This window comes from Miscanthus floridulus, chromosome 5, assembly GCF_019320115.1.
Source record: "Miscanthus floridulus cultivar M001 chromosome 5, ASM1932011v1, whole genome shotgun sequence".
NCBI classification, from domain to species: Eukaryota; Viridiplantae; Streptophyta; class Magnoliopsida; order Poales; family Poaceae; genus Miscanthus; species Miscanthus floridulus.
In genome coordinates, this window is record NC_089584.1 from 47,023,717 (window position 1) to 47,095,805 (window position 72,089).

At 43.9% G+C, this 72,089-nt stretch overlaps 1 protein-coding gene and 1 pseudogene across 1 annotated transcript; both read left to right on the forward strand.

The window, feature by feature from the left end:
• Positions 1–17,892: 17,892 nt before the first annotated feature.
• Positions 17,893–20,519, forward strand: LOC136452123 (peroxidase 1-like; annotated as a pseudogene).
• Positions 20,520–43,492: 22,973 nt separating this feature from the next.
• Positions 43,493–46,686, forward strand: LOC136452124 (peroxidase 1-like). Its single transcript, XM_066452764.1, has 2 exons — positions 43,493–43,779; positions 45,949–46,686. Exons 1-2 carry the CDS (start codon positions 43,555–43,557, stop codon positions 46,684–46,686), a joined length of 963 nt encoding a protein of 320 aa, XP_066308861.1. The 5' UTR covers positions 43,493–43,554.
• The last annotated feature ends 25,403 nt before the right edge of the window (positions 46,687–72,089 follow it).

Here is a 72,089-nt window from a genome sequence, read left to right on the forward strand (position 1 = left end):
ATGTTTTATTTAATTTATATTCATGCCGTAGTAGATTGGAAAAACACTAAAAGAAGATGTTTGCTAGCCAACACCCTTTGACAGCTGAGTAAGTAGGACTACCAAGTGGGGTTTTAAACCTTGGTGTTGCACTTTTTGGTACTCTACGTGTGTGTAGGGCGTGACCCTCTCAAAAAAAAAAAAAAAGTGACCGGGCGTACAGACTATTGGAATGCCAATCTCAATTAGCAAATACTCCACCTATTTTAAAATATAGGTTCATTCTAATTTCGTCCTAAATCAAAATTTTAAAAAAATACACCAACATCTAAAACATTAAATCAGTTAAATTAAAACAAACAAAAATATGTTATGATAGTACATTTATCTGGTATTTTAGTTGTTAAATACATTTTCCTATAAACGTGAGCAAACTTATAGATATTTGACTTAGGACAGACTAAAAGAATCTACATTTCAAAACAAAGTAGATAAATTATTTCAAATGGAGAAAACAGCTAAATACAAGAATGCATAGAGGCGGCAACGATGGCTTGATGTGTCAGGGTAAATCGATGTTTCCTTAATTAACGAAGGACGCGCTGACGTTCATCAATCATGTGACAAAAGAAAGGAGGGAAAAGTTAAACAAAAAGGCCATGTTCGGCTTACCCCATATTCGACTTGTTCGGCTTCTTTTTTCAGTCAGAATAGTGTTTTTCTCTCACAACAATTCAGCCGCAATAGTGTTTTTCAGTCAGTTTCAGCCAAATTTCAGACCAGCGAACGGGACATAAACCTGAACTGCTAGCAGAAACAAACAAGCAGCAAAAAGTGTTGTGTGATAAGAATCCAATGGGCGTATGAATAAATGAATTTAGACCCTATTTGAATAAAGTTTAATTAGCTACTAAATTTTAGACCATTTTAACTCTAGAGACTCTAACCACGTCAAAACTTTAGCTAACCCTTAGAAGCAACAGAAGTGAGCTAACATTTTAACTTTAACCAACTAGATTTTAGACCATAGGATCTAATAAACAGATTCTTAGTTATGTCGCCCGCACTCTCGTCCTTTACCTTTGCTATATGTCGGACCAATGATGATGGAGCCAGATATAGCTTCTTTGCTTTTCTCAAGGCCCTGTTTAGTTGCACTTCAAAATGCCAAATTTTTCAAGATTTCCTATCACATCGAATCTTTGGACGCATACATGAAGCATTAAATATAAATAAAAAATAAAACTAATTACACAGTTTAGACGAAATCCACGAGACGAATCTTTTAAGCCTAATTACACTATGATTAGACACTAATTGTTAAATAACAACGAAAACACTACAGTAGCGTTTTGCCAAAAATTTTGACATCCAAACTGACCCCAAGTTTGATCAAGTACGTTAAGCACATCCAAGCAAAAGCAGCCAAGAGAAATTGCCTGCAAAGCCGCGATGATGATGAAAGGGTGCACGTACCTGCTGACATGCATGATGCATCCACAAGTATAGTATTGGCCTGTTTTATGGATAATAGAAAACTATCCGTAGTTAATTCAAACACTTGTGAATATGTGAGTGAGTATACGAATGAAGGTTGTAAATGTGCATTGCGCGAGGACACGCATATATATATATATATATATATATATATATATATATATATATATATATATATATATATATATATATATATATATATATATATATATATATATATATATATATATATATATATATATATATATATATATATATAGGGAGAGGCTATTCAGTAGCCGGCTACAAAATAAGTTATTCTGTAGCCACCTCCATTTACTATAATTTTATATACTAATTTACCATAATATAAATACATATTTACGATAGTTGGGTTACTATAACACATGGGGATATTTACCATAACGTTATATTAAACCACTTAGTAAGGAGTTACTATAATCTCGTAAAATAACATAGTAATTATCGTAACTCAAAGTGGCTACAGAATAAGTTATTCTGTAGCCAGCTACAAGATAGTAGTTCTATATATATATATATATATATATATATATATATATATATATATATATATATATAAAAGTGTCCGTGCGTTGTAACGGGTGCAACATAAATTGAATGCGGTGATTATTTGCTTGTTAGATATGGATCGCATGAGTGTTTTGGTCCTGCCGGATAGATGTTGACAATCCGTAATGATCGTAATTTTTAAACATAATTTTTATTTCTAATATTAAATAGAAATGGAAATGCATACTATTTGTTTAGGTCTTGAGGAGTCATAGATGGGTTGTTGGACAATTAGTTAGGTCGTAGGAAAATCGAAGTTCTAGAATCTGACACATCTAGTCTACGTTGAAACGAAACCTCTGGCCCAGCACCAACAAGAAGGCAAGCCACATCCAAAGTATCTGAGCTCTTGTTCACACATTGTCACAAGGGCTATGCTAGTATGAAGGGAAAAAGGAGGCAAGTAGCAAATATCATTCGACTAATAAGAAAATATATACTCACTCTATCCTAGAATATATAATATAGAGAAGCATTAAAAGGATTAAGGAATTTCCTTTTTATTAAATAAGCACGGAAATTTTATTATTGTTTACTTTTGTATTCTCTTTTAGTCTTTATTAATATTAGGTAAATATTAAGTATTTATACTTAAATAGGCTTAAAATTTATCGGTCCAACAAAATAACAGAGTGGAAAGCAGCAACATCATATGAAGTAATAATCAATTATTAAATAAGATATTATCTTAACTTTTTGGTAAACAAAAATACAAATATAGATGCTCACGTATACGCATGCATATATTTTAGCCCTATGATCATCTCCAACAGACTAAAACAATAAACTTTGGGTTTGATGAAGTTACTATAGACGTCTCACTAGTGATGAACATGCCATCTAATAATAAAAGCAAAGTCCACTAATTTCCTAAAATAAACAATTAAAATGTGAGTAATTGTGCCAAGAGGACTCCTCCCCAATGGATAGGTTCCACGTAGGAGACCTAGCGAACCAGTTGTAGCTATATGCAATGCTTTACTTCGTGAACTGTTTTAAACTTTTAATTACTGCAAGTAATCATGAAGTCGAGCTAACAGATCCAATTTTTCATTTCCAAATCTGGCAGAACAATTAGTTCATCTAAAACCTTAAGATGATGATGAAAGATGGGCAACGTAGCACAAAAAAAGAAACAAAAACCTCTCTTATCCATCTCTTTTGTAAGGTAAAGTAGAACATCACACTGAAATTCACGAAAAAAGAGGTACAGTAAAAAACGACCACCGAAAAACTATGCGGGGGCACACCTTCCCGTCTGGGCGACTCGCGGGGCGGGCTCAAGCCCTGACGGCCTCCCCGTCGGCGGCCACCCAGGCGCCGGCGCCCCTACCTCCCACTCCCCCTCCCCTCCCCCTCCCCTCCCCTGCCCACCATTGAAGACCCCGCGAGATCTGGAGCAGGTTGTGAGCACCTGTGAGGGAACCGAGCCTGGCCACGCCGCTGGGCGCCGCCATTATGGCCTCCGCCACCGGCAACACAACATTTGTGGCCCGCCCCACCGAATCCGGCGCCAGGGCGGCTCCACGGTCCTCATCGCCCCTGCAGACGCCGTTGATGGGCCGGCTAGCATGAAAACCGGCACTCAGCCCACCTCGCGGACTCCCTCACCGTCGCGGCACGGGCGAGTCGAAGCCGTGCACGAGCTGGGCAACGAGCTCCAATGCGTACAGGCCCAGCGCCGTGCCGGGACTGGACCGGTGGCCGGACCCGAATGGCAGGAACTCAAAGCAGCCCTTGAATTCATGCCGCCGCCACCACCAAATCCGGGGATATTTAACTTTTTACCATTATAACGGATGTCACCTCTTCAGATAGCACTCTTAAAATTGCTCCTACATATTTACCATCGAGAGAGAAGAATTCATAACTTTAAGCCATTTTTGCATACGTGGCAGGACACGTAGGGAAGCCAGTGTGTCTATGGGATGCAAAATGACTTTATTACCCCTCATCTATTCTTCTTCGTCCGTCTCATCCTCATCGCTTGGTAAAGATGCATCCTGGCCTCCTCCTCCCTCCTCGAGAGCAGCAACATATGAAGCCAACAAGCGCGAGGTCTGCGCACCACCCCAGCTAGCAGCGCTGCTCTGATGGCAAACGCAGGCACGAGATCCACCATGCGTGGGCTCTGCCACGGGATCGGGCTCTACCACGCATGCATCCCCATCCCCGGCGTGGCTCCCCCATGGTCGGTCACATGAGGTCCAGCTCCACCCCTTCCGGTCGCTGCTCCCAAATCCCCAGCGATGCGCGCAAGGTCCAGCTCCTCCCCTTCTGGCCATGCGAGCAACTAGGTCCGACGAGGTGCCACCATGTTCATCGCCGGTGGGGGAAGCTGGCTCGCTGGTACCGGCAGCGACCACACACGATGAGACGCGGTGCAGCTCGCTGTGGCTAGGGATGCGCGTCCTCCACCGGCGAGGAAGCAGAGGAGCACAAGCACGAGGAGGCACAGGGCCGCTAAAAGGTCCTAATGGCTAGAGGGGGGTGAATAGCCTTTTAAAAATTTCTACAACAACACTTAGCAAACTGGTTAGATAAATTTGAGGCGAAGCAACTGTTGAGCTAGGCTACTAAAAATGCAAGCCACCTACTACAATTCTAGTTTCTATAGTCTCTATCCACACAATGGCTATGTCACTACACTAAGTTACTGTGCTCTCAAAGGCTAACTAAAGAGCTACACTAACCAAATTAACAAGCTCTCACGACTAGCTACACTAAAGAGCTTGACAACTAGTTTGCGGTAATGTAAAGAGAAAGAGCAAGATGATTATACTGCCGAGTCAAGGAATGAACCAATCAATCACAAGAATCAATACCAATAAAGACCAATCACCTCGGAATCAAGTGATGACACAATGATTTTTTACCAAGGTTCACTTGTTTGCCGGCAAGCTAGTCCTCGTTGTGGTGATTCACTCACTTAGAGGTTCACACGCTAATTGTCATCACATGCCAAACCCTCAATAGGGTGCCGCACAACCAACACAAGATGAGGATCACACAAGCCACGAGTAATTTACTAGAGTATCTTTTGGCTCTTCATCGGGGAAAGGTCAAGAACCCCTCACAATCACCACAATCGGAGCCAGAGACAATTACCAACCTTCACTCGACGATCCTTGCTGCTCCAAGCCACCTAGGTGGCGGCAACCACCAAGAGTAACAAGTAAATCCACAGCGAAATACGAACACCAAATGCCTCTAGATGCAAACACTCAAGCAATGCACTTGGATTCTCTCCCAATCTCACAAAGATAATGAATCAATGATGGAGATGAGTGGGAGGGCTTTGGCTAAGCTCACAAGGTTGCTATCTCAATGCAAATGGCCAAGAGCGTGAGCTACAGCCGGCCAAACGATATTTATAGACATCCCCAAACAATGGAGTCGTTGACTCATTTATTGGGCTGACTGCGGGATGACCGGACGCGCCGATCAAATCGATCAGACACACCCTGCCAGCGTCCGGTCACGCAACGCCATCCACGTGTCGCTCTACGTTCAACCAGAGCCGCCCGATCTCAACAGTAACTTCACGCGCCAACAGTCACATGATGATCGGACGCAGCACAGCAAGGATGACTAGATGCTGCAACGCCTGAGTCCGGTCATTTCCAGAGAGCTCCCCGAGCCTCTATTTTGTGACCGAACGCGTCCGCTCCTGCACGACCGGATGCTGCAATGCTAGAGTCCGGTTATTTCCAGAGAGCTCACCGAGCCTCTGTTTTGTGATCAGACGCGTCCGCTCCTGCACGATTGAACGCAGACCAGCGTTCGATCAGCTCTGCGCCCACATGCTAACTTGAGCACTGCCTACATCACCGTACGTCACCCTGATCGGACGTGGCCACTATGTGTCCAGTTCCTTCTTCACCTAGTGTCTGGTCATCTGAACGAGACCGTGCGCTATCTGCTGCCACTGACCGGACACGCTGATCCTACCAAGCCCAGCGTCCAGTCACACACAGTGACACCTTCTCGCCTTCGTTTCTTCACCAACTTCTTTTCCTTTGCAAATGTGCCAACACCACCAAGTGTACACCTTGTGCACATGTGTTAGCATATTTTCACAAATGTTTTTAAGTGTGTTAACACTCCACTAGATCCTTAATGCATATGTCATGAGTTAGAGCATCTAGTGGCACTTTGATAACCGTATTTCGATACGAGTTTCACCCCTCTTAATAGTATGGCTATCGATCCTAAATGAGATCACACTCTCTAAGTGTCTCGATCACTAAACCGAAAAGCTCCTATCAATTTCACCTTTGCCTTGAGCCTTTTGTTTTTCCTTCTTCTTTTCCAAGTCCAAGCATTTGATCATCACCACGCCATCACCATCATCATGTCATGATCATTATTTGCTTCATCACTTGGAGTAGTGCAACCTATCTCATAATCACTTTGAGAAACTAGGTTAGCACTTAGTGTTTCATCAATTTACCAAAACCAAACTAGAGCTTTCAATCTCCCCCTTTTTGGTAATTGATGACAACCCTTTCTCAAAGATATGAATTGAAATTCATTTGAATCCATGTTGCTTGCCCAAGCATATTTACCATGTGTAAAAGGATATGGACAAGTTTCATGAATCCCATATGGTAGCAATTGCTCCCCCTATATATGAGCTAGGAGTTTGGATTGTAGCTTGCACATATGCTTAGATAGGAAATATAGGAGACAATGTTGACCAAATGATGCTAAGATATAAAAGATGGACCTTTGAAGAGTGATACCAATCGGAGTGCACTATTATACCATCCTTAGCACCATTAGTAACTAGACATACACAAAAACTAGAACACCCCGTGAGATCAACATTAGAAGTAAGGGTCTAGTTTTCATAATGTGAGCATGAGTCTAGTTATTTTAACCTATGCGTGCTAGTTTTCCATTTCATCATTCAAACCTGCAACTAGCATACACCACACAAGCATGGATATTGAGATTTAAAACTTGTGCTATGCAAGCAAACATATGAAATGCGCATTCAAATGCATCAATCAAGTTTATGAGCTTGCTCCCCCTACTTGTGTGCTTAAAATTTTAATTGATCCCCTTCCTTTGTCATATCTCTCCTCATATGTCAATTTTCACTATTTCTCCCCCTATCACTTATATTTTTATTTCTCCCCCTATCACTTATATCCTTGTTTTTCTCCCCCTTTGTCATCAATGACCACAAAGGCTTATATTATAGATAGGTTAGGGTTATCAATGTCAATCAAAGGGGTGAGGATCATTTTCCCAAATTTGGTTCAATCTAGAATACTTGCCAAAGATATTTAACTCGGTTTGTTCTAAGGACAAGCTTCTTCACATCTCCGAATAAGGGTTATCTTGTACCATGTTGAGTTAAACACTTATAGCTCATTTTCTAGATCAAACACTAGGTTTACAAGCCCACAAACATATCATATGCTACCACTAGACCATATTAAGCATATAAGCAATAGTGGTACCATACAAACATCAAAATCATTTTATTTTCATGATGAGCCTATCAATTGTGAAAGATGACTAGATGCACTAAACATGTCCTTAGCAAGAATGTATGCTATGCCAATCAACTTTTATCTTGGATTGCTCAAAGGAGAGACATGTCATATAAGTGGGGAGTGCATCAACACATATTTGAGAAATCCAATATGTTTAACTCATTCTTTAGCTTGCAAAACCTTTTCTCATCCATTGGCTTGGAGAATATATCGGCAAGTTGATCTTCGGTGCCTACACACCCAATCAACGTGCTTTGTTCTTGCATGTAGAACCGGATTGTTGGTTAACTTGATTACACTCTCATTGTCACATAGCAATGGCACTTTCTTGAACTTGATTCCAAAGTCATTCAAGGTGGCCATTATCCAAAGTATTTGTGCATAATAACTACTAGCAGATATGTATTCAGCTTTGCCGGTTGATAATACAACACTATTTTGCTTCTTTGATGACCATGAAACAAGTGATTTTCCCAACAATTGACATGTGCCCGAGGTGCTCTTCTTTTCAACCTCGCATCCCGCATAATCTAAGTCAGAGTAACCAACTAGCTCAAACTTTGCTCCTTTGGGATACCACAAACCAACATTTTGTGTATTCTTCAAGTACCTCAATATTCTTTTTTAGCCTTCAAATGACTTTCTCTTGGTGAGGCTTGAAATCATGTACACATGCATACACTAAACGTGACATTCGGCCTTGATGCGGTCACATAGAGTAGGCTTCCAATCATAGACCGATACAATTTTTGATCCACTATATTTCCACTTGCATCACTATCCAAATTACAATTTGTTCCCATTGGTGTACTATTGGCTTTGTTATCACACAGGCCAAACTTCTTGAGCATGTCTTTGATGTACTTGCCTTGACTCACAAATGTACCATTCTTCAATTGCTTGATTTGAAGGCCAAGGAAGTAACTTAACTCTCCAATCATGGATATTTCAAACTCATTAGCCATGATATTTCTAAATTCTTCACAAAAGTTTTGATTGGTTGAACCAAATATGATGTCATCAACATAGATTTGCAACACAAATAAGTCTTTATCAATCTTCTTGGTGAAAAGAGTGGTGTCAACCTTTCCCATCATGAACCCTTTAGAGAGTAGGAAGTCTCTCAATCTCTCATACCATGCTCTAGGTGCTTGCTTCAAGCCATACAATGCCTTCTTCAACTTGTACACATGGTTGGGCTTCTTGTCATCTTTAAAACCTAGAGGTTGCTCAACATATACTTCTTCATTTATGTAACCATTGAGAAATGCACTTTTGACATCCATTTGATAGAGCTTGATGTTGTGGCAACAAGCATAGGCTAATAAGATTCTAATTGCTTCCAATCTAACAACCGGGGCATATGTTTATCCAAAGTCAAGACCTTCAACTTATGTATAGCCTTGTGCTACCAATCTTACTTTGTTCCTTACTACTATCCCATCTTGATCTTGCTTGTTTCTAAAGACCCATTTGGTTCTAATCATATTGTGTCCCTTTGGTCTCTCTACCAATTCTCATACTTGGTTTCTTTTGAAGTTATTCAATTCTTCGTGCATAGCATTCACCCAATCAACATCCTTCAATACTTCATCTATCTTCTTTGGTTTAATGGATAACACAAATGAGAAATGCTCACAAAATAAATCTAATCTTGATCTAGTTTGCACTCCTCTTAAAATATCACCAATAATAATGTCCAATGGATGATCCCTTACAATATTTATTGGTTGGAGGAATGGAACTTGATTGCTTGCACTTGCTTGATCATTGGATTGAGATGATGCACTAGCCACTTGATCTTGTTCATAATCATGAGAGCCACTTGTACTAGCTTGATTTGTATCATCTTGCACATTTGAGTTAGAGAGCACTTGCACTTGATTATCTTCATCATCATTCACTTGCCTAGGCCTCAATTCACCAACATCCATGTTCTTCATGGCATTTGAAAGTTGAATGCCTCTAACATCTTCCAAGTTCTTACTCTCATCTTGGGAACCCTTGGTTTTATCAAATTCAACATCATGAACTTCCTCAAGAGTACCACCAACCAAATTCCAAACTCTATATGCTTTGCTAGTAGTTAAGTATCCAAGTAGAAATCCTTCATCACATTTCTTATCAAATTTTCCCAATCTAGTGCCTTTCTTCAAGATATAGCATTTGCATCCAAAGACCAAAAAATATGCAATGTTGGGCTTTCTACCATTCAAGAGCTCATGTGGTGTCTTCTCTTTTAATGAGTGACAATAGAGGTGGTTGCTACAATAGCAAGCCATGTTGATAGCTTCGGCCCAAAAAGATTGACTCACATTATACTCTCTAAGCATAGACCTTGTGATATCAATAAACGTTCTATTCTTCCTCTTAACAAGGCCATTTGATTGTAGAGTGTACTTGGCCAAGAATTGATGTCTAATTCCAAATTCATCACATAACTCATCAATTCTAGTGTTTTTGAACTCACTACCATTGTCACTTCTAACTCTCTTGCTGGTTGTTTCAAACTCATTGTGAATGCCCTTGACAAATGATTTGAATGTTTGAAACACATCACTTTTGTCCACTAGAAAAAATACCCAAGTGTATCTAGTATAATTATCCACTATTACAAAGCCATATTTGTTTCCACCGATGCTAGTGTATAGTGTTGCCCCAAACAAATTTATGTGCAACAACTCAAATGCTTTACTAGTGCTCATCATGCTTTTCTTAGGATGGGTGTTTCCAATTTGTTTGCCGGCTTGACAAGAGCTACAAGGCTTATCCTTATCAAACACAACATCTTTCAAGCCTCTAACCAAGTCATGCTTAACCAATCTATTCAATTGTTTCATTCCAACATGACCAAGCCTTCTATGCCATAACCAACCCATGCTAGACTTAGTGAACAAACATGTAGATAGTTGAGCTTCACTTGCAATGAAATCAACCAAGTATAGATTCTCATATCTAAAGTCTTTGAAGATCAAGTTAGAACCATCTATACTTATTATCTCTACATCATCTACCCCAAATATTCATTTGAATCCAAGATCATACAATTGAGCCATGGATAGCAAATTGAAGTTCAAGCTCTCTACTAGCAACACATTGGATATGTTCATATCATTGGATATTGCAATCTTACCAAGCCCTTTGACCTTGCCTTTGCTATTGTCACCAAATGTGATACTATCATAACCATCATTGCCATTAGTATTAATTGAGTTGAACATTCTTACATCACTAGTCATGGTTGTGTGCACCCACTATCAAGAACCCAATGCCTTCCTCTGGCTTTGTAATTGGCCTACAAAAGAAGATCAATTCTTTTTAGGTATCCAAACTTGCTTGGGTCCTTTGAAGGTTAGTGACCAAGCTCTTTGGCACCCAAATAGCTTTCTTCTTTGAGCCCATCCATTGTGTACCAATAAACTTAGCCTTTACACTTCTTGTTCATACAATTTTGCTCTACATGACCAACTTGCTTGCAACTAGTGCAAAATCGACCATTGTTCTTCACAAAGCTAGTCTTGTGAGGAGCAAAGGTTGCCTTACCTTTCTTGGGGGTATAGCCCAATCCCTTTTTGTAGAGAAAAGCTCTTTGGCTACCCAAGCACATAAGCAAGCGGTCCTCACCACCATAGGCCTTAGCCAAGGTATGAGTGAGCTCATTGACCTCCTTCTTGAGGGTCTCATTCTCAACCATTAGTGAGGCATCATATGTGAAACCATCACTACTAGATGAGGTGGAAGTGCTATAAGAAGGGTTAGTGGGAGCAACAAAGATAGGCTTATAAAATGATTCATGAATTAAGTCACAAGTTAAGCCTACATTACATATCTCAACATGCTTCTTCTTACTTTGCTCATCAAGCAAAGAGGAATGAGCTTTTTCAAGCTTTTTGTGAGCCTTGCCAAGCTTCTCATGGGCTTCCTCTAGCCTCTCATGAGATGCATTGAGCTCATCAAAGGCTTTCTTAAGGGCTTTTAGTTCCTTACACAAGCTTTTGCATTCCCTTCTCTTAATGTCAAAGTGTTCTTTAGCATCATCTAGCATGTCAAGTAGTTCATCCTTAGTTGGTTCATCATCATCACTATCACTTTCATTTTCATTTTCATGTTCCTCATCACTTCCATTATCACAAGTTTGTACCTTAGTGGCCTTAGCCATGAAGCATGATGGAGTGTCGAAGAGAGAAGGCTTCTCATTGATAGCAATGCTTGCAAGTGCCTTCTTCTTGGTGGTCTTGTCATCATCACTATCATCATCATCACTTGAGGAAGCATCACTATCCCAAGTGACCACATATGAATCACCATTCTTCTTCTTCTTCTTGATGGTTATCTTGTCCTCCTTCTCTTTCTTTTCCTTCTTGTCCTTCTTCTTGTTCTTCTTGATATCATCATCATTATCGCTATTGTATGGGTATTGAGCAACAAGATGATCCTTGCTTCCACAATTAAAGCACTTTCTTGATTGTTCCTTGTTCTTGGATGAATACTTCTTTCTTCTAGCACGGTAACCCTTCTTCATCATGAACTTCCCAAATCTCTTGACAAAGAGAGCCATCTTCTCATCATCTATCTCATCAAAGCTCAAGTCTACATCTTCACTTGATGATTCTTGCTTTGCCTTGCCCTTGGATGATGTGGCCTTGAATGCCACACTCTTCTTCTTCTTATCCTTTTTCATCTTTCTTTTCCTTCTTTTCTTCCTTCTCATCATTGTCTCTATATGTATCATCGGTCATTATATCTCCTAACACTTGGTTTGGTGTCATGGTGTGCAAACCACTCCTTACTAGAATAGTGATCAATGTGCCAAATCTTGAAGGTAAGCATCTCAAGAACTTGTGGGAGAAATCCTTGTCCTTCACTTCTTCTCTAAGTGCTTTGAGATCATTGACAAGCACTTGAAGCCAATGAAACATCTCCGGCACACTCTCATCCTCCTTAATCTTGAAACTAGCAAACTTCTTCTTAAGGATATATGCCTTGGCACCCTTCATCACTTGAGTGCCCTCAAATGATTCCTTCAACTTCTTCCAAGCTTCATGAGCCATCTCAATGTTCTTGATTTGCTCAAATGTTCTCTCATCAATAGCATCATGAATAGCACTAAGAGCAATGTCATTGTTTTAGAGAAGCATTTCTTCGGCAGCGATGGGGTTTTCTAGATCCTCTCTCAATCTTGGTCTCCACCACCTTCCAAACTTTTCTATTGATTGACTCAATATATGTTGTCATCTTAGCCTTCCAATAGGGATAGTTTGAGCCATCAAATTGGGGTGGTTTCTTAGTGTTGTTGATTTGAGCCATTTTTAACACCGAAGGTTATTAAGCCTCAAATCACGGTGACCACTGCTCCAATACCACTTGAAAGGTCCTAATGGCTAGAGGGTGGGGGTCAATAGCCTATTAAAATTTTCTACAACAATAATTAGCAAACTAGTTACACAAATATGAGGCGAAGCAAGTGTTGCGCTAGCCTACTAAAAATACAAGCCACCTACTATAATTCTAGTTTCTATAGTCTCTACCCACACAATGGCTATGTCACTACACTAAGTTAGTGTGCTCTCAAAATCTAACTAAAGAGCTACACTAACCAAACTAACAAGCTCTCACGACTTGCTACACTAAAGAGCTTGACAACTAGTTTGCGGTAATGTAAAGAGAAAGAGCAAGATGATTATACCGCTGAGTTGAGGAATGAACCAATCAATCACAAGAATCAATACCAATGAAGACCAATCACCTCAGAATCAAGTGATGACACAATGATTTTTTACCGAGGTTCACTTGCTTGCCGGCAAGCTAGTCCTCGTTGTGGCGATTCACTCACTTAGAGGTTCACACACTATTTGGCATCACATGCCAAACCCTCAATAGGGTGCTGCACAACCAACACAAGATGAGGATCACATAAGCCATGAGCAATTTACTAGAGGACCTTTTGGCTCTCCATTGGGGAAAGGTCAAGAACCCCTCACAATCACCACGATCGGAGCCGGAGACAATCACCAACCTCCGCTCGATGATCCTCGCTACTCCAAGCCATCTAGGTGGCGGCAACCACCAAGAGTAACAAGCGAATCCCACAGCGAAACACGAACACCAAGTGCCTCTAGATGCAAACACTCAAGCAATACATTTGGATTCTCTCCTAATCTCACAAAGATGATGAATCAATGATGGAGATGAGTGAGAGGGCTTTGGCTAAGCTCACAAGGTTGCTATCTCAATGCAAATGGCCAAGAGCGTGAGCTAGAGCTAGCGAAATGATATTTATAGACACCCCCAAACAATAGAGCCGTTGGCTCAATTATGGGGCTGACTGTGGGATGACTGGATGCGCCCGTCAGATCGACCGAACACACTCTACCTATGTTCAGTCGCGCTACGCCATCCATGTGTCGCTCTGCGTTCAACCGGAGCCACCTGATCTCAATGGAAACTTCGTGCGCCAATGGTCACATGATGACCGGACGCAGCACAACAAGGATGACCAGACGCTGCAATGCTTGAGTCCGGTCGTTTCCAGAGAGCTCCACGAGCCTATGTTTTGTGACCAAACGCATCTGCTCCTGCACGACCGGACGTTGCAATGCCTGAGTCCGGTCATTTCTAGAGAGCTCCCTGAGCCTCTATTTTGCCACCTAATGCGTCTGCTCCTGCATGACCATACACAGACCAGCGTCCGATTAGCTCTACGCCCATGCGCCAACTTCAGCCTCGCCTACATCACCATACGTCACCCTGACCGAACGCAGCCACTGTGCATCCAGTTACTTCTTCACCCAGCGTCAGGTCATCTTACCAAGGCCACGCGTTATCTGGTTCCACTGACCAGACACAACCACTATGCGTTCGGTTACTTCTTCACCCATCGTCTAGTCATCTGACCGAGACCATGCACTATCTGCTACCACTAACCAGACGCACCGGTCCTGCCGAGCCTAGCGTCCGGTCACACATAGTGACACCTTCTCGCCTCCGTTTCTTCACCAACTTCTTTTCCTTTGCAAATATGCCAACACCACCAAGTGTACACCTTATGCACATGTGTTAGCATATTTTCACAAATGTTTTCAAGGGTGTTAGCACTCCACTAGATCCTTAATGCATATGCAATGAGTTAGAGCATCTAGTGGCACTTTGATAACTGCATTTCGATACGAGTTTCACCCCTCTTAATACTACGACTATCGATCCCAAATGTGATCACACTCTCTAAGTGTCTCGATCACTAAACTAAAAAGCTCCTATCAATTTCACCTTTGCCTTGAGCCTTTTGTTTTTCCTTCTTCTTTTCCAAGTACAAGCATTTGATCATCACCACGCCATCACCATCATCATGTCATGATCATTAATTGCTTCATCACTTGGAGTAGTGCTACCTATCTCATAATCACTTTGATAAACTAGGTTAGCACTTAGGGTTTCATCAATTTACCAAAACCAAACTAGAGCTTTCAACCACCATGTTGTCAACGACGATGAGGAGGCCGTGCTCCTGCGCGTGCTCCAGGTGCCACCATGTTCGTTACCGGCGTCAGGCGTGGCCATGGACCTATAGGCCATGGCCTTGGCTGCCTTGCCCCCAACTTCCCCTATGTCCTATTAGCCGCCGCCGTGGACCCCATCGTCGGCCATAGCCGGAGCTGAGCGAGGAAGGGATAGAGATAGAAGAAATAGATAAAGGGCAAAAATGTCATTTCCCATGGCCGGTCTATGCTGTCAGGTCGAGTTGGCGTGCACATCAGCAAAAATGGAAAAAATATATCAAATGCTCTCTCTCGATGGTAAATATGTAGGAGCAATTTTAAGAGTACTATCTAAAGAGGTGACATCCGTTATAATGGTAAAAAGTTAAATATCCCCTAGATCCGCGGCCGTGGACGTCCCACGGCTGCGTGTGGATGCCAGATCTAGCGAGCACGCGTCGACCCTAACTCCATCGACGCAGTGGCCGATGAATCCTCCAGAGTCCGCTGCGGCCACCCCAACTCCGAGCGTGGGGGCCACATCAGACCCCTCCCCGCCATCATGTTGGGCCCCTCCATCGGCGCATCTCGACCACCGGGACGCATGACGCTGCTGCAGACACCTCCCCCACCGGCGCCCTAGTGGCGCTCGCTTCATGGTCATGCTTGGGGAGGAGCTCCAGCTCCACCGCGGCGCCGTTGAGCACCCCCAACTCGCCCCCCTCTCACCGTACGATGACCCCCTTGACACCTTTCTCATCGACCTATCTAGGCCTTGAGATGATGGGCGCTGGACCAATAGGAGCAGCTCATCCCTGAGGCCATCGTCCTCCCTCTCCCCTCACGCCGTTCCCTTCCAGTCTTGGGGAAATTCAGTAGAGCGATCCAAGGCCTGTCGCTGGGCAGACAATGACCTCAGATGTGGAAGCATCACTGATCGTCTATCCAAGAATGTACCTCGACGTGGTTCTTTGTGAGCCGCAGGCACTAAGGACGTCACCGCTGCCTGAGAGAGAACGGTCGTGCTCCATCATCTTTGATGGCGCTTGCGGTCATGCTGTCAGTCAGGCGTGCGCTGGCCATCAGCGCAAGCACAACAACCATCGATGACCACGCCCGTGACTCATTCACGGGCTTTTCATCCATGGCAAGGAAGCGACAGCCAAACATGATCGCAAGCGGTGTGTACCAGCTCATATGCGGCTAGGTCTGCGCTCTGGTGCCCGCTAGCGTGTCTCGCTCTAGATGCTAACGACTGGCGTGAGGTCCTGTCATAGGGGTCACTAGGCGGAGCTGGCGGGACATGCCCCACCCGCACTGCATCTTCAGCGAACTATTGCCCCCCTACCCACTATCCGATAGACCTACACTGGAAGTGCTTCAACTGTCATTCCTCCGTGCACAGGGTGGCAACCTGTAGGCTGGCTTCATGCTGCCTCCAATGCAAGGGGTTCTGACACCTCATGGGGGACTAGAAGCAGCGCTGAATGGTGCCTCCTCCTAGCTCCGGCACATCTGGTGCCACAGAAGGTCAGCCACGACGACCTGACCAGGAGCGTACCTCTCGCATTCGGACGTTTGCTCAACACTATGCCCAGGGTCGCTACGACACCTCGTGCACTCAGGGCAATGAGCTCGGCTAGAGCTGTGCTGGGTGCAGTTGGGCACGGCAGTGGTGGGCGCCAACATCGGAGACGTCGACGACGACTAAAGGGGGATGGCACCACTGCTGCGGCAACTGCCAGTGTCGCCACCGACAGTGCTGCCCGTGATGGTCATGGTGGGCTAACCAGCGAGTCGCACCATATTCGGGGCCTCTTCGAGCTCGATCTGTTGTTGCTCTCACCATACCCGGACGCCACGCACGCCATACGCGAAGTCTCGGAGGACCCGATGCTAGAGAAGGTTGCAGCATCATTCGCGGCCACTAGTGGTGCACTTGCGCCACTTCGATGATGGTCCCTCACCACGCTTAGTTGGCAAAGGACTCGGTTCCACCGCCACTTGAGCACAGTCAGTCTTAGGTCACACCACCACAGGCGGCAGAGACCACCACCTCAAGAGCTGATGCGTCTACGCAGGACGAGGTGCGTGGTCTGCTTGGCTTCAGTCCAGCCGAGCCCACGACGGTTGCAGACTTGTTCAATACACCGCCTTAGGAGGACCACATGGTAGATGTCAGCGATAGCTCCGCACGCCGCCTCAAGAGCTTCACCAGGCGCATGCTGAAGGAGGTCGGCTCTCCGCTTATTCATGAGCCTCCCAAGTAGCTTCCTGTTAAGTCGGTGCTGCCGCGTGTGGACCATGCGGTTGGCGGCTCAGAGCCTCTCTCGAGTACCTGCTTCCAAGCGTAGTGAGGTGCTGATCATGCAGCGTATGGATTACACCAAGGGTCCATTAGCACCATCCGTGTTAGAGCTGCAGGCCTTTTACAGGATCTTCGACGGCAACGTGACTGAGTCCAACATCGAGGAGCTGGACGCGCTCTTCCTGGCGGTGGAAAGGGCTCATCCAGATAGCCGCGAAGATGTAAGGCCACCTCCTAGGTCGCACCGCTACGTCGGTATTGGTTGTTCCCGGTTATATAATATCGAAACTTGAGGTCATTGCTAGGATGGTCCAGCTACGGCTGTTTTAGATCGTCCTCCTTCGACACTTATAGAAGCGCGTTATCCGTATGTTTAAATTCTTTTTTCTTAATACAATGATACGCAAATCTTTTATGTATTCGAGAAAAAAAAAGTAAAGTAGAACAATAAAGATGGCCATTCAGTTTAGTTAATATGAAAGATAACAGCAAGCACGCAGGTCTGTATATAGGCGATTGCGACTGCATCTTTTGTCATCAAAGAAGTCTTGCTTGCATCACGTTCCCTCGCCTCAAGATCTGTGCTCGCTACTAAAATCCTCTCTATATAAACCGTCGCGTGTCGCCCCACGATGATACAAAACACACACTAGCTCGGAGACAGACAGGTAGAGTAGCTAGATCTAGCGCCAGAGACATCCATTACCGTCATGTCTCCGGCTGCAAGCAAGGGAATGGACGGTGGTGCGGTGGCGGCAGCGGCCATGGCGGCCGCCGCGTGCTGCTGTGCCTCCTCCAGCTGCCGGCGGTGGCCCGAGGCCAGCTGCAGGTGGGGTTCTACAACACGAGCTGCCCCAACGCCGAGTCCCTGGTCCAGCAGGCGGTGGCGAGCGCGTTCGCCAACGACTCCGGCATCGCCGCGGGCCTCATCCGCCTCCATTTCCACGACTGCTTCGTCAGGGTACATATACACATGGATGCTGCCTCTTCCGTCCCTCCTTGGATTTGGATTTGGATTGTTGTGTTTCTTCTATGTTTGTTTGGCTTAATCTCGATCTTTTGCACAATAACGACTTATTGTTATCAACTGACCTCTTGCTAGCATTGGATTAACTCGGTAATAGAGTCTACTGTTGAATGTTTCCAGTTTTTTTTTATGGTTAATATATTACTCCAGCCGGCAGCCGACCAGCGAGTACTATAGCTAAGGGAATTAGGTAGCAATTACACATTAATGTTCAAGTATTCTGGCCTTTGTTTCCCCATTGTATATGGTCATATGGACGGAATAAAGGCTTCTGTTAGTCGACAGTCACATATGCCTGGCTTCCATGCATGATGCCATCCTAACTGCTGCTTCAGTATTCACCTTTTGGTTTCTTTGGTCGGTATCCCTTCTTTCGGAGATATGGACAAGGACAACACCCCATCATGGACTTGTGCTTTGCAAGTAGTAATTAAAGAACCATTCAAAATTGTAAATATATATTATAATAATCACCGATGCATTGGAAGTCATAGCTTACCCATAGTCCATAGCTGCTAGCTTTAACCCATCATCTGTAGGTTCTCTTGCATGGCTAGAAAGCTCAAAAGGAAAAGGAAAAAAAAAAAGAGAGCAAAGTTCACATATACGTATGAATTGTCAAACAAAGTAACGAACCATCAAGATCGACATAACATGTATATAAGTCAAAGGAGATAGCTCCACTTACTCCGTACCGTTGTTCGTCTCTCTGTCTCTCCCCAGATGGACCAGCCTTTTCAGTAGTCCACAGATCCGGATGAGCACGGCACCACGTGCACCTTTCTCCTCGTGGTTGTCGTGGACTTGTGGTCATCGCTGGACACTGTAGCCACACTGTCGTACTATAGGAACATTCAGAAAAAGCATCCGCTGTGATAGATGTTCCTTCTTGGAACAACACAAACAGCGGTAAATAAAAGACTCTGTAATTTTATTTTATTTTTGTCATTGAATGGCAAGTATTATTACCAACCACTGTGTACTCTCTACTTGTGATTTTGATTTTGCAAACGGTCGGGATGTTCATGGTGCACAATATCAGGGCTGTGACGCGTCGGTGCTGCTGACCTCCCCGAACAACACGGCGGAGCGCGACGCGGCGCCCAACAACCCGAGCCTGCGCGGGTTCCAGGTGATCGACGCGGCCAAGGCGGCGGTGGAGCAGAGCTGCCCGCAGACGGTGTCCTGCGCGGACATCGTGGCGTTCGCGGCGCGCGACAGCATCAACCTGACGGGGAACCTCGCGTACCAGGTGCCGTCGGGCCGCCGCGACGGCAACGTCTCCCTCGCCTCGGACGCCACCACCAACCTTCCCGCGCCGACGTTCAACGCGTCCCAGCTGGTGACCAGCTTCGCGGCCAAGAACCTCACCGACGAGGAGATGGTCATCCTCTCCGGCGCCCACACCGTCGGCCGCTCCTTCTGCACCTCCTTCCTCGCGCGCATCTACAACGGATCCACCCCAATCGTTGACTCGGGGCTCAGCGCAGGGTACGCCACGCTGCTGCAAGCGTTGTGCCCGTCCAACGCCAGCTCGTCGACGCCCACCACGACGGTAGTCGACCCGAGCACGCCGGCGGTGCTGGACAACAACTACTACAAGCTGCTGCCGCTGAACCTGGGCCTCTTCTTCTCCGACAACCAGCTGCGGGTCAACTCCACGCTCAACGCCTCCGTCAACAGCTTCGCGGCCAACGAGACGCTCTGGAAGGAGAAGTTCGTCGCCGCCATGATCAAGATGGGGAACATCCAGGTGCTCACGGGAGCCAGGGCCAGATCAGGCTCAACTGTAGCGTCGTCAATAACGGCTCCTCATCGTCGTCGTCGGTGCGGATCCAGCAGACAGTGCCCTACTCTGGATCCACCGCGTCCCTCGATGAGATCGCCACGAGCTGAGATCTCGATCGGAAGTGATGATATACTATAACTACAATATTTGTGTGCATGCACCTGTCCATCTATAGGTTATCTTATCTACGTGTGTTGTTTACCTGGCTAGTATTACGTTTGCTTGCTCCGCATACGAGAGTGCGCAAGTAGTTCGTGTGTACGCGTGAGTATGTCATGCATATGCGCGTACGCGAATTTTTCATTGTCACCATGCATATGTATCCCGTGAATGTCGGAAATCATCGTCAGTAAATAAAACTGGTGCTCTTTACACCGGCTGTTCTGATCATTTAATTTTCTATCGCAAAAAATCTGTGAAATAAAGAGAACAGTAGGAGTACGTAACGGAAGGACAATATTAATATTAATACATCGTGCATGCACGGGAATAACGCGTTATTAAGGCAGTAGAAAAAATCTATTAATAATGGTCACAACTAGTAGAGAAACGACATATGATCCACTTCAAAATGTGGCTCCTGGTATTTTCACGCTCGGGACTAGAGAAATCTTTAGTCCCGGTTGGTAGCTCCAATCGAGACTAAACGTCCCTGCCCAACGGCTACTGCGCCAGGCTTTTGTTGGAGGGGACCTTTAGTTCCGGTTGGAGCTACCAACCAGGACTAAAGGTTCACTTTTACTCCAAGTTTATACCTCCAACCGGGAGTGAAAGTCTACTCCCAGCTGTAGGCTCTGTCCGGGACTAGAAGAGGACATTTAGTCATGGTTTCTGTCTACAACCGGGACTAAAGGTCCCCTCCTATATACCCCTTGTTCCTCCCCGAGCCCGAGTCACTTCGAGCTCAATGTTATTGCTTCATCACCGGCTCTCTTCTTTCTCATCACCGGTGATCACAAGATTTCTTCCATTCCTCCATCGATTCTTCGGTTCTAAAGGTTACCAACTTTATACTCTCATATTTCATCAGTAGCTTATTTCATTGTGGACTAGATATATGTGGGTTTTTTATGGTAGATTTTTTTATTTGTAAGCCATTTAAGCTAAAAATCATTTTAAAGTTTGCATATTTGGATGAAGGAAGGTTAAAGTAGTTATTCAAAACTAGTATTGAGCTTTCATTTCTAGCATGCATAGCCCACTTCATGCTTTAGAGATATGGAGAATTTTAGAGTTTTTTTTAATTTTATTTGTTTATAAAATGAGAAATTTATATTATATTAAAATGAGTATAGAGAGTAGATGGCAACTGCTTCTGGGTCCTCAGCCTCTCATCGGGTTACAAAGCGACTGAGGCCAGACCTCCCTCTCATTGCATGCGGCAAGTGTGAGAAGAAGATTGTGATGGAGTACTGGGTGAGGAAGCAGTGTTCCAACAAGGGCCGTATCTTCTACAAGTGTCTGGATCGCAATGTGAGTTATTTTATCACATTTAATGATTATGGTTAATTTATACTTATTTTCATGATGATTGTGATTAAAGTTCTAATTTTTTGTTTTAATTTCAGTGGGATGGCACTAGATGTTCAGGCTGGTACTATGAGAAAGAGTATGTTGAACACGTGCAAAACTCTCTTGCACAGGCGGTTACGGCGGCTAATGAGCAGTGCTCATGCGGAAGAAGCCCATTGATGTTGAACAAATGCATGATCTGTCTGTTTTAGTTGGGATTGGTCGCGAAATCCTTATGCTGCTGAAGTGCATTTTAGCTTTAGTTTTTTAGTGATAGTTGGGATTGTCTACATTGTAGCAAGACTTTCATAAATTAATACCTTGTGTGGTGGCATGCATGTCGTATAATTAACTAACTATGTTCTAGGTTTTAATATGGTATGTATGTCATGTCATGCAGATGAGATGGTATTGGATGTACAATGCTGACCACCGCTCCCAAGAGTTCATTGAGGGCGTGCATTCTTTCTTACGTGTGGCCGAGGCAAACAAACACGATGGTTTCATGTGCTGCCCATGTGCCATATGTAAGAATTTGAAGGAATATACTAGCTCAAGGAGTCTTCATTCATACTTGTTGAAGTCAAGTTTTATGTCAAACTATATTTGTTAGAAGAAGCACGAAGAAACCGAGTTGTGGAAGAAGGTGAAGAAGAATAATAGGACGATGATGACATTATTGCTGAATATGGGGCCTTCAATGATACTGCAATGGGAGAAGCTGAAGAAGAGGTAGGGGCAGAAGATGAGCCCGCTGATGATCTTGGTCAGGCCATTCGTGACGCGCAAAGAGAATGCGAAAGTGAAAAGGAGAAGATCAAGTTCGAGCGCATGCTAGAGGATCACAAGAAATTGCTATACCCAACTTGTGATGCGGGGCAGAAAAAGTTGGGTACCACACTGGAATTGCTGTAATGAAAGGCAAAGAATGGTGTATCTGACAAGGGATTTGGGGAGTTACTGAAAATCCAAAAGAAGATGCTTCCGAAGGATAACGAATTGCCCACCACTGTATACGAAGCAAACTAGGCAGTCTACCCTTTAGGATTAGAAATCCAGAAGATACATGCATGTCCTAATGACTGCATCCTCTACCGTGGCGAGGAGTACGAGAAGTTAGATGCATGCCCGGTATGTCATACATCGCGATATAAGATCAGGCGAGATGACCCTGGTGATGTTGAGGGCGAACGTCCTACGAAGAAAATCCCTGCCAAGAATATGTGGTATGCTCCTATAATACCATGCTTGAAACATCTATTCAGAAACAAAGACCATGCAAAGTTGTTGCGATGGCACAAAGAAGACCGTAAGTTAGACAATATGTTGAGACACCCTGCTGATGGGTCCTAGTGGAGAGCAAGATAGAGAATTCCCGGAGTTTACAAATGACGTAAGAAACTTAAGGTTTGCTTTAAGTAAGGATGGTTTGAATCCTTTCGGGAGCAGAGCAGTAGTCATAGCACTTGGCCTGTTACTCTATGTATCTACAACCTTCCTCCCTAGTTATGCATGAAGCGTAAGTTTATTATTATGCCAGTGCTCATCCAAGGCCCAAGGCAACCTAGCAACGACATCGATGTGTACCTGAGGCCACTAGTTAAAGAACTTCTACTTTTGTGGACTAGACCAGGTGTACGTGTGTGGGATGAGCAGAAACAGGAGCACTTTGACCTACAAGCATTGTTGTTTGTAACAATCAATGATTGGCCTGCTCTAAGTAATCTTTCAGGACAATCAAACAAGGGATATAATGCGTGCACACATGTTTCGATGACATTAAAGGTATATTCTTGAAAAATGTCGAAAGGTCATGTACCTTGGCCATCGTCGATTTCTTCCTACGAATCACCCCCTAAGAAAGAAAGGCAAGCATTTTAAAGGTAAGGCAGACCACCAGACCAAGTCAGGCAACCGAACTGGTGAGGATGTACTCAATATGGTCAAGGATGTGAAAGTAATATTTGGAAAGGCACATGGCAGCGAACCTATTCTGAACGACGCCGATGGTCACGCACCCATGTGGAAGAAGAAGTCCATATTTTGGGAGCTACCCTATTGGCAAGTCCTCGAGGTCCGTAGCGCGAATGACATGATGCACCTGACGAAGAATCTTTGTGTGAACCTGCTAGGCTTCATGGGTGTGTATGGGAAGCCTAAGGACACACTTGAAGCACGATAGGACCTGCGGTGTTTGAAAGAACGAGACAACCTGCATCCAGAGAAGACAGATGATGGACGCCATTACTTAAGTCCTGCCAGCTACACTCTTAGCAAAGAAGAGAAGGAAAACATGTTTGAATGCCTAGTAAGCATCAAGGTACCATCTGGATTCTCCTCGAATATAAAGGGTATAATAAATGTGCCAGAGAAGAAATTCCTAAACTTAAGGTCCCATGACTGCCACGTGCTCATGACACAATTGCTTCCCGTTGCATTAAGAGGAATTCTACCTCCAAATGTACATCTAGCCACCATGAAGATATGTGCATTCCTAAATGCAATTTCTCAGAAGGTAATCAATCTAATGGATCTAGCTAAACTACAGAATGATGTGGTTCAATGTCTAGTCAGCTTTGAGTTGGAGTTCCCTCCTTCCTTCTTTAATATCATGACACACCTCCTAGTTTACTTGGTCAAGGAGATTAGCATTCTTGGTCCTGTGTTTCTGCACAACATGTTCCCCTTTGAGAGGTTCATGGGAGTCCTAAAGAAATATGTTCACAATCGTGCTCAACTAGAAGGAAGCATCGCCAAGGGCTATGGAACAGAGGAGGTCATTGAGTTTTGTGTTGAGTTTATTCCCGACCTTGACCCGATTGGTGTTCCTGAATCGTGACACGAGGGGAGACTAAGTGGAAAGGGGACACTAGGGAAGAAACCATATATTGGTATGCAGGACAATTATTTTAATAAAGCACACTACATAGTTCTGCAAAACTCATCTTTGGTGGATCCGTATATCGAGACACATAAAGAGTTGCTCCGATCTGAGTTTCAAGGGAAGTCTGAAGCTTGGATTACGCGTCAGCACATGGAAACTTTAAGCGACTGGATGCGAAAAGAAAGTCAGGGTGATGAGAGTATTGATGAGCAACTTTATTTGTTGGCTAGGCAGCCATCGTGGCATATCCTCACATACAAAGGGTATAAGATAAATGGGAATACATTTTACACAGTAGCCCAAGATAAAAGGAGCACCAACCAAAATAGTGGTGTCTGCATAGATGCCACCGACCCTAATTGAAATAAGCAAACATATTATGGCCACATGGAGGAGATATGGGAACTAAACTATGCACCTACTTTTAATGTACCTTTGTTCAAGTGTCAATGGGTAAAGGCGACTGGAAGCAGGGTAGCAGTCGACAACCAGTATGGAATGACAACCATGGACCTCAACAATATTGGGTACAAAGATGAACCGTTCGTCCTTGCCAAGGATGTGAATCAGGTGTTCTATGTCAAGGACATGGCTACAAAACCGAAGAGAGGGAAAAACAACAACGACCCAATCAATGAGCCAAAGCGCCACATAGTTCTTTTAGGGAGAAGAAACATCGTCGGAATTGAAGACAAGTCAGGCATATCAGAAGATTATGAAAAGGATGACCAAATTCCACCCTTCACAGTGAACAAAGACCCAAGCATCTAGCTAAATGATGAGGACACTCCATGGTTATGGTGCGATCATAACCAAGGGATATATGTTAAGAAAAAGTTCACTACTGTGCCCGCTTGATATATATATATAGTGATGTATTAGACCTATTATGTAATAATTGTGACTTCAGATTTTATTATCGTGTTTTCATATTTTCTATGGTTTAAATGAATTTTCTGCCAGACGGTGGATTTCCTGTGGAGAATATGTGATGAAAAACCAAATGATGAATGTTAATAAGATGTGAAAACTAATTTCCTATCAAAAAACAATAGTTTTAATGATTTTAATTAAGTAGTATATTTTTGCATGGTGTAAATTGTAATTATTATTTACACTATGTCAAATATTTATACAGTAAAACAAAAGAGTTTAGTTTACAAATTTTTGTTGCGTATAATAATGCAAAACCAAGTCCAAGAATTTTTTTATAATTTTTTTGGATAATATTTTATTTATTAGGCAATTAATAACTCTCTGCATATTTATATAAAAAAAGGAAAAACTTATGGTAATTGGAGAAAGCCAACTGTAGCTCCCCCTTTACTCTCGGGTGGATCAACCACCCGGGACTAAAGGTGGAGCTTTAGTCCCAGGTGTATACACTAGCCGTGACAGATCCCCCTTTACTCCCCAGTGGATCAACCACCCAGGACTAAAGGTAGAGCTGCAGTTTTCTCGGCCCACCCAAATGCCCTTTACTCCTGGGTCGTGGGTACACCCGGGACTAAAGCTCAGACCTTTAGTCCCGGGTTGTAACACCTCGGGTGTTAGCCTTGCATAACTTGACTTGCATAACATGAGCATGATCATCACGCATTTATAAACAAGCATTTACAATTGAAACATTTGATTGAAACATCTGCAACAATTGCTTGTTATCGCATGTTTCATTGACATATGCAACCTTTCTCGTTATTTCATGTCTCCATGTGTATATGCATATGATCATGAGTGGACACATGTACTTGGTTAATGTGAGTCACACAAACATGTAGCCACACCTAGGGTAGCAAATAGAACCTTGTTCTGGGTTACATTTCATGAACCAACACTTAAGCTTTCTTGTGATTTCACTAACTAGCTCAATGAGTGAGTACTACATGAAATGATTGGATAACCTTGCAAATTGCCTAAACATGTTTAGAATTTCATCATGAACAACTTTGGTATTTAGGGCTAGGGCTAATTTGGTCATTAAGCCATGCTTTGATGTGTATCATCATTTAAAAGTGACATGTTTGACCAAAGTTGAACTAGGTGTTAGAGACCTTGCATGGAGGAGATCACTAAAGCAAAGTTGTAGTATTTGGTATAAGGAACAACTTTTATTTTTGGGTCATTGACTAATTTAGCTTCTAACATGCTTGAATAGGTCCCACAAAAATCAGCAAAATCTAGATTTCAACACTTAACGAATTTTTGCTAAGTCTTGGATCACTGACAGCCTAACAAGCCGACCTTGAGCATGATTTTACTCCGTTTCTATTGTGAATTAGAACAAGTGCTTTGAACAAGAATTGTAGCTGGTACATAGGTCTACAAATTCGGTTTAGGAAGTTTTGGCTAGAAGTCCACGGATTAAGAGTTTGTTCAACGTGAAAACACGTCGTCAGGCTCGGCACTTCGTTAGTGACGAACTGAACGACGCCGTTCAGTGGCCGACCACCGGCAGAGCCCGTGCGCCGCGTGTCCACGACGATGGCCGCGCATCACCGTTGCCCTGACCGCGCAGGCCACGACGTGCCTGAACGCGGCCTTAACCCCGCCATCGCCTGCCCGAGCCATCCCGCGCCCTCATTTCGCATTTTCGGCCTCCTTCTTCGCCACAGCGCAGCCGCCGAGCTCCCGCAGCGCCGAGCAGCTCTGCCGCCACCGTAGCCAGCGCTAGCTTGCTCTCGTCGCTCCTCCGCCACCACAACACCTCCACCTGAGCTCCAGTGACTCACCGCCTCGGCCTGCGCTTGCTGACCACACTTGGTAAGCAGCAGCGCCGTGCGCTAGCTCGCCGGAGCGTCCTCGCCGCACCCATCACTATGGCTGGGGCACCATCCTCCACCGTAGACCGTGTAACCTTGCGTGTTAGGTTCGCCTGAGCCCTGGGAAGCTCGTCCATGCCCTTTCGTGCTTCGCCGTGGCCTCTACCGGCATACCACCTTAGTCCAGCCTCGCCGCTCCGCCAGTGCCGCCGCCGGCATCACTAGAGACGACGATAGGGCTGGCCAAGTGGCTCATTAGATGCGCTAGGTCGAGTAGGTCACGCCGTGAAGATGTTACCGCCGGCAAGTTCACCGTCGACGAGCTCTGGCCACGTCTGTAGAGTAGCGCCGCCGGCTCTGTTTCCATCTCAATGACAGGTGGGGTCAACTGACCAGCGGGTCCCACCGGTCAGCGACTCCATGTTTTAAATCCAGTTCATTTTGAATGCAGATTTCATATGTTTTGTAATTTTTGTATCTTTAGTTTAATAGCTCCAAAAATTGTGAAATAAATTTGTGAGTGTTCCTTAGGAAGTGTAGTATTTAGGAAAAATATGTTGTTGACTTGTATAGTAGAAATGTTTGGAGATTTAAATAGGGATTTGAAATGTGCTTTTGAATGCATTCAAATTTGTTTATATTATATCTAGAGTTCCTGTGCTCCAAAATTTATGAAATTTTTGTGGTAAGCTAGTATTAGCATATATGAACTCTAGTAAAAATTTGAGGACCAGTGCATGTGTAGATCTATAGTTATATATTTTTCTTTTATGAATAGTTAATCCTTGCATGAATTTTTATAAATTATTTATGAGTCCAAAATTCATGAAATTTGTTGGAGGTAATCCTAGTACCATATGGATGCTAAGAAAAATAGGAAATCTGTTGCTTGACACTTTTCAATAGGATTTTCCATTTATGCTATTTCAAGCCTTGCTTCCTTGTCATTTTTTTATAGGATGTTCTACTTAGTAAAATAACATGAAATTTTTATAGTAGTCCATTGATAGTATTAGTAAGGCACTGTAAATTTTTGAGAATTTATGAAGTACATTTGATATATGTTTATTATTTAACCTAGATATCTAAATAAAATAATAAAGGCAATTAAATGAATAGTTTGGGCTTCACCATTATATTATCTTAAATGTAATTGGTATGCTTAAACTGTTGGTAGATTCTATGTTGTCAAATTTTGAACGATTACATGAAGTAGAAGTATTGTTACTTTGTATTGCATAGTGAATAGTTTCCAGACAGATTCTGGAGTTTGATGAGTTGCATGTTGAAAATGATGTGTACTGTAAAAATGGTTAATAACAAAATGGTAGAGAATTTGATCAGCTTTCCAGAAAGTCTAGGATCACTGTATTTGGATTAGTAGAACTCCAGTTATGAGTGAAACAAGTAGCTGCTGTTTTGTGGTATAATCGATGCATTGTAGAAGTAGTTAGTTAATAATCAAGAAGAGATATGCACCTACTCAATAAACATGATGCACTTGTTAACACATATGCATTTGTAATACTTATGCCACATTCATGCATCTAGGATCGGAGGAAGAGATCACGTTGCTGAAATTCGAAGAAGCAGAGGAAGGGAACCAGCAGGAGGATCCACAAGCCGCGGCTCCCGAAGGCGTGGAGCAGAACCCTGAAGAGCTTCCGGAGTGCCCTGACCACCGCCCTACTTCCTTTCTACGAGGCAAGCCCCAGAGCATTATAAGTCTCCCAGTAATTTACAAATGTTTACTTACGTAATTATGATTGATGCATTAGGTTATAAGAGTTGAATGGAACCACTTGATGCATGTACATTCCTTGTCCAGATATTACACCTTTAACCGGTATAGGTCCAGGATCGAATATATGCTTAGCCATGCTTAGACCGGTAGAAGTCGGGTGATGTCCTGTCACCTGCGAGATATAGGTGGATACTAGAGCACGGTTGGCTATATTTGCCATCGTGGAATAGAACCATGAGGTAAAAGTAAATCAAGACCGGACGGGAGGTTGATAGAGAAGCAACAAGGCATGGAGGTCTTGGGTGTGGATCTCTCCCCGTCTGTGTCGATCAAGGACCGTATCGTTGTTGGAACTTCTGACAAGATTGAACGCATGCCTCTCACTTAGCTGGCCGGATAACTCGTTCCGACCGTGAAGCCGAGTAATTCAACTCAGGCCAGGACCCGTTCTGTTGTGCGCTCCTTCTAGGGAACGATTCAGACTGAGCCCAAGGGCAGGCTTGGCCTGAGCATCCTAGCATCTGGTGTTCCAGATTGTGCAGCGTGGTACAGACCCACGAAATATGTACCTGAGTTGTACCAAAGGTGACCTAAGGCTATCGTGGCTGGTAGACCTGGGTTTGTGTTAGGAATAAATTCCCAGCTAGTTGAAATCGATTCCAATCGCCATCTCTCCCAGATAGTGAGAAACTTGACTAGCTCCAACATCATAGTAACTATGTTATGAAACATGATGGTTTGGATGAAAATGGAATTACAATACCTGCTATGGTTACTATTGTATGCTTCTAAATAATATACCACATGTTTGGCACAGGATAGTTGCAAATCTAGAAATGGATAGTTATAATTAACTTGATAAAGGAATCATAATTGTACAATGGGTTAATTGCCTTTTATGCAAAATGTTATCTCGTTACGTCCACTTATACAGCCTTGCATAATCCTTGGAGTCATTTTATTTCTGGTTCATGACGGGTAAGTCTTGCTAAGTACCTTCTCGTACTCAGGGTTTATTTTCCCATTGTTGTAGATGGCACTGTGTATCATGGTTATTGCAAGAGTTGCTTCTATCCCGCTGTGGATGAGGAGTAAGCCTTGGGCAGGCTTCTTTAGTAATTCCTATCTTTGCTTTTGTGGACCGTGATCTTACTTGGCACTGTATCAAACTATGTTGGAAACTTTAATTTTGAACTTATTTGCTTCTGCTTTATTTATCAAACTCGGTTTGTAATAACTTTTATTCGTACTCTGATGATGAAATGTATCTGCGAACTTTATGTAATATGTGGCATGTATGTTGAATCCTGTACGATCTTGGTTGTTGTAAATCGTTTATCGAGACCCGTCGTGGTACTCGATGGACTACCGGGTTTATATGGGTTCAAGTATGACAGTGCGACTACTTGCGGGCTGCCATTGTACTTGTATTCTTATAAATTGGTTGGTTCTACGACAGCTGGCATCAAAGCAAGATTCAACGTTATTTGTCACAAGTGTATTTAAAACAAAAGTTTTTGTTTTCCCAAAAACCCTTCTCTAGCAACTAATAGTTATATAACAGGTATTTGAAATCTAAAGTATGCCAATGATCACTTTCCTTATGCCCAAATTAAGGACTATTAGGTGGCTATTTAAGTACTAACATGGGGGTTTTTACTTCGTCGTCCATACGGCGTGCTATTGTATGGATACCATTCATTTGAGTGGTACTGTATGGATCAAATGCCTCTACGCCAAGGTAAGATGATGAGTGTATGACCGCAAGATGTGAGAGTGCGGTCGGGAAGAGTTAGCTTTGGTACGACTATGTATGCATGCTTGCATGTGTATATGGTACGTATTTAATTGTGGGTTTAAATTATTATTGGGTAGATTGATACGGAAGTATATGTATGGGTATACATATATGGAAGTATTTACAATTACATTCTGCATATTTCATTATGGGTTTAGGGCTGAAATGAAATTTTATGTAGGTACACTAACAACGAAACTGTAGCTTGACTAGTTACGCTATTTATGAGAGAACGTATGTATGCCACCGTGTCTACCGTTAGAAACAAATTTTTTCTAAGTTTGTGAGGACGTATGGAACGAGCATGCATCATGATAATTACCATTCACACAACTACATTGTTCCTCCCCTTATAAAGTTCTTACTCGGTTATGTAACTCTTACCCATTATGGCATTGTCTCACCAAAGGGTACATGTTAATGGTGCAGATGGCACGCACCAAGCAGACTGCTCGCAAGTCCACCGGAGGCAGAGCTCCCAGCCATCAGCTTGCTCCACGTACCCGTCAACATCACACGTTCCTTGGAGAGTTTGGAATGCCTACACTCTTGTGGAGAGTGCTCAGCTATGTAGGCTATCCTGATGGAATGGAACCCCGCTACTTCTAGGCAAATGAGCAGTTGGGAGAAGGTCTCTTGGTTACTGTGGAGGCTGTTGTTCGTCCCCAAGGTGATGATTCTGAGTGGACAGGCTAGTGTTATGAGTCAACTGGCAGGACTACTGAAGAAGCAGCTGGCAGGGCAGCCTTTGGGATCCTGAGGGACATCATGGATCGTTTTCCTCAGGAGCTGGCAGTCGCTTTGGTTGGAGTTTTTCCGAGGGGTAACCCCTCCACTAACTCATGGCAGTAGGCAAGAGGAAGATCTTTGGAGATTGGTGATGAGAGTGTTAGATGGAGTAGAAGGTAGCCTCAGACATGTGTCTGGTGCCCTTGGTCATGCCTGCGAGGACTGACGTCAGCTTCAGAGGGAGCACGATGCCGAGATTGAGAGGCTCAATGAAGAGATGACTCGGTTAACTCACTAGCGGAATGCAGCCTAGTCTAGGGAAGATGTTCTGAGAGCTTGATGGTTTGAGCTGGGGCAGCAGCTGGCCAATGTAGAAGAATACAACGATAATCTACATGAAGAGGTTCATCTGCTGAACAATTAGCTCCACCCTTATGTCCCACCTAGAGCCGCAGAAATGGATCTAGAAGGGTACGAGGAAGAAGAAGAAGAAGTGGAGCCTGAAGAAGAAGTAGAACCTGAGGAAGCAGATGATCCTACGTCTGACCTTGATAGTGATCATGATGAGGATTAGATCGTTTAGCACTTAGTGGAAGGTCTAATTTATCACCTTTATTCATGTAATGGACCTGTAGTTTGAGTTTGGCATTAGTGAGCCGACTATCATGTAATGTTGACTAATTGCACGTTGGTTGTACATCAATGCAATTCTAGTCCTTTGTCGGTAATCACGATTTAAATTTGCATGCGTTATGCGCGCGGTGAGTGGTCAATTTGGGGATGTCATGTTGCGAGAATGAATTGTTATGCCTCTATTTTTATTGTGATTTTGAGAATTTTCCCCAGTAATTTCAGTTTGGCATGAGTACCTAATTCATCTGCAATCTCTTGACATCAACCAATAATTGCTTATTGTGGCAACTTCATAGATGACGCGCACCCGTGCTGGAGCCGGTGGCAGCCAGGATGGCAACCATGACGACTTGCCACCCCCACCGCCGCCGTCTGCTCAGGAATTCTTTACCCAGTTCCTAGGGAGTCAGAGGACAATGGAGGAAGCTTTGTGCCTCATCGCGCAAAACACTGCTTGTGGCCACCCATATCAACTAGGGGCTGAGCCAAATCAGCACAGTACATTCAAGGAATTTCTGGATACGAAGCCTCCAATCTTCAAGGTGGCTGAGGAACCACTGCAGGCCAATGAGTGGCTGAATACCATTGAGCAGAAATTCCGTCTGCTAAGAGTCACCGAGCACCTGAAAGCTGAATATGCTTCTCATCAATTGCAAGGACTAGCAGGGATCTGGTGGACACATTTCCTGTCATCTTTGCCTGCTAACGCACGAGTGACCTGGGAACAGTTCAAGCTGGCTTTTAGGGGACACCATATTCCCCCGGGCCTGATGTGCATGAAAGCGGCCGAATTTATGAGGCTCACTCAAGGGACGAAGTCACTTATAGAATATATGCACGCATTCAACAACTTGTCTAGATATGCTCCAAGTTTTGTGGATACTAAAGAGAAAAAGATAGAGAGTTTCAAGCGAGGTCTGGGTACTAAACTTATGAAGACCATGGCAAATTCTAGGTGTGCCATGTACAATGAGTTTATTAGTGATGCCTTGACCCAAGAAAATCACAACAACATGCATGTAGTTGCCAAGGGTCACAAGAGGGCATATGAGGCCGGTGCGTCCAGATCTTTCCAGTCAAAAGCACCTATCACAACTAGACCACAATTCTGTCTACCTGCACCCAAGTTTAGGCCTCCACCACCTAAAGCTCAAAATAACAGGCCATAGAAACCATTCCGTAAGGCATTCACTATTGCCTTACCAAAAGGAAATGGCAATCAGGACAGCTCCACCGGATTCAGAAGTAATCAGCCATGTTTCAACTGCAACCAACTGGGTCATTAGTCCAAGGAGTGCCCCCACCCCAAGAAGAATGGCAACCCAAATTAGAACAATCAGAGGTAGGTGAATGCCAGGGCACGTCAAGGACAAGTGCATTATACCGCTGTGGAGGAAGTGCCCGCCGGAGAAGTTGTCACGGCTGGTATGTTTCTCGTCAACAAGCATCCCGCTGTTGTTTTATTTGATTCGGGAGCTTCTCATTCATTTATGAGTCAAGCATTTGCATCTAGACATGATCAAGAAATAATTGAAGTAAGCAAAGGGGGTTTTAACATAAGTTTAGTAGGGGGAACTATTACTACCAAAAAGATAGTCAAAAATGTACTCATCTCCATACAAGGGAGGGAGTACACAACAGATTTGATAATATTGCCCGGGTTATCGATAAGTGTAATCTTAGGCATGAATTGGATGAAGGATCATGGTGTTCTTATTGACACTAGCACCCGTACTATTATGTTGAGAGAACCCATGGGAGGGAATGCTTTTCTAGTACCACTCTCCCACAATTTCGAACCCCAACATTTAGCCTGTGCTATCCAAACCACCACAATATGTGATATCCCCATGGTTTGTGAGTTTTTGGATGTATTTCCAAAAGAATTACCCGGTCTACCACTGGATAGGGATGTGGAATTTAAGATCGAGTTAGTGCCAGGTACGGCACCCATATCCAGAAGGCCCTATAGAATGCCACCCAATGAGTTAGCAGAACTTAAGGTTCAATTGCAAGATCTATTGGATAAGGGTCTTATCCAACCTAGCTCATCTCCGTGGGGATGTCCAGCCTTGTTTGTAAAAAAGAAGGACAAGTCACTAAGGATGTGTGTAGATTACAGACCACTCAATGCTGTGACCATCAAGAACAAATATCCGTTGCCCCACATCGACATCTTGTTCGATCAGCTAGCGAAGGCCAAGGTATTCTCCAAAATTGACTTGAGATCAGGCTACCATCAGATAAAGATCAGACCAGAGGATATACCTAAAACTGCTTTCTCTACTAGGTTCTAACCGCTTTTTGGGTTCAAGTATGATAGTGCGACCGCTTGCGGGCTGCCATTGTACTTGTATTCTTATAAATTGGTCGGTTCTACGACACGGGTAGTCCCGGTTCTAATAATAGCCTGAGACTAAAGATTCTTTAGTCTCGGTTGGTAGCTCCAACCAGGACTAAAGGTATCCCTTTATAAACCACGCCCTAGTTCTCTTCCTCTCTGTCTCCGCCACGCCGTCGCCTCATCTTCTCCACCAGATCGATATAGTAGTGCTGTCGCTCCCAGGCGACCACCTTACCCTCACCTTGTCAGCGCGCCTCTTCTTCGGTCGGCCAACGCGTTTCTTCTCTGGCCGGCCAGCGTGCCTCGCTCGTCCTCGCTGGAGCACGCGCCGTCCTCGTCCCTGGCCCCCACCTCGCTCGTGCTCACCAGAGCGCGCCGAGCCTTCACCGCGTTGCCTCACCGGAGCTCGCCCAAGCCTTCCCCGCGTGCGCTGCCTCACCGGAGGGCGGCCGAGCCTTCCCCACGCTACCTCACCAGAGCTCGCCCGAGTCTTCTCTTAGCGCGCTGCCTCACCAGAGTGTGGCCGAGCCTTGTAATTAGTTTCTCTTGTATGTGCCTGTCAGTAGCATTGTATGTTTGAGCGTGTTTGAGTTTCTATAAAACACGACGTGCGGGACAGCGGAGAACTCGTGCTGCCGACTCCATGCGGCTATGGTGCCCAGCGGTGCGGCTTGTTTCCATCGATAGCGTCAGGCAGGCGTCAGTCGTTGTTCAGCTCTACCGGTCATGGTTTTGCGATTGCGTTGCTGTCTTGTGCACTTCATTCGTAGAATTGGAGCCCGAACAACTGGCCTGATAGTTTTTGTTGCATTGCTGCGATCCGGGGTGCAATGCAACGCAATGACAATTGACAATGTGTTGCTAGGTCAAAATATGGTCGTTTCTATGGACTCCGCGACTAAACATTTTATTTTAACTTTTTATGAAATGAAAAACTTAGAAAATAGTTAGAAAATAGTAGAAAATCTGTACTAGTTGAACTTGCGGACCGTGATCAGCTCGGCAAGCATGTTCTCTGCCGAGCGGTAACGGACGTTAAGGAGGAGCTTTGATTCTACGAGGGAGAGCGGCAACAGTCGTGGAAGACCATGTTCCCTTCCTCGTAGAATCAGAGCTCTTCCTTGGCCAAGTACGGTGCCGTCCAATGGAGAAATGCTCGCCAAGATAATCATGTAAGCAAGGTCAACTTGTACGGATGGTTATTTATTGAAACATGTTTTTGAGCTATAATTTGATGGATATTTGATAACTTTAGACCTACAAATGTCACAAATGTTACTATCTTCGGCAACCTAAACGCCCGTGAGCTCGCCGATATCGAGCAGGTCATTTAGAATTATTTTTTTCCATGAAATGAAATACTTAGAAATCATGCCTTTTATTTTTTAGAATTAATTTTTCCATGAAATGAAAAACTTAGAAAATTGTTAGAAAATTGTAGAAAATCTGTATTAGTTGAATTTGCAGACCATGTTCATCTCGGCGAGCATGTTCTCTGCTGAGCGGTAATGGACATCAAGGAGGAGCTTTGATTCTACGAGGGAAAGCGGCAACGGTCGTGGAAGACTGTGTTCCCTTCCTTGTAGAATCGAAGCTCTTCCTTGGCCAAGTATGGTGCCGTCCGGTGGAGAAATGCTCGCCGAGATGATCACGTCAGCAAGGTCAACTAGTACGGATGGTTATTTATTGAAACATGTTTTTGAGCTATAATTTGATGGATATTTGATAACTTTTGACCTACAAATGTTATCTACAAATGTTACTATCCTCGGCAACCTAAATGCCCGCGAGCTCGCCGATATCGAGCGGGTCACTTAGAATTATTTTTCCATGAAATGAAATACTTAGAAATCATGCCTTTTATGTTTTAGAATTAATTTTTCCATGAAATGAAAAACTTAGAAAATAGTTAGAAAATTGTAGAAAAATCCATATTAGTTGAATTTGTAGACCGAGTTCATCTTGACAAGCATGTTCTCTGCCGAGCGGTAACGGACATCAAGGAGGAGCTTTGATTCTACAAGGGAGAGCGGCAATGGTCGTGGAAGACCGTGTTCCCTTCCTCGTAGAATCAGAGCTCTTCCTTGGCCAAGTATGGTGCCGTCCAGTGGAGAAATGCTCGCTGAGATGATCACGTAAGTAAGGTCAACTAGTACGGATGGTTATTTATTAAAACATGTTTTATTTTTTATAGATATATCTAGTGGAGTAAAAGCTAGATGGCTGCCCCGAGAGACAACATGGATGAAGAAATGATGAATATTATCAACACCGGCACTCAAATTGCTGATGATGACTAGTAGGATGTAGATGACGGGAGTCAATACCTGGCTCTAAAAAAAAATCAAGAAAATATTATGCAAGAAAATACTGGCGAGGTATATATATATTTATATATATATTTAAATATTGTATATATATATTTGAATATCTATCATCTATTATGTGTACACATGATATTTATTTATTCTTTTTTATATGTAGCCCTCTAGATCGATGACCACAACGGCGAAAAGCAAAAATATTTGAGGCCCGAAAAAGCCATTGGAGGGGCGCTACATAATATCGGAATTCAATATCGAGACAGGCGAACCACTTGGTCCACATGCAAGGAAATTCATGCAACACTGTGGGTACTTTGTAAGGTACAGACTTCCGATCAGTGCCCGTGAATGGAAGGAAAAGATAAACGAGCCTCATGTTAGTTTTGTCTCTGATCTTGATAAAAATTTAATTTGGGATGATATCCTTCAACATTTCACGTTGCAAGCGGATGATTATGATGATATCAACAATGATGAATTGAAGGAGCTAGTTCGAAAGTGGGCTATGAAGAAGATGGCCACACAATTCCAGACTTGGAAGAAATCCCTATACACGAAATACGTCAAGAAGAAACTAATGCCCAATTTCAATACTAAGGGCCCGCTCGCAAAGTTGAGGCCCTACTGAAATGATTTTGTACAGTACAGGACATCGGAAGAGGGTGAGGAACGGGTGAGAAGGAACCAAGAGAATCCCCGACAGAAGGTATACCACCATGGCATGGGATCTAGTGGCTACGCGACTGCCATTCCCAAGTCGAAAAATGGAAGCGGACATTCTTGTCAAGGGTATCACACCAGAATCACTCAATTGGCCCAAACGCGCGAAGAATTGGTTTTTCGCTCAGGGGGGAAGACTGGACCTAGAGACCAGGAAGCTAGTTCATGGCCCAAAACTCGAAAGAGCAACACAAAGATTATCTTATGCTTTACAAGCTAAAGCTATTGGTGTGTTCAGGCCCAATAGAGAGAAGAATGAACTGACCTATGCCATCGGGACTGCTGAACACAGTGGCCGAACAAGAGGTTTAGGACGGAACATTTCTTGAGAGCATGGTTTCTCTAATGACAGAGATACCTACAGAAGCCGGCAGAGAAGGAAGGATGAGGAAGCAACGTGGATCAGCAGGATGGAGGAATATGTTCGTGAGTCACGGGAGGCGTTGCTTCAAGCACAAGAGCGCAAAAAAAACATGCAAGCTAGAATGCAAGACAAAATCATAAAGCAAGTGCAAATAGCAATGAGTGCCCAAAGGCAGGCATCAGATGTAGGAATCAACATTAATATTAACCCCCCTGATCAGTTGAAAAGCAGCTGCGCTTCCACGGAGTTGCCAAATCAAGATGACGCAATGCTACGTTTCCCTGTGGATGACATCACTGCACTGTTTACATCATGTGAGCTACATATTCCAAAAGAGAATGCCACAATCATGGTGGCTCTCAGTGTTTTTTCTCCTCCAGATCCTACTAAGACACTAAGAATCCATGGGGCAATAATACCACCTAGATATGTTAGCGTCTCAGTGGATAGAGTTAACAAAGGTTTTAGTGATTTGGCTCTTGCATTTCAGGAGGTGATGGGGAGAAGACTCTAGGAGAAGCAGAGAAGACATTCATACTATGGTGCAAACGCTACATCATTATTCCCGGGGTCTCTAGTCCACCGCCGCTTCCTCAATTGCCAGACAATAGGTGCAGACAAAAGTGAACAAAAAAATTTTCACTAATTTTCTATTGACATGCATGATTAAAAATAACAATTTCTTATACCTAATTATTCTTTTTTGTACTCACACAGCAGGATCTCCGCCAACCTAAGTCCAATTATCCAATCTCTAGATCATCATAGTGCTCCGGGAAATCAGGTGGCAACGCCGCCACCACCGCCACCTCCAAGGTGGTCTCCAACGCCTCCAAGGAGGTCTCCAACACCTCCAAAGAGATCTCCAACGGCTTCCCCGCCTCCATTGATGACTAAGAAGAAGCTAGCTCCTAAGAGGTCCACCCCGCAAATGAAGCCGTTGGCCCACCAGCCGGTAAAGAAGAAAGCCACATCTAATCTAGTTATTCTCCAAAAACTGTCTTACGAGAAAAGTGAAAAGCAATTAAATGCTACAGTACAAAAAGATGTGGACAGTTTCTTCGAAAAAGTGAAAAAGCAATGAGAAGCGAGGGAGAACCCGGAGAAACTGTACTTCTACCTACCTCTAGATCTTCTAAGAAAGAAGGTGGACCAGAAAAAGCGGGAATCTCAAAAAACCCTACCAAAATCGGACTACGACCGCTCTCTCACCAAGTCATTTGAGGCGGCACAGAAAAAGACTAGACTAGGGAAAGGTGTTGCACAACTCGAACAACAATCACAACAATCAGTCCCCCCTCTTGTCGTTCGTAATGAATATGGTTTGAACTTAGACTTAGACGTCGATTTTGAGGAGCTGGCTCGGTTTTACTAGGAAACTGGTTTGGACCTTGCCCAAGTGCTCGCTGAAGGACCATCTGCTCCGAAAGTGGATCCTTGGAAGAAATTTGAATATGGAAAGAGTCTATACAACCCTGAGGCCTTAGGTGAACTGGGTACGCAAGTGTACCTGCTAAACAAGTGGTACATGACGGCGTGTGAACGGGGAGAGGCCTTTGTTCCTGTCAGAGTTAGAAACCAACATTACTTCCATGGCGATGACGTTATATATGTCGAGTTTGTAGAATTACACCAACTATGCCACCTGGACTCTCTCGACAAAAGTCTCATTAGCTGCTATTGTCTATAAGTGTGATTATTTTCTACTATTAAAGTGTATATATATAAAGCTACATGTATATATATAAATTATAGATCCTCACACTATATTTTTATATATGCAGATATGAGATGACAGAACTCAGAAAGAGAAAGGATAATGATGTTGGTTTCATTGATCTAAATGTCGTATTCAAACACCCTAACCCCCCGCCTCAATGGAAAGCTGAACTCGAGAAAAATCTCATGAGGTTCTTAGTGAACCAACAAAACAAAAACATACTCTTCCCCTACAACTTCAAGTGAGTGTTAAATAATTAATGTCGATCATATGGACATTTGTTCAATTATTTGCTTACTAGCTAAGCTATCTCCCATATATATATGTTGATTCTAGTTAATGTCGATCATATTTGTGTATAAAAACATATGCAGCAATCACTGGATATTGATGGTCATCGATATGGCCAATAGTCGGTTGAGCATCTTAGACTCGTTAAGAAAAGAGAAAACAGAGTACCAAGACATGATAGATATTATCCAAGGATAATTTGGTCTCTCTAGCAACTATATATACCCCGATCTCTTAACTGCAATAATTATTAAAGGCCAAATTAATTTTTTATTTTATTAGGCGCAGTGTTTGGAAAAGTTTCATTAAGGAACACCACATGAAACATTGCATAGCGCCACTGGATGTAATCGCACACAAAGGAAGTACTAGCTACATTTATATATATATATATATATATATATATATATATATATATATATATATATATATATATATATAATTCAATTAACACCATGCATGCTTTCAATTCACCGGATCTTTTTTCTCGTAAAAGTGGGTTCTAAGACAAGAATAGGGGAACAACTACTGCGGATACTATGTTTGCGAGTTTATCATGGCGCATGCAAAAAGAACTCCTGAAGAGATCCTCAAAGTACATTATATAAATATATTCATATATTCATAATTTCTTTTGTTGCTCATATATATAAGTAATCACGTGACCAACACATATATATATATTAATACTTTTCCTTTAACTTTTATTGAAGACTCTATGGTTGAAGGAAAAAGTCATACGACGTGACCAACTGAAAGCAATTCAAGAGACCATAGCAGGATTTTTTAATCACCAGGTCCTCAACCCCACCAGCGAGTTCTACAATGACGTCAACAAAACATGGAAGTCAAACCAGATGGAGTGAATTTGTTATCCCAAGGATATGATAGAATATACAATGCAAGCTTTATTTGTAATATATATATATATATATATTAATTATATGTACATAAAATAACTTACAATATATGTATATGCATGTAATATATGCGTTAGTTTCATACTTTAGTTTGTACAAAATGTTCAAACATTATAAACATGTAGAATATGTATATTACTAGCAGCGTAGAATGCGTATTCGAAAACCTATTCGAAAACTAAAACGAATCATCAATTAAAAATAGAAACAAAAAAAGAAAAAAAAAGAAACCTTTAGTCCCGGTTGGTAATACCAACCAGGACTAAAGGGCCACCCCATGTGGCCAGACCGGGAGACCTCTTTAGTCCCGGTTGGTCTTACCAACCGGGACTAAAGGTGCACCTTTAGTCCCAGGCGAGAAGTCGGGACTAAAGGAGGGGCCCTTTAGTCCCGGATTCGTGCTCCCGGTTGGGAAACCGGGACTGAAGGGGTTTCCCTACCGGGAGTAAAGCCCATTTCTATACTAGTGCATGGAGGACGAGACAGAGAGGGGGCAGCTTAACAACAATAATCATACTGTTATTAGGGCTTTACTGTATGAAAATGTCACATCGTAGTTCTAATTTTAACCGAAATACTTCGACACGGGCGTTTGTCCAGACGTGGCTCCCCACTCCGCCTTGTCTGCCTCTCTCAAGAAAAAAATCTCCCCACTCCGTCTGCCCTCCCCATCTCTCAGTCTTTTCTCGCGTCCGCTGGCAGCAGTAGCAGAGCCACACGCCACCACCCCAGCCTTTTTCCCAACCCAGCACCGTTAGGATGCCTCGTCACCGCGGGCCGCCGCCGATGGCAGCTACTAGCACACTTTGCTAGGGCGCCTCAGGTCGTCCCCGGCCGAGCCAAGAGCACCCACTAGCACAGCTGGTGTTGGTGGTGCTCGCGCGTGGCCGCTCGCCATCGGCTCCCACCCTGATGGCTGGAATTGGCCATCCTCGGCCTCTCTCCTATGTTGCAAATGTTTGTTTCAAGTGTTTCAGATGTTTTAGAGGTATGTTGCAAGTGATTTATATGGATGTTTCCTAGGTACGTCTCTCCCCTGTCTAGTAGGTTTGCTTGCTCTGAATACGAGAGTGCGTGTTCGTGTGTACGCGTGACTGTGTCATGCATATGCGCGTACACGAATTTTTTGTTATCACCATGCATGTATCCCGTGAATGTCGGAAATCATCCTCAGTAAACTGGTGCTCTTTCACACCGGCTGTTCTGATCACTTTCTATCGCAAAATCTGTGAAATAAAGAGAACAGTAGGAGTACTGTGGCCTAGACCTCCGGCGCACCATAGGCGTCTGGACGCCCCTCAAACCGCTTAACCCGCGTCCGCTTCCCGACCCTGACCTGTGCGCACGACCCAGCGCGCCCCCAGCCCAGTCCGAAGCATGCCCCACAGCCAGCCGCGTTCGCCCCACGCACGACGAGCGCGCCCCAGCGCCCCCTGGCCGCAGCACTCGCGCGACGAACGCCTCCCAGCGCCCCTACCGCAGCACCCGCGTCCGCCGGCCCCCAGCACCTCCGTCCACTAGGCCCCCGGCGAGCCACGCGCCCCCCGTCCGCTCGGCTCACCCCTCCCAAACCGAACAACATAAACATCTCAAATAGAACACTAGGTACAAATGTTGAAACATTAGGTTGAACGAGTTGAAACATTTGGAAACGTATTATTGCAACATTGGTGTGAAGCATATAAAACAATGCTCGAATAAAAACACTTGCAACAACATTGGAACAACTGCTGCAAAATGAGACTAAAGCAACTAAAACATTTCGAAAGTATTATCGCAACATTTGTGCGAAGCATATGAAACATCCAGATCATAACGATTGCAACATCGTCTAGAAACAACTGAAACATTTTGAACAAAGTGCTTGCAACAATCACTCGAAACACTTGCAACATATCAACAAAGTGCAACATCCCCCATCTACTTTTGCAACAACCATATTATTCAACTCCAACATACCTCTAAAGCCTCTCAAACAATTGAAAGATACAGTTGAAACATGGGGGGAGAGAAGAGAGCTTGGCGTGGGGAGCGCCATGGCCGTCGGATCTGCAGGCGTCGGGAGCTCCTTATGGGGGAGGACGTCAGTGTGGGGGGAGGGGCGCCGCCGGGGTGGGGGAGGAGGACGCCGGGGTGCGGGAAGGAGCCGCCGCGGAGGAGGACGCCGGAGTCGGGGAAGGAGCAGCTCGGGCGAGGGCGGCGTCGGCGAGCGGCTCATTGCTACCGCGAGCGGGGGCGCACGGCTCAGCTGGGAGGCACGCGGCTATGGCAGGGGCGGCGCCGGCGAGCGGCTCAGGAAGAAGCGGCGACCAGTATCTTGTTGTTAACCGAGTGGGGGCGCAAAGCATCTGACCCCGTTCATGGTTGCCCACGGGCGCGGCGGCGTACCAGGTGTGCATGCTCAGTCAGGGCTTGTGCAGTTGAACTAAGGAGACATGTGTTCAAACCAGGTTCTAAAATCAGCTTGACCCAGGTGATACATTTAGCAAGTTTAGGGATCCAAAAATCTGATTTTATAAATATATAGACCTATTTAAAAACACGGGACCACCGAGTTAAACCAAGTGCCTGCTCATAATTAGTAGTGTGGTCGAGACTACACAGCTAGCATATATAGCAAGCCTAACAGTGCCATTGTGGCAAGGGCGGGAGAGAGGAAGATGAGGACGAGCGGCGGCGGCTTTGCCGGCCTGGTGGCGAGCGTCGCCACCGTGTGCCTGCTCCTGCCGACGGCGAGCCGCGCCCAGCTGAAGGTGGGGTTCTACAACACCACCTGCCCCAACGCCGAGGCGCTCGTGCGTCAGGTCGTCACGGCTGCTTTCGCCAACAACTCCAGCGTCGCACCCGGGCTCATCCGCCTCCATTTCCATGACTGCTTTGTCAGGGTACGTAAAAAACATACTATATACACAATAAACATGTATGCAAGTGGTGTCGACCAATGAGAGATGGAAATATATCTCAATAATATTCTTCCTGTGAACAAGGAACGAAAAAGAAAAATATAAAGTACAGCATGATCCAAGAATAGTTGCGGTAAAACCAAATGTATTAATTTTGACCAATATATTGTACTCCCTCCGATCCTTAATATAAGCCATATAGATTTCTAAAGAAAATTCTAAAATATAGGTACGTATCAGCTCCCACGCGGATTTAATTCTACGATGGGAAGGTTTCCAAACTAATCAAATTGCTTCCTAAATCTAAGGTTAACCAATATTTGATTTAGGAAGCAATTTGATTAGGAGAAAGTAGATGGTCTGATTTCTCTTTTTTTTTCTCGATCTTACATCCTTCACCAAGCCGTGCATTAATATTGGTGTTAAAAACTATATGGCTTATATTAAAGAACAGAGAAAGTATATAATAAGTTAGGTACATAAGACGATGGGAATTCTACAAATAAAATTTTCAACTGAAATCCTCTTGGTATACCCCGTCTATCTAAAAAAAGTGTCATTCTCACTTATTGATAAGTCCAAAAATTTAATCTTGACCAAATATATGTAAGAAATTATTAATATTTATAATACATAATAAGTATCGTTAGATTGTGGTTATTGGAATGGATTTTAATTCAAAGATTCAAATGGAGCCTAAATCTACTTAAAATTAAGAAAGCTTGACCTATACATAACCATAAACGACATTTTTTTAATGGTTGGTATGGATGGAGTATACTTGTTTAACTTCCTGTAACGGGAAATTCAAAAGGTTTACTGTACTTTCATTGGCTGGATGCGGAGCATGCATCAACCTGGAACATAAGCATTCGGGGCATACATGCATATCAAACAAGACCTAACATGGTCTTCAATCCATGTTTTTTTTGGTACCACAATCTATAAATTGCATACCAGTTAAAGTATTTTATGTTTAATCAAGTTTGTTGTAAATATTATTACCAAATCAATTTATTAATAAAAATGCATTTTGTAATTAATATAATGATAATCTATAATTAGTCAAACTTGATATATTAAAACATGATACTGTTATTTTTTTTCGGCACGCAGGGAGCATTATCCAACGCTTGTGCTTTTATACTGTCAGCCCAGAAAGATCGGCGTTGAAGCATACGTGTTATCCACAGACTTAATTTCAATCCTGAAAATGTGAATAATTAATTAATGCCACGGTGCCACCTACCATGATACATGCTTGACAAAGTATCATGCCACATTTACTAATCATGGTGAGAACCGGAAATTAAGAACATGTTTGGTTTCAAATAAGTCACCTACTTATAAGTTAAAAAGTGAAATAAGTGACTGAGTTTAGCAAACACCACCAACTTATAAGTCATCCTTGCTTATAAGAAATAAGCGGGTTCACCCCTGCTTAAGGGCCTATTTGGTTCCAAATAATTCACCTACTTATAAGTTAAAAAGTGAAATAAGTGATTGATTTTGCCAAATACCACCAACTTATAAGTCACCCCTGCTTATAAGAAATAAGCTGGTTCACCCCTACTTAAAACTTATAAGCCACCCTTTTCCACGTGGTGCCCACACCTTTCACTTAACAGGCATGAGCTTATAAGTCATCTACAACCAAACATACATGACTTATAAGTTACTGGTTTTCAGTCACCTGACTTATGGAAATCAAAAAAGGTCTAAAACTTATAAGCCACCCTTTTTCGCGTGGGACCATACCTTTCACTTAATAGGCATGAGCTTATAAGTCATCTACAACCAAACAGGCATGACTTATAAGTCACTAGTTTTCAGTCACCTGACTTAATAAGTCACCTGACTTGTGGAAACCAAACATGTGACTGAGAACCAGTGACTTGTAAGTCATGGCTGTTTGGTTGTAGATGACTTATAAGCACATTAAAGGTATGGGCCCCACACGGAAAAGGGTGACTTATAAGTTTTAAGCAGGGGTGAACCAACTTAAAACTTATAAGCAGAAGTGACTTATAAGTTGGTGGTGTTTGACAAAATAAGTCACTTATTTCACTTTTTAACATATAAGTGCTGACTTATTTGGAACTAAACCGGCCCTAAACTTTGGTGGTTGGCTTTTGACCCATCATTCCACAGGGCTGCGATGCCTCCGTGCTCTTGTCCGTGAACCCCGATTGCGGCAACACGGAGCGCCAATCCTCGGCGAACAACCCGAGCCTACGTGGCTTCGACGTGATCGACGCCGCCAAGACCGCCGTGGAGCGGAGCTGTCCGCGCACGGTGTCGTGCGCCGACATCCTGGCGTTCGTGGCCCGAGACAGCGTGAACCTCACGGGCAAGCTCTTCTACCAAGTGCCCACGGGGCGGTGGGGCGGCTGCGTCTCCAACGAGACGGAGGCCAACAACAACCTGCTGGGCCCGGACAGCACGGTGGAGGTCCTCATCAACGGCTTCAGGAAGAAGAACCTGAGCGTCGAGGACATGCTGGTGCTGTCGGGCTCCCACACCATTGGCAGCTCCCACTGCGCCTCCTTCCTGGCCACGAACCGGAGGCAGCGGGCGAACGAGACCATCAGCGCGGCGTACCAGGCGCTGCTGGAGGCGCTGTGCCCGCCCAACTCGGGCCAGTTCGACCCCAACACCACGGAGATCGACGTCAGCACGCCGGTGGTGCTGGACAACAACTACTACAAGCTGCTGTCGCTTAACCTTAGCCTGCACTTCTCCGACGACCAGCTCATCCGTAATGCCACGCTCGCACCATTCGCCAACGCCTTCGCCGCCAACGAGATGCTCTGGAAGGACAAGTTCGTCGCCGCCATGATCAAGATGGGCAACATCAAGGTCAAGACCGGCATCATGGATGAGATCTAAGGTTTTAAATAGCCGGCTAAGCCATTTAGCTTTTTATATCCGAAAATTAGGCTATAGCCGGCTATAGCGGGCTATAGCGGCAGCTAAGGGCTAACTTGTACATGAAAAAACTTAGCTAAATCCTTCTCAAACAGCTATAGCCGGAGATAGCGGAGGCTATAGCTAGAGATTTAAAACCTTAATGAGATCCGCCTCAACTACAGCGTCATCAACACTGGTAGAGAACAGAGCTTTACTCCCGGTGGGGAACCCCCTCTAGTCCCGGTTCCCCACTCGGGAGCAAACATCCGGGACTAAAGGGGGATCCTTTAATCCTGGGTCAGGAACCGGAACTAAAGAGGGACCTTTAGTCCTGGTGGATAACACCAACTAGGACTAAAGGTGCCTCCTGACATGCCACGATGGCCGGCACCCTTTAGTCCCGGTTGGTAATACGAACCGGGACTAAAGGTTTTTTTTTCTTTTTTTCTTTTCTTTTTATTTTTTTCTTTTCTTTTCAAAATAGGTTTTCGAAGTCATATTGTACGCTGCTAATTATACATTTATACGCGCGTATAGTATGTTTCGGCTCAAGCACAATGAACATATTAAATCACACAATTCAAGCATAGAAATATATATATATATGCATGCATGCATCATATATATATATTTACATGCATGCATGCATATGTGTATTTTACATTATATTATTTCATGTGCATATATTACAAAAGATTGCATTATAGTTGTTGTGATATAACAAGTTTCCTCTCATCCTCTAGCTTGGCTTCCATAGCAGTGTTGGGTCGAAGTAGAACTCGCCCTTGGAATTGATGACCTGCTCATTAAAAATCCGGCTATAGACTCTTGAATTGCTTTGATTTGGTCTTGCCGTATGACCTTTTCCTCCAACCATCGAGCCTACAAGTTTGAATTAAAGGAAAATAAATTAATATATGTACATACATATATATATAAAGACATAGTAACACAATCAATAATAATAATTAAATCAATATATAGTGTATTTTTAACGTACTTTGAGTCTTTCTGTAGGAGTTCTTTGGGAGACCACCTTGATAAACTTGCAAACATAGTAACCACAGTAGTTGTTCTCCTGTTCCTGCCTCAGACACCACTTTATGAGAAAAAGATTTATCATCCAATCTGGTGATCCGGTGAAAGCTATATGTTTAATTAATAAAGATGATGCGATTTAGGGGGACTTACTTTCAAAGGGATTACATTCAGTGACGCTTTGCATTTTCCCATGTGTTGCTTCTCAATAAAGGTTTTCCAAACACTGCCCAATAAAAAATTTACCACGTCATCAGATATAGTTAATCATCATGTTTGTGTGTATATATAGTTGCTAGAGATACCGAAATTACCTCTAGATAATATCTATCATATCTTGGTAGTCTTGTTGTGGTTTTCTCATCGAGTCATAGATTATCAAGTGACTTTTCACCAGATCGATGTCCATCAATATCCAGTGATTGCTGCATGTGTTTATAGGATATAACGCATAACACTCATTAATTAACTAGAATCAACATATGAGCCATTAAGGATGATCGACATTATTAACACTCACTTGAAGTTGTGGGGAAAGAGTATATCCTTCTTGTGGCGTTGGTTTACTAAGAAGTTCATGAGGTTACTCTCTGACTCAGACTTCCAATTAGTCTTTGGAGTAACTGGGTCTTTGAATACTATATGGGGATCAACAAAACCAATTTCATTGTAGCCTTCCTTTCTGAGCTATGTCATTATAAATCTGCATATATATAGTACTTGTTAGGATAATTTATATGCATATACACACATATGATGAGTTTAATAATAGATCGAAAGAATTATTACTTATAGGCAATAGCAGCTAATGATAACTTTGTCCAGAGAGGTCAGGTGGCATAGTTGATGAAATTCTACAAAGTCAACATACATAACATCATCGCCACGGAACCAATGTTCGTCTCTAATTCTGACACCAACGCAGAAGTCTCCACCGGTAGACGCCTACATGTACCACTTATTTAGCAGGTACATTTGCATCCCCAGATCACATAAGGCTTGAGGGTTGTATAGACTCTGGCCTAGTATAAATTTTTTCTTCCAAATATCAACCTCCACCGCACTCTCAATGTTTCCATCACCAAACATCTGGTAAAGGTCGAGACCAGTCTCATCAATAAATTCACCAAGGTGATCCAAATCGACATCCGGAGGTATGTTTGCCTGATGCATTAATCCTAAATTCGAACCATATTCATTACCAACAACTAGCGGGGGGACTGATTGGTGCGATTGTTGTCCGAGTTGTGCAACTCCTTTCCCTGCCTGCTTCTTTTTCTGTGCCGCCTCAATTGACTTGGTGAGAGTGCGGTCATAGTCCGTTAACGTTGATTTGGATGGCTTACGAGATTCCCGCTATTGTTGCTGGTAAGAAGCCACCTTTTTTCTTAGAATATCTAGAGCTACGAAGAAGTACGGTTTCTCCGGGTTTCTCCTTGCTTCTTGATTCTTTTTAAGTTTGTCATAGAATCTGGACATATCTTTTTTCTATGCATCAGTTACTTCTTCCTTCTCTTCAGATATTATTTTGGGAATAGCCCTTGGTTTCACGGTGGCTTTCTTTGCCGACGGGGACTGGTTCTTTGTTTGCGGGGCTGGCCTCTTGCTAATACTTGGCTCCTTGGTAGGCGGGGGCGGGGGAGGCGTTGGAGACCTCCTTGGAGGTGGTGGCAGCGGCGTTGGAGACCTCCTTGGAGGTGGCGACTGAGGCGTTGGAGACCTCCTTGGAGATGGTGTGGATGCAGCCTCGCCTTCCAACACATTGTCATCGTACAGAGCACTATGATGATCTAGCGATTGAACAATTGGATTTAGGTTGGGGGAGGATCTACTACAAAAAAAGGAATGATATATTATTATGAGCAGATTGTTAATTATTTAAGACAATATAAATTAATGATGTAGTGTTTTCATCCGCACCTATGGTGAGGTAGTTCAGGAGGAGGTGGAGGCGATATCCCAGGAATGATGATGTAGCGCTTGCGCCATAGAATGAATGTCTTCTCTGCTTCTCCTAGAGTCTTCTCGCCATCACCTCCAGGAATATCAAGAGGCAAATCACTAAAACCTTTTTTAGCTTTATCTACCGAGATGGTAGCATATCCTTCTTGGATTATATTCCCATGAATCCTTGGTGTCTTGGTTTGGTCGATAGGATTAACAAGACCGATAGCCACCTTGATTGTGGAATTCCCCTTTGGAATGTGTAGCTCACACGATGTACAAGGTTCAGTGACGTCATCCACAGGGAAGCGCAGTCCTGTGTCCCCTTGATTTGGTATCTCTATGGAAGCGCAGCTGCTTTTCAACTGAACAGATTGGCTAATGTTGATTCCTAGCTCTGATGTCTGCTTGCTTGCACTCACTGCTATTTGCACTTGCCTTCTGATTTCCTCCTGCATTCTCGCTTCAAGTTTTTTTTCTCGCTCCTGTGCTTCACGCACCGCTTCCTCCAACCTCTGGAGCCGATGTGCCTCTTCTTCCTTCTTTCTCTGATGGCTTCTGTAGGAAGGTCTGTCCTAAGGGAATCCATGCTCCCATGAGACACTTCCTTTGCCTCTAGTTCGGCCACCGTGTTCAATAGTCCTGATGGTGTATGTCAGTTCATCCTTCTCTCTGTTGGGCCTGAACGCACCACTAGCAGTAGCTCTCTAAGCATAAAACAATCTTTCTGTTGCTTCTTGCAGTCTTGTGCCACAAATGCACTTCCCTGTCTTCTGATCCAGTGTTCCCCCATGAGCGAAAAACCAATTCTTTGCACGCTCTCCCCACTCGAGTGATTCTAGTGTGATACCCTTGGCAAGGTCTACTTTCATTTTGTTACACTTCTTAATAGCAGTCGGGTAGCCACCTAATCCCAAGTTATGGTGGTATGTCTTCTGTTGGGCATTACATTAGTTCTTTATCACTCGACTCACACTGATGAGGACATCACTCCTTTGGATGTAACAGCTGATCCTCCAACCGTCATGCAAGGTCCAATGACCCGGGCTCGAATGCGTCAACTCAATTTACAGGTGAGCTCGTTCTTAAGCGATCCTTTTCATACTTTTGAGAATAGACTACTACCTAATGATGTTATCTTGCTTAGGAACATTGGAGAGGGTCAAGAGAGACTAAGAGGATGTGGAGGAGGTGATGATGACCAGCAAGGACGTCCAACACAAGCCAGAGGCCCAGTCCAACACGAATTCGAGTCTGCCTCGGCCTCCAGGACCAGTCTGTCTTAAACTGGTCGCCCAAGACGCATCCGGACTCCGTTTTCGATGATCCACATATGGATGGAAAGCTAATTTGATAAGGAAGCCAATCCAACTAGTTTCACGTCAAAAGCTGTTCAGAATCAACGGGAATCGTCGAAACAAGTCAGCGTCCAGAATCTGCCAGGGTGCTGCGACACCGTCTTTTGGTCCGTTGGACCATGTATCGAGTTTGGGCCCATTAGGGGCGCGTCCTGGGGTCTTGCACGACCCTAGAGTCTTCATAAACAGCCGCCGCCCCTCCATGAGGGTTTGGGTTTTGCTTAGATTATTCTGTCAAGAAACAGTTTCGCCGTTCTTCGGTTTGTGAGACCCCAACTCGTGAGATTAATCATACATCTGCAATTTGGTTGCGATCTTTCTTGTTCTTGCTTGTGTTCTTCGTTGCGCAGGCAGGGATTAGCCTTCTTGGCGAGGTCAATCTGGTCCGTGACTCGGTTGATAACCAGAGGAGCTGTGGTGCTAAGATTGTAGGGTTCGATCTTTCGATCTGAAGCCGGATCGGTGTGTCATTCTCCGCCACAACGATAGTTACCATCACCTGACGGAAGATCGGGATCCCCGTCTCCATTAAGTGGTAATCAGAGCTAAGGTATACCGTCAGGTTCACTTGTTATTCCCTAGTTTGAGTGTTTCGTATTCGTCCCATAGTCCAGTGCCATACTCGTTTTTCCTATCCTAGAACCTTCCGCGCCATAGCCTTTGTATATTTCAGTTTCAGAGTCCGTCGTGTTGAGTTTGTGTCCTGGTCGAGGTCTTGTTGCTGGTTAGGTCGTGTTAGAGTCCAGTTCGTGTGTTTCCCCCCATCGTTTCCATCAAATCTTGGCTGTTGTGACCAATTTTGCACACATTGTTCCCGTTTTGTCCTCTAATTCGGAGCCAATTCTTAAAACTGATCTAGTTTTCGCATACGAACTCCGTTTTCGACGTTCCATATATGCAAATCGATCAGAAAAAAATTTCGGATCTGTCCATTTCTCGGGGTTCAGAATTTTTAGATTGGCCAAAAAGTGGTCACAAGATCCTCGTTTCGTGGTCACAAGGTTTTTGTCAATTTTCATCCAATTTTCTAAAAATTCCACAGGCCACGTCTTACACTTGTTTGAGCTCATATTTTCTGTGGTTACTGCTTTTGTGCTCCTAAGTAAAGGAAAAATATCAAAAAAATAAAATAAAAAAGTCGAAATTTCCCAAAAAAACAACGACAGCCCAAAAAATAGAAAAAAAGAGAGGGGCAAAAGAGGAACAATATCTAGAGGAGCACATAGAGAAGCCCAAAGTGAGCTGTGTTTGCGTGTGCTGTCTGGTTCCTTGTTTGTGTTGCTGTGTCCATCCACCATACTTGTTTTTCTCATACCTATCACCTTGCTATCCACCATACTTTTGTCACAACCTGGTACTTGCAACACTTTAGACCAGCAACGAGAACAAGTACTTTGGACTATAATTCAGCATTACTTTCTGTTACTGACTTGTGTGCCAAATATACATATTACTCTTTGTTTGCCTTCCAAGCTCCACAAATTCTTCAGATCAGTACAGACAAAGGGCCTTGCAATCTCGGTACCACTACCTCACAGGTATCACGAACCAGCCACCGGTTGTACCGCCCACTGCTTGTGTTGGTAAGAGCTTGGTAAGACGCTTCCACTTGCTATGAAAAGTGACACCACTACAACCACGTAGTCATTTGGTAGGGATAACTTTCACCTGTTTGTTTCTGTTTTTGTGTTTTCAATGGCAGGAGGTGAACAGACTGCAGATAACAATCCTAAGGGTTTCAGCGAGTGTGTCAGCCAAGAGCAACTACAAGCTGTTGTAGAGGATGCCCAAAAAAGGATGAATGAGGCCGTCAGGAAGGCCGTCACTGACGCACTCATTGAACTCAACATTGGCAATAGCATGGAGAGATTGAACAAGAGAATTTCCACGCTAACCGACAAGGTTACTGAGTTGGAAACCTTCGTGGCGGGCAACAACGACGTTTCTGGTAGCAACACCGATGGTCAAGACACGGTGCATGATGCTGCTGGAAACATAGGTCGAGCAGCTATCCGACAAGAGAGATTACGACAACGTCTACGCCGCAACACGACAGGTATGGGTGGTGTCCATCACCACCACCGTCAAGGTAATAATCACCGTGTGCCCGATGATCCTTATGCTAAGATTAAGTTCACAATACCATCTTTTTCGGGTCATTATGATGCTAAGGGATATCTTGATTGGGAGATGACGGTAGAACAAAAGTTTAGTGCCCACCTTGTACCTGAGCAGCATAGAGTTAGACAAGCTACTAGTGAGTTTAAGGATTTTGCCATTATTTGGTGGAATGGGCTAGCTGCACAGGATGCTTTACCTGGTACATGGGAAGAACTTAAGGTAGCTATGCGTGATCGTTTTGTTCCTCCTTATCATAGAGACTTGCGTAAGAAATTGATACGTTTAGAACAAGGAGATAAATCTGTACATGATTACTATGGTGAGCTCCAAAAGGGATTGATGCGCTGTAGTGTTGTAGAGGGAAACGAAGATGCCATTTGTCGTTTTTATTCTGGTTTGAGGCGTGACATTCAGGACATTGTTGATTATAAAGAATTTAACACTGTCAACCAGTTGTTTCAGTTTGCTATGCTTGCAGAAAAGGAATTGCAGGGGCGTGAACAGCAGGGCAAGAGCAAGGTCAGCACCAGCACATACACGCCACGCTCGGCACCATCTTCGGGGCTGACCAAGCCAACCACTTTTCGGATGCCTCCACCAGCGAGCAAGCGACCAACAGCCTCTGGAGTTTCCGCTACACCTAAGACACCTCCCGCACGACCTTCAGATTCAGGTAAAAATTCTTTACAGGTGCCTACCAAGAGTTCCTCATCCATTGCATCGACGGGACGTACTTCGGGTATTCAGTGCCATCGCTGCCATGGCATTGGCCATGTGCAGAAGGACTGCCCAAGTCAGCGGGCATATATTGCTACAGAAGATGGTTACATCAGCACCTCTGACATTGAGGATGAAGAAGACCAAGATGTAGATGAGGAGGATGGCGAAGTCCTTGGTGACGAGGCCACGGCATCCTATAGGAGCATTATTATACAGCGGGTGCTCAGCTCACAAGTCCAGCAGCCTGAGAAGCTACAACGCCATAACTTGTTCCAGATTTTCTTCGTCATCAGCGATCGACGAGCACGTGTCATTATTGATGGAAGTAGCTGCAACAATTTGGTGAGTTCTGATTTGGTCAAGAAGCTTAGCTTGACCACACGCCCACACCCACGTCCATATCATATTCAGTGGCTAAATGATTCTGGTAAAGCAAAGGTAACACAAACTTGTAGAGTTTTATTTTCTATTGGTTCTTATGCTGATTCTGTTGATTGTGATGTGGTACCTATGCAAGCTTGTTCACTTTTATTGGGTCGTCCTTGGGAACATGATAATGATGCTACACACCATGGTAGAAGTAATAAATACACTTTTGTGCATAAAGGAAAGAAAATTACTTTGGTACCTTTGACCCCTGCTCAAATTGTACAAGCTGATAGAGAACGCGCTGCTAGTTTGAATGATGTTCAATCTGAAAATCAGCAAGTTGCTAATTCTATTTTCCTACCTAAAAAGGATAAGTCTACATCTATTTCTAAGGTTGAGGGGATTAAATTGAAGGGTGGTGTTATGCTTACAACAAAAAGTGACTTTGCTGAAATTTCTGTTGATGATATTTGCTATGCTTTGGTATGCAAACGAGCTATGTTTTCACTTGATGATATTGTTAGCTCGGTACCTCCTGCTATCACTAACCTTTTGCAAGAGTATGAGGACATTTTTCCAGCTGAGATACCCCCGGGGCTGCCACCTATGAGAGGGATAGAGCATCAAATTGATTTGATTCCAGGAGCGACCTTGCCCAACCGAGCTGCATATCGAACTAATCCTGAGGAGACTAAGGAAATTCAGCGGCAAGTCCAAGACCTTTTGGACCGCGGGTATGTACGTGAAAGCCTTAGTCCTTGTGCCGTTCCTGTACTTTTGGTTCCTAAGAAAGATGGAAGTTGGCGTATGTGTGTTGATTGTAGAGCCATCAATAATATTACTATTCGGTATCGTCATCCTATTCCTAGGCTAGACGACATGCTTGATGAGTTGTGTGGTTCTATAATTTTCACTAAGATTGACTTGCGAAGTGGATACCACTAGATTAGAATGAAACTTGGAGATGAATGGAAAATTGCATTTAAAACCAAATTTGGGTTGTATGAGTGGTTAGTTATGCCTTTTGGTTTGACAAATGCACCTAGCACTTTCATGCGCTTAATGAATGAGGTTTTAAGAGTTTTTATTGGTCATTTTGTGGTAGTTTACTTTGATGATATATTGATTTACAGCAAGTCTTTTGATGAACATATGGATCACTTACGTGTCGTTTTTAATGCTTTACGTGATGCACATTTATTTGGTAACCTTGAGAAGTGCATCTTTTGCACGGATCGAGTTTCTTTTCTTGGCTATGTTGTAACTCCACAGGGAATTGAGGTAGACGAGATGAAAATTGAAGCCATAAAGAGCTGGCCGGTTCCCCAAACTGTCACACAGGTGAGGAGTTTTCTTGGTCTTGCAGGATTCTATCGCCGCTTCGTCAAAGATTTCAGCACCATTGCTGCCCCATTGCATGAGTTAACGAAGAAAGGAGTGGTGTTTCATTGGGGAGAGGCACATGAGGAGTCCTTTGACACTTTGAAGGACAAGCTTACACATGCACCATTGCTGCAACTTCCAAATTTTGGTAAGACTTTTGAGCTAGAATGTGATGCTAGTGGACTTGGCATTGGTGGTGTTTTGATGCAAGATGGTAAACCTGTTGCTTACTTTAGTGAAAAATTACATGGTCCTGTTCTTAATTATTCCACGTATGATAAAGAATTATATGCACTTGTCCGTTCTTTAGAGACGTGGCGTCATTATTTGTGGCCTAAAGAATTTATTATTCATTCTGATCATGAATCGCTTAAGTATCTTCGCTCTCAAAATAATCTGAATTGTAGGCATGCTAAATGGGTTGAATTTATTGAGTCTTTTCCTTATATTATCAAACATAAGAAAGGGAAGGATAATGTTATTGCTGATGCTTTGTCTAGAAGATACACATTGCTGTCTCAACTTGATTGCCGGATTTTTGGTCTTCAATCCATTAAAGAACAATATGCGCTTGATCCTGATTTTAAGGATGTGTTGATTAATTGTAGAGAGGGACGCACATGGAATAAGTTTATGATCAGCGATGGGTTTTTGTTTAGAGCTAACCGCCTATGCATTCCAGTTGGTTCCGTTCGTCTTTTGTTGTTGCAGGAGGCACATGGAGGCGGATTGATGGGACATTTTTGGTGCCAAGAAGACGGAGGAGGTGTTGTCCACACACTTCTTTTGGCCTAGGATGAGGCGTGATGTGGAGCGGTATGTGGCTCGGTGTGCCACATGTCAAAAAGCTAAGTCGCGTTTGAACCCACATGGTTTGTATATGCCTCTTCCTGTTTCTTCTACTCCTTGGGCAGATATATCTATGGATTTTGTGTTGGGATTGCCAAAGACTAAGAGGGGGAGGGATAGTATTTTTGTGGTGGTTGATCGTTTTTCTAAGATGGCACATTTTATTCCTTGTCATAAGAGCGACGATGCTGTTCATATTGCTGACCTTTTCTTTCAAGAAATTGTTCGCTTGCATGGTATGCCTTCTACTATTGTTTCAGATCGTGATGCAAAATTCTTGAGTCATTTTTGGCGCACATTGTGGAATAAATTGGGGACCAAGCTGCTGTTTTCTACAACATGTCATCCCCAAACTGATGGGCAAACTGAGGTGGTGAATCGAACATTGTCCACCATGTTGAGAGCCATTTTGAAGCGCAATTTGAAGATGTGGGAAGAGTGTTTGCCACATGTGGAGTTTGCATATAACAGGGCGGAACATTCCACCACCAAGGTAAGTCCTTTTCAGGTAGTGTATGGTTTTAACCCCCGTGCTCCTATTGATCTTTTGCCTTTACCTACCACTGAGAGAATACATAGTGATGCTAGAGAGCGTGCTGATTTTATTCGTAAGTTGCATGAAACAACTAAAGCAAATATTGAAAGCATGAATGAAAAGTATAGAATTGCTGGTAGTAAAGGTAGAAAAGAGATTAAACTTGAACCGGGTGATTTGGTTTGGTTACATTTAAGAAAAGATAGATTTCCTGAGCTACGTAAGTCTAAATTAATGCCAAGAGCAGCTGGTCCTTATAAGATTCTTGAGAAAATAAATGATAATGCATACAAACTTGAGTTGCCACCCGAGTTCGGGGTTAGTCCCATATTTAACATTGCAGATTTGAAACCTTATTTGGGAGAAGAAGATGAGCTTGAGTCGAGGACGACTCCAATTCAAGAGGGGGAGGATGATGAGGACATCACTCCTTTGGATGTAACAGCTGATCCTCCAACCGTCATGCAAGGTCCAATGACCCGGGCTCGAATGCGTCAACTCAATTTACAGGTGAGCTCGTTCTTAAGCGATCCTTTTCATACTTTTGAGAATAAACTACTACCTAATGATGTTATCTTGCTTAGGAACATTGGAGAGGGTCAAGAGGGACTAAGAGGACGTGGAGGAGGTGATGATGACCAGCAAGGACGTCCAACACAAGCCGGAGGCCCAGTCCAACACGAATTCGAGTCTGCCTCGGCCTCCAGGACCAGTCTGCCTTAAACTGGTCGCCCAGGACGCATCCGGACTCCGTTTTCAATGATCCACATATGGATGGAAAGCTAATTTGATAAGAAAGCCAATCCAACTGGTTTCACGTCAAAAGCTGTTCGGAATCAACGGGAATCGTCGAAACAAGTCACCATCCAGAATCTGCTAGGGTGCTGCGACACCGTCTTTTGGTCCGTTGGACCATGTATCAAGTTTGGGCCCATTAGGGGCGTGTCCAGGGGTCTTGCACGACCCTAGAGTCTTCATAAACAGCCGCCGCCCCTCCATGAGGGTTTGGGTTTTGCTTAGATTATTCTGTCAAGAAACAGTTTCGCCGTTCTTCGGTTTGTGAGACCCCAACTCGTGAGATTAATCATACATCTGCAATTTGGTTGCGATCTTTCTTGTTCTTGCTTGTGTTCTTCGTTGCGCAGGCAGGGATTAGCCTTCTTGGCGAGGTCAATCTGGTCCGTGACTCGGTTGATAACCAGAGGAGCTGTGGTGCTAAGATTGCAGGGTTCGATCTTTCGATCTGAAGCCGGATCGGTGTGTCATTCTCCGCCACAACGATAGTTACCATCACCTGACGGAAGATCGGGATCCCCGTCTCCATTACACACCCTCTTCTGATGTCTTGTACTGTGCAAACTCATCCCAATAGGGCCTCTGCTTTGAGATTGGGCCTAGGACAGTAAAATCTGATGCTATGTTCTTCTTGACATACGTCGTGTATAGGTGTTTCTTCCAAGTCTGAAACTAGGTGGCCATCTTCTTCATTGCCCAATCCCTAACTCGCACCTTCAATTCATCCCCATCTATTATATCATCATAACCATCTGTTTGGAGTGTGAAATGTTCCAAGACATCATTCCAAATTAATGTCTTGTCACGATCGGAGACAAAACTGATATGAGGAGCATTGGTCTTCTTCTTCCATTCACGGGTACTGATCAGGAGCCGGTCCCGTACAAGGTAACCATAGTGGTGCACGAATTTCGTTTTATTTAGCCCCCCTAGTTCGCCTGTATCCACATTGAACTCTGAGATAATGAAGCGGCCCTCCAATGGCTTTTTGGGACCTCGAACATTTTTACTCTTCGTTGTAGTTGTTGATGTCGATCCAGAGGGCTACAAAACATAAACATTATTTTTAATGTCATGAGCACACATAAGACATATGATAATATATGGCTAATAATAAAAAATATATACTTGGCCAATATGTTGTTGCTCATTTTGTTCAAGAGCTAAGTACTGACTCCTGTCATCTGCATCCTCTTGCATGTTATTTTTAGCACCATCATCGCCGGCAACTTGAGTGCTAGTGTTGATCAAATTCATCATCAACTCCTCCTCATCCATGTTTCTCGGGTCGGCCATCTAGCTTCAAAAAACAAAACCAATATATAGTACGTCAAATCTTTGCTTATATGCGCAAAATCTATGAACAATATGCATTATTAAATCTTGCCCCTCGGTCATGGACGCAATTCGCCACACTAGGGCGAACTGCGTCGGTACTAGGGCAAATTAGGGCTATACATAAACGGTCGAGGGTGAATTGCGTCGGTGACTAGGGCGAACCACGTCGGTGACATCAACAACGTGGTTCGCCCTAGTCACCGATGCAATTCGCCCTAGTGTGATTGTTTAGCGTTAACGATAATGATAATACGAATGTTGATCGACTAGGCCATGAGAGAGGGCGGTGTGACAAGAGTGGCGGTGCTCCACTCCGCTGTATATATATATATGTTTGTACACATGGGTGAATGAGGGCGGCAGTGCTCCGCCATATACATAGAAACACAAGGGCGAATGAGGGCAGCGGTGCTCCACGACATATATACATGCATATGAATACAAATGACGTATATATACGTGTTGGCGCGGTGGCCGATGTGCTGACAACGATGACGTGAGGTGGGACGGTGTGCTGACACGACGACATGAGGCGGGCCGGGGTGGTGTCGGTGCATGATGTTGTGATCCTATGTACCATGTGAACCATGTAGTCATTCATCATATATCTTAAACTAAACATAGTCACTTTATTAACTACAATATATCTTATGCCGACACGTAATACGAATGTTGATCGACTAGGCCATGAGAGAGGGCGGTGTGACGAGAGTGGCGGTGCTCCACTCCGTCGTATATATGTTTGTACACATGGGTGAAGAAGGGCGGCGGTGCTCCGCCGTATACATAGAAACGCATAGGCGAACGAGGGCAGCGGTGCTCTACGACGTATATATACATGCATATGAATACAAATGACGTATATATATGTGTCGGCGCGGTGGTCGGTGTGCTGACGACGACGACGTGAGGCGGGCCAGTGTGCTAACGACGATGACATGAGGCGGGCTGGGGCGGTGTCATCGGTGCGTGATGTCATGATGTTGCAAGTTTCATCTAGCTAAGTTACGTCTACCACTACTTCGAACAAGACCTCGACATCCACTAGGGCTGCGCCACACTACCAGAACGCATTGTCCACGACGGCCGAGCCTTAGAGCTCCACCGGAAGGCATCGCGAGATTCGCCACCGTGTGACTTCTGGAGACAACAAGGGTTGTCGGAGTAGGTTCAAGGCGTACAGGTACCACATCCACTTGGATGGCAAGGCTGTTGACTTGCATGTGGCGTGCTTCAAGGAAATGATTCACCGCAGCCATGGCATGCCATTGCCCCAAGACGCCATTGTTGAAACTGACAACCATGGCATGCCCCCCAAGACGACGGCATCAGCTGATGGCTCCTCCGCTATGGACGACAAGCAGAAAAAGACCCCAACCATGCACGGGCCCTCACTGACCGCCGTTTCACCATGCATGATGAAAGCCAAGAGAACTCTCACCTCGGGCGCGCACGGTGGAGGCCGGGCCGCATGAGGTTGTCGACGTGAGGTCATCGGTAGTGGAGGGCCGCACAAGGCGAGGCGTGGGCTCTGGTGTCACGGGGGTGGGCTGATGCGCAGGGGAAGACAAATCGGCGACGGCGCGAGGAAGAAGAGAAAGGGCGGCGGTGTTCGACGAGGAAGAAGAGGAGGGGATCGATCTGCGCCTGGCACTAGCAATTACATACCAGGGAGATTTACTCCCGGTGCCAGCCACCAGCTAGGAGTAAAGGTCCTTTACTCCCGGTGCGTATTACCAACCAGGAGTAAAGGTCCCTTTACTCCCGGTGCGTGTTACCAACCGGGAGTAAAGGTATACCTTTACTCCCGGTTGGTAACACGCACCGGGAGTAAAGGGTTTTTTTTGGGCGGGCCACGAAACTACAGCCCACCTTTACTCCCGGGTGGGCTTCCCACCCGGGAGTAAAGGTGGGCTGCAGTTTCGTTTTCCACCTGTTTTGAGCAAATTTTTTAATAGAAATATGGATTTTCTTGTTAAATACATAATAAATTAAATAAAAGGCATAAAATTATTTTGTTAAAAATATGGGTTTTCTTTTTCTTTGTTGCACATAGGAAAAATCTATAACCTAACTTTTTTATTTTTTGTTATAATTATAAAACATAATGTAACTAATATTTATTATTTCGTTAATGCAAAAATGTAGTGTTTAATTAAAATTATTAAAACTATTGGTTTTGGACAGAAAATTTGTTTTCACATCATTTTAACGTTAATATTTTAATTTTTCATCACTCAATATCCTAATTTAACTTTTCGAGAGAGAAATCCCATCAAATCAAACATTGATTTAATTTGAAACACGACATAATAAACATCTGAATTCACAATTATTACATAATATCTCAAACACACACTACATTAAATCACTATATCATCAAGTGGGCACTAGCAGTGAACTTCTTCTTTATGTATAGTCCCTTGGTTATGATCGTGTCGTAACCATGGAGTGTCCTCATCATTTACCAAGATGCTAGGGTCTTTGTTCACTTTGAAGGGCGGAATTCGGTGATACTTTTCATAATCTTCTGACATGTCCGACTTGTCCTCAATTCCCACGATGACTCTTTTCCCTGAAAGAACTATGTGGCGCTTTGGCTCTTTGGTTGAGTCATTATCGTTTTTCCCTCTTTTTGGTTTGGTAGACATATCATTGACATAGAACACCTGATTCACATCCTTGGCAAGGACGAATGGTTCGTCTTTGTACCCAATATTACTAAGGTCTACTGTTGTCATTCCATACTCGTTGTCTACTATTACCCCACCTCCGGTCACCTTGACCCATTGGCACTTGAACAATGGGATCTTCAAAGTAGGTGCATATTCTAGTTCCCATATTTCATCTATGCGGCCATAATATGTCTGCTTATTCCTATTTAGGGTCCTGTGGCATCTATGCTGAACACCACTGTTTTGGTTGGTACTCCTTTTATCTTGGGCTACTGTGTAGAATATGTTCCCATTTATCTCGTACCCTTTGTATGTTACGATATGCCATGATGGTTGCATAGCCAATAAATACAGTTGCTCATGGATGCTCTCATCACCTTGACATTTTTTTTGCAACCAACCTGCCGAAAGTTTCTATGTGCTTACGCGTAATCCAAGCTTCAGTCTTCCCTAGAAACTCGGATCGTAAGAGATCCTTGTGTGTCTCAATATACGGATCTACCAAAGAGGAGTTCTGTAGAACTGTGTAGTGCGCTTTATTGAAATAATCATCCTCTGTACCAATATATGTTTTCCTCCCTAGTGTCCCCTTTCCGCTTAGTCTCCCCTCATGTCTCGATTCAGGAACACCAATCGAGTCAACGTCGGGAATAAAGTCAACACTAGAACTCAATGACCTCTTATGTTCCATAGCCCTTGGCGATGCTTCCTTCTAGGCGAGCACGGTTGTGAACATATTTCTTTAGGACTCCCATGAATCTCTCTAAGGGGAACATGTTGTGTAGGAACACAGGACCGAGAATGAAAATCTCCTTGACTAGGTGAACTAGGAGGTGTGTCATGATATCAAAGAAGGAAGGAGGGAACACCAACTCAAAGCTGACGAGACATTGAACCACATCATTCTGTAGTTTAGCTAGATCAGTTGGATCAATTGCCTTCTGAGAAATTGCATTGAGGAATGCACATAGCTTCACGGTGGCTAGACGTACATTTGGAGGTAGAATTCCTCTTAATGCAACTAGGAAGTAATTGCAGTCATGAGAACGTGACAGTCATGGGACTTTAAGTTACAGAATTTCTTCTCTGGCACATTTATAATACCCTTTATATTCGAGGAGAATCCAGATGGTACCTTGATGTTGTTTAAGCATTCAAACATGATTTCCTTCTCCTCTTTGCTTAGAGTGTAGCTGGCAGGACGTAAGTAATGGCTGTCCATCATCTGTCTTCTCTAGATGCAGGTTGTCTCTTTCTCTCAAACAACGCAGGTCCTGTCGTGCTTCAAATGTGTCCTTAGGCTTTCCATACACACCCATGAAGCCTAGCAGGTTCACACAAAGATTCTTCGTCAGGTGCATCACGTCGATCGAGCTATGGACCTCTAGGACTTGCCAATAGGGTAGGTCCCAAAATATAGGACTTCTTCTTCCACATGGGTGCATGACCGTTAGCGTCGTTCGGAACAGGTTGGCTACCATGTCCTTTTCCAAAGACGACTTTCACATCATTGACCATATCGAGTACATCCTCACCGGTTCGGTTGTGAGGCTTGGTCAGGTGGTCTGCCTTCCTCTTTAAAATGCTTGCCTTTCTTTCTTACGGGGTGATTTAGCAGGAAGAAATCGACGATGGCCAAGGTACATGACCTTTCGACATTTTTTCAAGAATACACCTCTAATATCACCGAAAGCAGTGTGTGCATGCATTATATCCCTTGTTTGACTGTCCTGAAAGATTACTTAGAGCAGGCCAATCATTGATTGTTACAAACAACAATGCTCGCAGATCAAAGTGTTCCTGTTTGTACTCATCCCACACACGTACACCTTCTTTATTCCACAAAATGAGAAGTTCGTCAATAAGTGGTCTCAGGTACACATCGATGTCATTGCCAGGTTGCTTCGGGCCTTGGATGAGCACAGGCATCATAATGAACTTCCGCTTCATGCATAACCAAGGAGGAAGGTTGTAGATACTTAGAGTAATAGGCCAAGTGCTATGACTACTGTTCTGCTCTCCAAAAGGATTGATACCATCTGTACTTAAAGCAAACCTTAAGTTTCTTGCGTCATTTGCAAACTCCTGAGGAATTCTCTGTCGATTGCTCTCCACTGGGACCCATCAGCAGGGTGTCTCAACATATTGTCTACCTTACGGTCTTCTTTGTGCCATCGCAACAATTTTGCATGTTCTTTGTTTCTGAACAGACGTTTCAAGCGTGGTATTATAGGAGCATACCACATAACCTTGGCAGGGATTTTCTTCCGCGGACTGTTCGCCCTCAACATCACCAGGGTCATCTCGCCTGATCTTATACCGCGATGCATGGCATACCGGGCATGCATCCAATTTCTCGTACTCTTTGCCACGGTACAGGATGCAGTCATTAGGACATGCATGTATCTTCTCGATTTCTAGCCCCATAGGACAGACAACTTGTTTTGCTTCGTAGGTAGTGGCGGGCAATTCATTGTCCTTTGGAAGCATCTTCTTTTGGATTTTTAGTAACTCTCCAAATCCCTTGTCAGATACACCATTCTTTGCCTTCCATTGCAGCAATTCTAGTGTGGTTCCCAACTTTTTCTGCCCTGCATCACAAGTTGGGTACAACAATTTCTTGTGATCTTCTAGCATCCGCTCGAACTTGATCTTCTCCTTTTCACTTTCACATTCTCTTTGTGCGTCATGAATGACCTGACAAAGATCATCAGTAGGCTCATCTTCTAGTGGCTACCTCTTCTTCAGCTTCTCCCATTGCAGTATCATTGAAGCACGCACCATCGGGAATAATATCATTGTCGTCCCATTGTTCTTCTTCACCTTCTTCCATTACAACGCCGGTTTCTCCGTGCTTCGTCCAACAAATATAGTTTGGCATGAAACCCGACTTGAACAAGTGTGAATGAAGAGTCCTTGAGCAAGGATATTCCACCGTATTCTTACATATGGCACATGGGCAGCACATGAAACCGTCGCGTTTGTTTGCCTCAGGCCGCACGTAACAAAGAATGCACGCCGTCAATGAACTCTTGGGAGCGGCGATCAGCATTGTACATCCAATGCCGGCTCATCTGCATTACATGACATAAATACCATATTAAAACCTAGATCATAATTAATTATTTATACAACATGTGTGCCACCACAAAAGGTACAAATTTATGAAAGCATCGCTACAATGTAGACAATCCCAACTACCACTAAAAGAACTAAAGCTAAAATACATTTCAGGAGCACAAGGATTTCGCGACCAATCTCAACTAAAACAGACAGATCCCCCGATTGTGCAACATCTTTGGGCTTCTTCGGCTGGATCACTGCCTCATTAGCCGCCAGTATCTGCCTGTTGTGCAAGATATTTTTGCACGAGTTCAACATACTCTTCCTCCCAGTAGAAGCCTGAACATCGTCCACTGCCATCCCACTGAAATTAAAACAAAAAATTAGAACTTTAATCACAACCATCATGAAAATAGGTATAAACTAACCATAATCATTAAATACGATAAAATAACTCACATTGCGATCCGGACACTTGTAGAAGATACGATCCTTGTTGGGACCCTCCTTCTTCACTCGGTACTCCATCACAATCTTCGTCTCATCACGACACTTGCCGCATGGAATGAGAGGGAGGCCCGGCCTAAGTCGCTTTGGAAACCCATGAGAGGCCGAGGACCCGGAAGCAGTTGCCATCTACTCTCTATACTCATTTTTTAATACACTATAAATTTCTCATTTTATAAACAAATAAAATTAAGAAACTATAAAATTATCTATATCTCTAAACAATGATATTTTTAATGGTCATTGTGTTCTCGTCTTTTACTGCGGCAGGTAAGTAATTCACATGATATTTCCGCAAATTAACAGAAGAATGGGAGTGTACACACATAACAATCGATTATCGTTTATATTTATATATATACTACGTTTGGGTACGGTGATTGACAGACTACTGCGACTGATATCGGGACGTGTGAATAAATAACCATCCGTACTAGTTGACCTTGCTTACGTGATCATCTCGGCGAGCATTTCTCCACCGGACGGCACCGTACTTGGCCACGGAAGAGCTCCGATTCTACGAGGAAGGGAACACGGTCTTCCACGACCGTTGCCGCTCTCCCTCGTAGAATCAAAGCTCCTCCTTGATGTCCGTTACCGCTCGGCAGAGAACATGCTCGCCGAAATGAACACGGTCCGCTAGTTCAACTAGCTACTTTAACCTTCCTTCATGTAAATATGCAAGCTTGAAGTGATTTTGAGCTCAAATTGCTTACAAATGAAAAAAACCACAATAAAGAACCATATATATATAGTGAATAAAATAGGATAAGACAATGATGAAACATGAGAGTATGAAGTTGGTAACCTTTAGAACCGAAGAATCGACGGAGGAATCGAAGAAATCGATGGAGGAATCGAAGAATGGATGGAGAAAGAGCAAGAACACTGCTTAAATTTGAACTTAAGCTCTCGGGCGGGCTCGGGAGGATGAAGACGGCCAGCAGGATTTATAGCTCAAAAACATGTTTTAATAAATAACCATCTGTACTAGTTGACCTTGCTTACGTGATCATCTCGGCGAGCATTTCTCCATCGGACGGCACCGTACTTGGTCAAGGAAGAGCTCCGATTCTACGAGGAAGAGAACACGGTCTTCCACGACCGTTGCCGCTCTCCCTCGTAGAATCAAAGCTCCTCCTTGATGTCCGTTACCGCTCGGCATAGAACATGCTCGCCGAGCTGAACACGGTCCACAAGTTCAACTAGTACGCATTTTCTATAATTTTCTAACTATTTTCTAAGTTTTTCATTTCATAAAAAGTTAAAATAAAATGTTTAGTCACGGAGTCCATAGAAATGACCATATTTTGACCTAGCAACGCATTGTTAATTGTCATTGCGTTGCATTGCACCCTTGGACCGGACTCCGGACAATAAAATACTATGGTCGATCGATGCCATTCTTTATCGTACAGTCACACGGCGACGGCCGACGGACCCGTTCAACCACTAAATCTGTCAGGTCCGGCTGTTCGGGCGTATCGTCAAAAGAGAACGGATTTGCTTTCTATTGCACGGCCTTGCATTGCATCTGTCATACCAGTCGGAGGCACTAGTCCCTATACTCATTTTTTAATACACTATAAATTTCTCATTTTATAAACAAATAAAATTAAAAAACTCTAAAATTCTCTATATCTCTAAACAATGAAGTGTGCTATGCATGCTACAAATGAACGGTGAATACTAGTTTTTAATAGCTACTTTAACCTTCCTTCATATAAATATGCAAGCTTGAAGTGATTTTGAGCTCAAATTGCTTACAAATGAAAAAAACCACAATAAAGAACCATGTATATATAGTGAACAAAATGAGATAAGACAATGGTGAAAAATGAGAGTATGAGATTGGTAACCTTTACAACTGAAGAATCGACTGGAGGAATCGAAGAAATCGACGGAGGAATCGAAGAATGGATGGAGGAACAATGGAGGGAGGAAGCAAGAACACTAGTGCAGTGAGCTTCAAAATGTGCTGAGCTCGGTCTTGGGGAGGAAGAAGGAGACGGCCGATATATAAAGGGGGACCTTTAGTCCCGGTTGGTGGCTCCAACCGGGACTAAAGGTCCCTCCCAACGGCTCCTGTGCCAGACAGAGGTGGCAGAGACCTTTAGTCCCAGTTGGAGCCACCAACTGGGAGTAAAAGTCTACCTTTAGTCCCGGTTGGTGGCTCCAACCGGGACTAAAGGTCCCTGCCACCTCTGTCTGGCGCAGTAGCCGTTAGGAGGGACCATTAGTCTCGGTTGGAGCCACCAATCGGTACTAAAAGTATCTCTAGTTTTAGGTGCAAAAAATACTGGAACTAAAGTCCATTTTAATCGAGAATCAAATATCTATTCTCTGGTGCAACCCGTCGTCGTCATCGGCCGCCGGGGTGATCGAGATGCTGTTCCCGGCCGACGAGGTTGCGACGAGCTGATGAACTACTGATCGATCGACAATATATACACACGTTACACGTATACGTACGCGCGTGCATGAGTATTAGCGTGTTCGGTTTGCATGTATGTGCTGGCTTTGGTACGTACGTGGACGTGGACCTAGCTTCTTTGTTGCGCACACAGCCGTATCCGTATACTGGCCTGGTACATAAGCTGGCCTTGATGCATGGGTTTGGTAACGAAAGCATGAATAAAAGTAGCTCACAGGGACAAAGCCAGCGGTGAGGTTCCCCTTACCTATCTTAAGCACGTGGAGTTTTCCTAAGTTATCTCTTAAAATTTTATGCATACATATATTAGATAGGAGAAGTTAAAATTAAAAGAAGATAAAAAACATCTATTTTTTTGTTCAGCTCCTTCTAAATTTTTTTCTGACTTCGTCACTTGTTGCTCATATGGTGTGGGAATTAATAAACAAAATAATGATCGATGATCTACCAACTTATTCTTATCTAGCTACTATAGTCGTACAATCATGAAAGTTCAACGTTCGAAAAAGAAGACGCATGCATGCAGATGCATGGTTCCAACACATTACGGCCAACTCGTCCATATGGTCTGCACGCACATTATAGTCTGACCGACCGACCGACGACCAGTAACGCTATTGGCATTAATTGTCAGATCAGACTGGGAAGCGAAGGCGGAAGGCCCAAAGGGATGGTTGATGAGGCGAATTAACTAGGCTCACGTCTCTATCCATCCAACCTTATCCTTCCATATTTTTTTCCAGTATCTAAACTGCTCTTGATTTCCATCGCATCAAAAAAGTAGTATTTAGGGGCTCTTATGTTCTTACCCCTATTTAAATATGCAATTATGATTTTAATCTCGTTTTTCTAATTTTGTCATTTTACCCTTCACTACGAGCAATTCAACGAGATTTTGCCCCTACTCAACGGTCAAAGCAGGGACAAATTCACAAAGATCAGGGGCAGAATCGTGTTGACTTACTCGTAGTGAAGAGCAAAATCATAAAATTAGAAAAAAGAGGACAAAACCACAATTGCACTTCAAAATAAGGGGCAAGAACACAAAAAACCCTAATAATAAGGTCTCGTTTGTTAGAGCAAACTCATCCGTTGCTCTTGACATAGGGACTGTTTTATTGCTTGGATCAAGGATCCGGCTAGGTCATACTAGTGCAACAGACCTGTTTGTTTGTCTGGCTTAGTCGGTGAGTCAACCCCGCACCGCACGCCTCTTAAAGTAGGGATGGGTCTGGCCATATGGAAACATATCATTTCTCTTGGGCTCGGCTCGAGTGGGTGCTCGCCTGGCTTTTCCGGCCTTTCAGGCTGTTGGCCCTCGCGGGTGTGTGCCGCTTGAGTTTCGTCTCACTCTTCTCCATTTATCCACTCCCCCCCCATCTTCTTCGCCTCTTCCCCTTCCCTCACTCTCTCCACTCTCCTTCATCGATTCGCCCGCTATAGACGTCGCTAGTAGACGCTCCTAACCCTTGGGGTTGGGGAATCCTCACTCTATCGTCTCCATGCTAGCTGGAGGTGGCGTTGGTGTGTCTGCTACGTCTTTGGTTGCGGTCCGTCGACCACTTCATCTTCTTCGCGTGGCGGTGGTGGTGCCCGGTGTCCCACAACCCTCTTCATCTTCCTCTGTTGCGGATCGGCTTCCTCTTCTTCTAGCCCGTGGCGGTGCTGCTTGTTTGCCTAGACCTGTCCGCCTCACTTGTTGTTTCTATGATTGCTCATCGCTCGTAGCAAGGTGATATCCCCTCTCGTACCCTTATCTTATGTGGATCTCGTTTTATTGGTACATGGTTATGTCCAAATCTTCGGATTTGAGGTGGTTGTTTGCAAATCCCTGGTCACCGCATGACTTTGGCTTTAGATCTGGACTATTCTAGTCTTGTGACGGTATTGTTGTGGTCGATTTCGTCTTCGCTATGTGCTTGCTCCTGCCGACGGTGAGCCACACCCAGCTGAAGGTGGGGTTCTACAACACCACCTGCCCCAACGCTGAGGCGCTTGTGCGTCACACTAGTAGAGAAACGACCTTTGATCCCACCTCGAAATTTGGCTTTAGTCCCGGAATTTTTCACGCCCGGAACTAGAGATACCTTTAGTCCCGGTTTGTAGCTCTAACCGGGACTAAAGGTCCCTGCCCAACGGCTACTGCGGCAGGCTTTTGCTGCAGGGGACCTTTAGTCCCGGTTGGAGTTACCAACCGAGACTAAAGGTTAACTTTTACTCCAGGTTGGTCCCTCCAACCGGGAGTAAAAGTCTACTCCCGGCTGGAGGCTCTGTTCGGGACTAGAAAGGTACCTTTAGTCCCAGTTTCTGTCTCCAACCGGGACTAAAGGTCCCCTCCAATATAGCCCTTGTTCCTCCCTGAGCCTGAGCCACTTCGAGCTCAGTGTTCTTGCTTCATCGCCGGCCTCTCTTCTTCCTCATCACCGGTGTATCACAAGATTTCTTCCATTCCTCCATCGATTCTTCGGTTCTAAAGGTTACCAACTTTATACTCTCATGTGTCATCAGTAGCTTATTTTATTTTGTGGACTAGATATATGTTGTTTTTTTATGGTAAATTTTTTTATTTGTAAGCCATTTAAGCTCAAAATCACTTTAAAGTTTGCGTATTTGGATGAAGGAAGGTTAAAGTAGTTATTCAAAACTAGTATTGAGTTTTCAATTCTAGCATGCATAGCACACTTCATGGTTTAGAGATATAGAGAATTTTAGAGTTTTTTTAATTTTATTTGTTTATAAAATGAGAAATTTATATTATATTAAAAATAAGTATAGAGAGTAGATGGCAACTGCTTCCGGGTCCTCAGCCTCTCATCGGGTTCCAAAGCGACTGAGGCCGGACCTTCCTCTCATTGCATGCGGCAAGTGTGAGGAGAAGATTGTGATGGAGTACCGGGTGAGGAAGGAGTGTCCCAACACGGGCCGTATCTTCTACAAGTGTCCGGATCGCAATGTGAGTTATTTTATCGCATTTTATGATTATGGTTAATTTATACTTATTTTCATGATGATTGTGATTAAAGTTCTAATTTTTTGTTTTAATTTCAGTGGGATGGCACTGGATGTTCAAGCTGGTACTGGGAGGAAGAGTATGTTGAACACGTGCAAAACTCTCTTCCACAGGCGGCTACGGCGGCTGATGAGGCAGTGAGCCTGCGGAAGAAGCCCATAGATGTTGAACAAACGCATGATCTGTCTGTTTTAGTTGGGATTGGTCGCGAAATCCTTATGCTGCTGAAGTGTATTTTAGCTTTAGTTTTTTTAGTGGTAGTTGGGATTGTCTACATTGTAGCGAGACTTTCATAAATTAATACCTTATGTGGTAGCATGCATGTCGTATAATTAACTAATTATGTTCTAGATTTTAATATGGTATGTATGTCATGTAATGCAGATGAGCCAGCATTAGGATCTACAATGCTGATCGCCGCTCCCAAGAGTTCATTGAGGGCGTGCATTCTTTCTTACGTGTGGCCGAGGCAAACAAACGCGATGATTTCATGTGCTGCCCATGTGCCATATGTAAGAATTTGAAGGAATATGTTAGCTCAAGGAGTCTTCATTCACACTTGTTGAAGTCGGGTTTCATGCCAAACTATATTTGTTGGACGAAGCATGGAGAAACCGGGGTTGTAATGGAAGAAGGTGAAGAAGAACAATGGGACGATGATGACATTATTGCTGAATATGGTGCCTTCAATGATACTGCAATGGGGGAAGCTGAAGAAGAGGTAGTGGCTAGAAGATGAGTCCGCTGATGATCTTGGTCAGGCCATTCATGACGCACAAAGAGAATACGAAAGTGAAAAGGAGAAGATCAAGTTTGAGCGCATGCTAGAGGATCACAAGAAATTGCTATACCCAACTTGTGATGTGGGACAGAAAAAGTTGGGTACCACACTAGAATTGCTGCAATGGAAGGCAAAGAATGGTGTATCTGACAAGGGATTTGGGGAGTTACTGAAAATCCAAAAGAAGATGCTTCCGAAGGATAATGAATTGCCCGTCACTACGTACGAAGCAAAATAGGTAGTCTGCCCTTTGGTATTAGAAATCCAGAAGATACATGCATGTCCTAATGACTGCATCCTCTACCGTGGTGAGGAGTACGAGAAGTTAGATGCATGCCCGGTATGTCATGCATCATGGTATAAGATCAGGCGAGATGACCCTAGTGATGTTGAGGGCGAACGTCCCACAAAGAAAATCCCTAGCCAAGATTATGTGGTATGCTCGTATAATACCACGCTTGA

What these genes read in the sequence shown, in the direction of transcription:
- LOC136452124 (XM_066452764.1), top strand. Translation starts at nt 43,555, where the DNA reads ATGAGGACGAGCGGCGGCGGCTTTGCCGGCCTGGTGGCGAGCGTCGCC. An exon ending in TCCATGACTGCTTTGTCAGG is followed by an intron (nt 43,780 to 45,948) that starts GTACGTAAAAAA and finishes ATCATTCCACAG; the next exon opens with GGCTGCGATGCCTCCGTGCT.